Source organism: Hibiscus syriacus, unplaced genomic scaffold, assembly GCF_006381635.1.
Source record: "Hibiscus syriacus cultivar Baekdansim isolate YM2019G1 unplaced genomic scaffold, ASM638163v2 tig00113725_pilon, whole genome shotgun sequence".
Lineage (NCBI taxonomy): Eukaryota > Viridiplantae > Streptophyta > Magnoliopsida > Malvales > Malvaceae > Hibiscus > Hibiscus syriacus.
In genome coordinates, this window is record NW_024063471.1 from 4183682 (window position 1) to 4255770 (window position 72089).

A 72089-nucleotide genomic window follows, 5' to 3' on the forward strand; every position below is an offset into this window, starting at 1 on the left:
TCTTCCTTACTTTAAAACTTGTCTGCCATCTTTCTTTCTCCGTATCGGATCTAAAGTTCAAAGTTTTGAATCACCTGATTTCCTCAGAAGAAGCGATTGTTTGAGAAGAAGGTTATGGTTGAGAAGACGTGGCTTGAAAAGAGCTTTGAGAAAGACCACGCTTCTGACACTGACGTTTTGGAGCCATTTTGGGTGTGGATGCTATTACATTGGAACACAAACACGTTCAGGAAAAACAACTCCAATGTGGAAATCAATCAAACCCATAAAATATAGATAAAGTTACCTGAATATCTTATCGTCACTGTTATGATAACGCTAGTATTCGTCGGAGAGGAAGAGTTCTTTTCTGTCTTTAGGTTTAGGGTCGAATTGGAATTTGTATCCATTATAAATAATCTATAAATAATGCAGGGGAAAAACACGCGATATTTAAAATGGTATCGACACAAATTTAACAATTGTCGATACTTTATGATGACCTATTTTCTCATAAAACTGGTATATTTATACCGGTAACATTGGAAATTTACCTATTACATTATAATTATCAGTTTCGATGTTATTGGGATCGACACTTTTTAAAAATGTATCGACACTTTATGCGTGCAACTTTTGGATTTCCTTCTGGACAAAAAGTATCGACACTAATTCCACAAGTGTTGATACATGTTGTAGACCTATTCTCTCATAAAACCGGTATTGTTATATCGGTTACATTGTAAATTTACCTATTATATTATATTTATGGGTTTCGATGTTTCTGGTATCGACACTTTTTATAAATGTATCTATACTTTATTCGTTCATCATTTTTGGCATTCATTCTGGACAAAAAGTATCGACAAAATAAAAAAGTGTCGATATATTATGTAGACCTATTCTTAAATAAAACCGGTATATTTATACCGGTTATATTACAAAATTACATATTACATTATAATTATATGTTTCGATGTTTTTGGGATCGACACTTTTTATAAATGTATCGACACTTTATTTGTTCATCCTTTTTGGCATTCATTCTGGACAAAAAGTATCGACACAAAATAAAAAAGTTTCGATACATTATGTATACCTATTCTTACATAAAACTGGTATATTTATACCGGTTATATTACAAAATTACCAATTACATTATAATTATATGTTTCGATGTTTTTGGGATCGACACTTTTTATAAATGTATCGACACTTTATTCGTTCATCATTTTTGGCATTCATTCTGGATAAAAAGTATCGACACAAAATAAAAAAATGTCGATACATTATGTAGACCTATTCTTACATAAAACCGGTATATTTATACCATTTATATTACAAAATTACCTATTACATTATAATTATTTGTTTCGATATTTTTGTGATCGACACTTTTTATAAATATATCGACACTTTATTCGTTTATCATTTTTGGCATTCATTCTGGACAAAAAGTATCGACATAACATTAAAAAGTGTCGATACATTATGTAGACTTATTCTCACATAAAACCAGTATATTTATATCGGTTAAATTACAAAATTATCTATTACATTATATTTATGGATTTCGATGTTTCTGGGATCGACACTTTTCAAAACTGTATCGACATTTTATTCGTTTATCATTTTTGGCATTCATTCTGGACAAAAAGTGTCGATACATTATGTAGACCTATTCTCACATAAAACCGGTATATTTATATTGGTTATATTACAAAATTACCTATTACATTATAATTATCTGTTTCGATGTTTTTGGGATCGACACTTTATTCGTTCATCATTTTTGGCATTCATTCTGGACAAAAAGTATCGACACAAAATAAAAAATTGTTGATACATTATGTAGACCTATTCTCACATAAAACTGGTTATATTACAAAATTACCTATTACATTTTAATTATCTGTTTCGATGTTTTTGGGATCGACACGTTTTATAAATGTATCGACACATATGCTTGCCTATTTTTTGGAAACTTAACGTTTGAGAACCATACTGGACAAAATGTTAGAAACAAATATTTGTGTTTATTAATTTTTCATTAAAAATCTATTTTTTGCTACTACATTGTAAATTTACCTTTTACTTTAAAGTTATTGAATTTTGTAGTTATTGTACATACCCTCAATATGGAATGGCCATTTAGTCCCTACATTTACATTTTTACCAACCTACTGCTAACTTTTCTCATCTCATACATAATTACATCCACATACAAAATTATAAATCGTGTACAAAATTATAAATCTTATACAAAATTAACTCTACATTTACATCGTCGCTTACTTTTGTTATTCTTGTGTCTCATGACAGCTTTTGTTATCTCCTGTCTTCGTTGATTTTGATTATGGCTTACGAGATCATTTAATATTCGCGATCGATCCCACTTTCTAACAACTTATATTCAAATTATCAGTACGTTAAGTATTGTAAACCACAGCATTCAATCTACGACTTTTAACAAGTTAACCGCAAATGAATTTTTAATTCCACTTGCAAAATCACCAGTTGACCCTGTAGAACCGATCGATTCCATCCACATCATCACATACATGCTGCAATCATATCTGTAACAAAATTAGAAAACCACACATGTCAATTATGAAATATGCATAAATTAAGCTTTCTATTTATGATAACATCTCATACCCATTCAATTGTTCATTCTTCTTATGCTCCACAAATTTGAAATTTTTCAAGGGGAACTTTCCTAGAAATCCATATACTTCTACCCAATTGTGTTTCTTATTATAACTATCTAATATTTTCATCTACATTAAAAAATATGAAGTTATGATCCAAACAAAATATGCATTATAATTTACATAATGTCCTTTCATACATACCAATCTCTTAACATCATTCACTCTATGTTTAGCTGCTTCAAATGTAAACAGACTATCATATATTATTGCAACATGATCTACCATATCAAATACCAACATATACCAATAAGAATTATGGTAGTTTATTGTGATCATGATCTGCAACAAATTTCACACCCAATTTGACAAAATTCAACATTCTATATCTGAAAACATCATTTGCAATTCGTATGGTGTCTTACCTTCTCACAGTCGGTGAATTTCACATAGTTACCCAATATGGGACCCCAAAAGATAGCAATACTCTCAACACTTACTTTATTGTTGGCATCCAACACCTGTTGCTGTAATTACGCAACAATCATTATTAATTCACCGTCTATAACACTACTTTTCAACATTTATTAATTTAACTCATCGCTAAGTGGTATGGAAGGTAGCCAATCCTCCGGAGTGATTTTTTCGAATCGTAGCATACTGTCCAGGCGAGCAAATCAATAACCTAACGAAATTAATTACATAATCAGAACATATTCAATAGGTTTTAACATTTTGTAATTTCTACTTACCACACTGTCAACCCATTCCGTAGGCTTCAACGTTGCAACGTCGAATATATTAGCGAATTGATTTACCATTGAGATTACAGAATATCTGTATGAATCATTAGGATTAATATCTTGTCATGAAATATTTAAATATTAATCACAAAGCAATATATTTCACTTACCCCGATTCTAACCCATTATTCCATAAATAATCACAAATTGTAGCTTCGATGTCATCAATTCCGCTTGGAATATCCGCTTTTTCAACCTACAATTTTGCATACAAATTTTTGTCACAACAACATGATAAAGATCAAATTAGGTTTTCTTTTATTCAACTTACCTTCTGCTTCTTCTTTTGGGGTGCAAGACATTCCGAATCCAAATCTGCATCTATAACACTCTCCAGTGTATAGATCACATCGAAATCCTTCCTCCTCATTTCCTCCATCTTTTCTTCTCCCTCCCTCTTTTTTTCTTTCTCCCTCTTTTTTTCTTCATCCATCTTTCTTTCTTCCTCCCTCTTTTCTTCTTCCTCCCTCTTTTCTTCTTCATATTTTTTCAGTTCATCATATTTTTGCTCTACATAGCTCTTCATCTCTTTTATTTCACCCTTCAATTTTCCCCTTCATCCAAGTATTCAAACCACCCCTTCACCCCCGTAAGTTCACTCCTCAATTCCACAACCTCCTTCACCACTCCATCAATTTTTCACCCCTCACCATCTTAAGTTCACCCCTCAACACCTCAACTTCTTTACCACTCTATCTATTTTTCCTTCTACTTCCCCATTATGTCTCTCAAGTGTCTTTTCGACTCTCTCAAGTTCTCTTTAACTCTCTCAAGTTTCTCTTCGACTCTTGATTATCTTTGCATGATATTAAATTGGATTTTTTTTTATATCAGCCAATTCAGACATCAAAATGTCAAATTTACTTTGTTTTCCCTCACCATCATCCCCCTCACCGTCATCCCCTAATACAACCAACTCTTCTTCCTTCTCCTCTGCCTCCACTGCATCCACTACCTCCACTACATCCTTGCCAATAACCTTCAAAATTAAATTACAATATTAAGACATTAATTATATTCTTAATATTTTTTAATTACATTTATTACCCTTTCTTGCTTCATCGGTCTATCCAACTTCAACTTCGCCATCAATCTAACCACCTCTTCCTTCCCCCATGCACGGATGCGTGCCACTCCGGTTCTTTCATAAGCAGACACTGCCTCACAGCCCGACCAAAAATCGAACAGTGCAATCTGCATTTATAATAAAATTTATAATTTTATATAATTTAATTTTATATAAAAAAACAAAAATGTTCTTCAACTCATTTACCTCTAAGATTGCTATGCACCCTTTGAGGTATCTCTGGCTGCCCTTTTTAAAGGTGATTATTGATTCAATCAATCTTGAATAGACATATTCAGCCCAATTAAATTTACCCTTCAAGCCTTCATCGCAAATGAGCTTCATATAGTCCTTGTTCGTTGACGTATCACCCGTTGGACAAAGAAAGATCCCGACAAGGTACAATAGAACTTGGGCCTTCAGCTCATCCCCCCGTAAGATCCACTTTTGATTTCCTCTTCAAGTTCAGCATATGTCACCATCTGCTTCAAACCATATTTGGAGGCAAGTGTTTTCCAGTCTTTACTCTTAGAGACTTCTACAACACTTTTGCCTTCATTTCCTACCCCCAATACGGCTGTAGCACATGGGATCCCTCCGAATAGGTCGATCCCTTACTCCTACCAACGATCCAAACTCCATTTCTCCCAGCACATTCAACTGACCCTTCTCCTTAAAGTGTATAACTAATGAATTCACCTTTTTAATGATGCACCTTGTCGACACTTCCTACATTTTTTAACAATATATAATGTTATAGTTCTTATATATTTTGTATCAACATATTTACAAGTTTAATGAATACTTTCTTTTCATGTGCTTTCCTCCATTCTTTGTATTCTTCACTATTCATCTTTGACTGTGCGATGTAAGGTTCCTTCTCAGCATCACTCATCGAATTTCGTTTCTCCAACACATCATTTCTCAGCTAATATTAAGCATAAATATTTTTTAATCAATACATTAACGCTAAATAATACTCAATGTTAATTTCAATTTACATACCGATTCGATGTGTTCGCCACCTTCCTTCATCCTTTTGCATTCGGTCATACTGTCAACATTTAAAATTTGTCATCAATTTAAAGTTATTAAATACTTTAATACAATTATCATTTCCACAATAATAACAAAAAGACATTGATACTTACTAGAAGTACATATATCCACCCTTTGGCTGCTTTCGAGTCTCGGCCTCAATTTTAAAGTCATCTACGCCACCAACAATATTTCCACCCATTGACTCCATTTTTCCTTCATATATCAGTTTACACAAATCAAATCAAATACTTGTTACATACACTTTATTCAATATACAAATATAGATAACTACTCTTGTGGTAAAACGGTTTTCTTCAAAAGAATTTGAATGGCCACTACAAAATGTGTCGGCACATTTATACAACCTAAAATATCATTTTTACTATAATATTATATACAGGTATCCATATTTATTTTCTACCTAGAATATTATATAATCGGTCCCAAATCCTTCTTGGCTTCAATTCGAAATCCTCAAACCAAACCTAAAAACCCTAATCCCTATTTCCTTCAAACGAATGGGAACACTCAATACTCCAAGTATCGACACATTTATACAACCTATAATATCATTTTCTACCTATAATATTTAATAAAAGTATCGATATTTATATTTTACCTAGAATATCACTTTCTACCTATAATCGGTCTCAAATGCTTATTTACTCCAAAACCACAAACAATACATAAAAACCTTATTTTGATTATTTTAATAATAAAAAACTAGGGTTTCGACAACGTACTTTTCGACTCGACTGCAGCAACAAACAAACTTTGCTTTAGAAATGTCTTCTGAAATGCAGCAACAATTACGCTTCGATTTCAAAAACTCGTCCGTTCTATCTATTTTCAGAGGATATTTAACTATGTCATATGTTATTTCTATTTAATCGATACAACTACAAAAGTGTCGATACTTTTATGTCATGTGTCGATACTTTCGATAGTATAATTACCTATTTCTTTGAAGGTATCGATAATTTATTACGCGTACTTATTAAAGTATCAACACTTTCAATATATTCGATAGCGCTTTACTAGTTTTCTCATTTAGAGACCGGTTTTATCATATTTTTACATGCTATATCGTTATGGATCGATACATTTTTATAAAGTATCGACACTTTATAGGCGCTAAAACTGCTTCTCTTTTAAATTCACAAAGTGTCGATACTTATATAAAATTATCGACACTTTCAATATATCCGGTAGCGATTTACCGATTTTGTCTTTTTGAGACCGGTTTATCATATTTTTACATGTTATATCGTTGTGGATCGATACATATTTATAAAGAATCGACACTTTATAGCGCTGAAACTGTTTCTCCTTTAAATTCACAATGTGTCGATACTTATATTAAAGTATCGACACTTGCAATATATCTGGTATCTCTTTACCGGTTTGTCTTTTCCTGATCGGTTTTGTCATTTTTTTACATGTTATATCGTTGTAGATCGATACATATTTATAAAGAATCGACACTTTATAGGCGCTAAAACTGTTTCTCCTTTAAATTCACAATGTGTCGATATTTATATTAAAGTATCGACACTTGCAATATATCTGGTATCTCTTTACCGGTTTTGTCTTTTCCTGACCGATTTTGTCATATTTTTACCTGTTATATCATTGTAGATCGATACATATTTATAAAGAATCGACACTTTATAGGCGCTAAAATTGCTTCTCCTTTAAAGTCACAATGTGTCGATACTTATATTAAAGTATCGACACGTGCAAATATCTGGTAGCGCTTTACGGTTTTGTCTTTTCGTGACCGGTTTTGTCATATTTTTTCCTGTATATTGATGTGGATCGATATATTTTTATAAAGTATCGACATAAACCGACAACCTAAGTTTGTCGGTTGTCAATTTTTTTATATTTCTTCATGATTTAGACCTACATTATTATTACTCAACATTTTTGATAGCGCTAAACCAAATTTATTAAATATCTTTAATATATTCGGTAAAACTGTATATTAAATTATATTAACCTGGGACAATCCCCCTCCAACGTGGGGTAAGTGGAGTCATATTGTTCTCTACTTTTCTTTTTTTTTTCTTTTTCTGATTTGATTGGAGTTGTTACTGTTATGAAACAGTGGTGGTAGTTAACCTCTTGTCAGCAATTAACTACTGCCGGATCAACTAGGGCAAACGGCAGTGACGACGGCAGCTGACTTCAGGTGTGATTACTGGCGTTACTGGCGGTGGCTGAACATGGCTTTCTAGGGTTTCCAGCAACCTTAGTAAACATGGGTCGTTAGGGTTTTTCACTGTTAGGCCTGTTGGTTGGGCCCTCGTAATATTGGGTCATGTAAGCTTCCTTAGTTGTTGGACTTTAACAGACTCGGGTCTGTTTTGTAATTTGTAACACCTCTGAAATTAAAAACGTAAGATATTAAAAATTTAATATTATAATGAAATTTTAAATAACAACCAAAGGCTATATAAAAAATCATAGTAATACTAGTATCACCATAATACCATAATAATACCCTAATAGTAAACATAATAACGACACCAAAAATAAATATGTACTAACGTCATTATAAAAACAAGCAAGAATAATACTAAACTTATAATAAAATACAAAAGAAATAAAAAACCATAGTTAATCAATAATTACAAGATACACATGTCCATAATAATGGTAGCGAACTTATATAAACTATTAAAATTAAAAACTATAGGCATAGAAATAATCCTAAGTCATTATAAATACTAATATTAATAAACTATAGATCCAAACAAAATCTAATGTCCACAAGTATCTATACACATATATGATACAAATATACCTACATATAATAATATATTTATACATCTAATATTCATGTAATAAGATCCTAACCTAGGTATTTATATCGGCAAAACAACCACGATAAGGCTTTTGGAAAAAACAATTCCCCAAGTAGTCCACCCCAAATTTTATTTCTCACGATGGGGTGTTTTGAACAGTAATTATTGAAGATGCATTGTAAGTGACGCAACTTGTGGAAATCTCCAAGATTTCTATGCGACTTTAAGGTGTTCAAAAATTAAGACTCCATGCTTTAGGTGTGCATAGAGCAATGTTTAAGGGAGTCAAGGGCAGCACTATTTTAGCTGTGCATGGAACAGTGCCGCAGGGAGTCGAGGGCAATAACTTTTTAGCTGTGCAAATGCTGAAGACGCATAGAAATTATGGAGTCTTCAAGGAATTGCATAACGTATTCAGCTTGTATGGAACAGTGCTGCAGGGAGTCGAGGGCAACAACTTTTAAGCACTAATGGGTTCCCGGATTCGCATGGCTTGCATGGCGACCTGCACAGGTCGTTCGGCTTGCATGGCGACCTGCATAGGTTGTTTGGATCACCTGGCGACCAAACAGATTACTGTAGTAATCACCCCATTTCAACAAATAATTCTTCGACAATAATATTTGAAGAAATTATTTTTTCAATGAATTATCTGAAGATTTTTGCCATTTATATCTAATAGACGTTATTAACATTATTGAAAATGAACTAACAAAAAATAATTTTATTTAAATAAGCTCGAAAAAAGACCTTGGACAAAATGAGCATCTATGTTATGCAAGGGGATTAACCAGGACCATCCAAATTTGAACTCCAACATTATTTGCCAAGCCATTATGTCCATGGTCAAAGCAAACTCTCACATAGCTATTGTAGTGCTCATTTTTGCTATACAATCTCAATAGTGGTACACCGTCTCCTATAGAAAAGTATGGAAGGCAAAACAAAATGTCATTATAAAACTACACGGCGGGTGAAATTCATCTTACAATGAGCTACTTAGTTGGTTTAAAGTAATGGAAAGACTGAATCCTAAGACAATAATTGAGTTTGAAATTCATCATGCATACGAGAATGAATGAGTGCTTCGAGATCGATGTCAATTCTACCGTGTTTTTGAAACTTACCCACAGTGCATTAATGCGGTGAAATACTGCAAACTCGTGGTTCAAATTGATGGAACATTCTTGTATGGAAAATACAAGCAAGTTTTATTATTGGAAGTTGTCCAAGATGGTAATCGCAACATTCTTCTCGTTGTTTTTACCCCTGTTGAAGGAGAAGTTACAGAGTCTTAGGCTTTTTTCTTGAAAAATCTATGGCTACATGTTATCACCAGGGAACACATTTGCATCATTTCAGACCAAGGAGATAGGATCAAAGCAGCAATGGACTCTTTGGGTCCAATGTGGAAACCCCCACAAATCCAGCATCGTCTCTGTATCAAACACATTGTTACAAACTATCATGGAAAATATAAGAAGAATGATGAACACAATTAATTATTCGCATGGGTTTGTTATTTTTCTCAATTCGTTTCTCAATCATTTCATTTTATCTATTTATGGATCACACTAAGTAGTACATATGGCTTAGGTTACGAACTCTTACCTCAAATGTTTGAGTTTATGATTCACGAGTTGCAAGGAAAAATTAGGAAGGATACAATTACATCAGAGCCATCAACAAAAAATGTGGACAATGCATATGATGGAGGATATCGATATGGACATATGACAACCAACTTAGCTGAGGCTATCAATTCGACCATGAAGGGGCATGTCATTTACCAGGAACTACTTTGGCTAAAAGGACTTTTTTTTTTTGTAAGATTTTTGTCAAACTCGAGGGACAAGCTCTTACATGGATGCAAAATGGTCATGTTTATCACCCAAGATTATTAGCAGATCTACAGAAAAAAGTTACAACATCAAATGGAATGTTGGTAAAAAAATTCTCGCATCCATGAATTATTTCGTGTCATAGAAATATCACGACCTCTTCAAGGTATTGAATCTAACTCTCTCAGAGTTAATATAAAAGAAAGGTGGTCTGACTGATGAATTTTTCAAACTCTGAAGTATCCATGATCCCATGTCATAGCAGCTTGTTCACATTCCCATTTAGACTATAAAAGTTATGTTAATCCCATATATCAACTTTCACAAGTATTCAAGGTATATGAATTTGAATTCCCCCATATGTAATGAAAAAGATCCAAATAAGATTCAGACTTGACTTACAATTATACCAGATTTAATAGACACCAAAAGAAAACAAAAGATGTGGGCAATGCAAAAACCTAGACCATAATAGGAAAAAAATGTTCATCTCTTTATCATCTGTTAACCATTGACCACTACTTATGTAATTTTATTTTTTAATATTTCAATTTATGTGATTTTATTTTCTTGTACTTTCTTTTATTCTCTTCTATTTTATGTACTTTAATTTAATATTTTATCATATAAACATTATTAATATTTTATAAATATTTTTCAATGTTCATGATTATAAGTTTATGGTTTGTTTTTTAATTTCAGGTTAACTATTTTTTTCTAATTTAACTCTAACCCTAAACCACTTAACCTAATAAAACCTAACCCGCTCATCCATCCTAACCTTAAAATCGAGTGATTTTTATTTGAAAGGCTCTCCCTATGAAACATGTCTAACACGTGTTTTCCATGTCAACATTTTTCCTGGAAAGCGCACACCAAGGGACACACTTTCTGTCCACCTAAGCCTCCTCCACCTTTCTTGTCAGGATGGGACTAATTTGGTATATATTCGATAAAGGGTGTTGTTGTATTTTGTTTTTTAATTTTTGGGTTATTTTTTTTATAAAATTGCCTAAAATGTCAAGGTACTAAACAAATAAAATGAAACAAAGTAGAAGAAAATAGAAAAAGAAAGTACAAACATGGGAAAAAAGTGCAACTCGCGCATATTAAGGAACAAAAGAGTCAAATCAAAATCAAATAAATAGCCGGCTAGAATAAATTAGTAACCTTCAAGACGAATTTACTTTAAAAAGGAAACAAAATGAAAAGAAGTGGCCTCTCAGATTTATGGAATCGAGGGATATTTTTTAAAACAAAATAAATTTAAAATAGTTTGAAATTAAAAGGAAAGTTTAATTTAAAATACAAAACTCAAATCAAAGATCAAGGAGATAAAAATAATTTTAGGAATTAATAATGGGCCAAAAATGTATATTATGGAAAAAAATTAAATATGTATAAAAGAAACAAAATCAAAATAAATTAAGGAAAAGTATGGTACGTTTTAAAAAAAAAAAGTGTGATCACATGAAAAGGACACAAGAGAGGACATTCACCCTACCCATTTTCTAGGCGCGGATCCAAGTGGTCCAAATGGGTCTTCGGGTCTAGTATAAAACATAAAATGTAGGAACAGAATTCATTTTTCCTCTCCCCACTAAAACGGATTAAACCTTGCTTTCATATTTTGTTTTCTGAACAGGTTCTTCCTTCTTTTCTAGGATTCGAATATCCTCTGATAATTTTGACATCTTGCTGCCAGACCACTTCTTAATTTCTTTTTTGGTGTCTCTAAGCATGCTTAAGATACCACTTCTATTGTTCTTCTTTGACAGTCGGATGATTTCCGAATCCACCATTTTCACGAACCCTTCATCTTCCAACAGGTAGTTAAAAGATCTGAATGGCTTTGGTCCCCAATCAAAATCTTCATTTGCTAACTCAATTGCATTATGGTCCGACAAAGACCGCTGAAGCAAATTTTGCGCCAAATTTGGAAAGCCCTCCAAAAAGACGTCACTTGCCAGGAACCGATCTAATCTTACAAGCGTAGGCCTTTCTCTGTTGTTGCACCACGTGAATCGTCCCCTGTTAGTGGCAAATCAACGAGTTCGACTTGTTGGATGAAGGTTCTGAGTAAATTCATGCTGTGTCTATTCTGAGATACCCCACTTTTCTCTGGTGATAAATAAGCGTTAAAATCACCACCTAGGCACAGAGGAAGATTCTGCCTCATACAAAAGACAATAAGTCATCAAAAAAACGCCCCCTTCTCAGAATCAATTGCTGGTCCGTAAACATTTATGAAGACACACTCAAACTGACTCTTTGAAGCCCATTCAAAAGGTTCCCCGATAACCTTCTCACCACTGACAGTTTAAAATTCGACAATTTTGTCTCCTGTAAAAACAAAATAACTGGTTTCTTCTTGTTCACCAAATTCTTGGCCTTTCCTTTTTATTTTCCCTCAAAAGATTCAATCATAAAATAGGATTTAATTATGCTTTTTTTGGTAACAAAGGAAAGTTCCATCAAAGAGAAATTAGGAGTAGGAATAATATAGCATTCACCAAAACAAGAGGTTGAATAAAAACAAATTAAGAACTACAATCCAAGTTGACACCATTACACAACTAAAATCAAAATTTCCATACATGTTAAAATCACTCCTTCTACCTAAGGCACATGGAGAGTATCGATAATCCGAGTCATCTTGAAGAGGTTCAACATTGTCCTGCAATCGAAAATAAGGAATTTGATAACCTCTTCTTTGAATGAGAACTTTTCATAAAACTAGTAATAGAGACAGCATCAAGCTCATAACCATATGATTCAAATTCAACTGTTTTGCAAGGAGCAGAACACTGATTAATCTATGCGAACCAGCCTCCCGTTGCTTTCACTCAGAGTACTGCTCACACATTTGACTTTAAATACCCCAACTTTTAATCTAAGGAATTTAGTCCCTATTTTGATTTAATAATTGAAATCCAATTGGTAACACCCGTCAAAGGACTTCCATTAAAATTGATTATGTGACATTTTAAAAAAAAAATAGTTTAACTCGTGCGGCCTCTGTGTCATGCATTGGAGGTCAAATAAGCAAATAAAAACGTTGAATGTGAGATTTAAGTTTTTCTTTTCTTAATATGGGATGTGCTTTAAATTATCCACATGAACAAATATTTTATTTTAAAATGTCACATAATCCAAAATAATGGAAGTCCTTTAATGGGGTTATTGATTGAACTTCAATTATTAAACAAAATAATAGGTGTAGAGGGACTTAATTCCCAGAATTACGAGTAGAGGAACTAAATCTTAAATGTAGAGAGTACAGTTACCACGAGCATAATTACACATCATCAAAATTACTGACTTATATCTCCAAAATATATAACTGAACATTTTTTTAACTAGCAGTATAACCAATGGGAGCTTAAGTTTAGCTTTAAGGAGAGAAAAAGAATCTATTGTAAAATCCTTCAAAACAAAAATAACAGATAACATCACCTGATCTTTAGCAAAATCCTATACTAAACATAAATTCGTGATAATGCATGACCCAACCAATGCAAATGTAATCACCAAAAGATTCCCACAATAGTTTCCAAATTCAAACACAAACCTTAAAATCGCCTGGTTCGAAACCTCTCATCTTTTCCTCCCACCACGCTCCCTTAATGAAAGAGCCAGTGTTTCTCCTGCTCCAATGTTGTAATATGCAAGGGTCATATTGTCCTTCAGGAACCCAGCTTTTCCACTGAGTTTCTGTTTGTTCGAAGGAAGCTGGATCTCCCCTGAAATTTTCTCCTTCAAACTGCTAACCGTTTCGGATAAGGCCTGCACCGTGATCTCCAGAAGTTGTCCTTTGAGATTCCCTTCATCGAGGTTTGGTACTGATACAGTAATACGAGCAGGTCCCTAAAAGAGATCCCAATCAACAGTTGTTAGAGGTACAATGAAACAAGTAAATAAAAGTACTTTGGAATTAGGGCAAGGGATCCTCGTACCGGATGTTGAGCAAGGAACTGATCTTCAGGAACAAGCATGAAATCATCAAGCTTCTGTTTCTTTGGCTCGGGTTCATCAGGAAGTGGTGGAGGAGCTTCTGTGGGTGGTGGCGGTGGAGGCATTCCTTGGGGCAACAGTGGTGGTGGCTGCATCATAGGCATGGCAGGTGGTGGGACGGTAAGAGGGGCAAAGGGTCTAGGAACTGACACAGGGGTAAACTGAGAACCCGGAGGAGGGGGCACAGGAGCATTCATGGACATTGATGGAGGCATTTGGGTTGGTCGATTCATCATCATGTGTGGTTGGCCAGGCGCCATTTGCATTGGAGGTGGTGGTGGACGAATAGATTGCATCATTTGAACACCCATGGGTCGAGGTTGAGGTAATGACATAGGAAGCCCACCACTCGAAGCTGCAGAATATTGGGGAGCGTTTGAAGGAACACGAGGGAAATTTTTACATGTTATATCGTTGTGGATCGATACATATTTATAAAGAATCGACACTTTATAGCGCTGAAACTGTTTCTCCTTTAAATTCACAATGTGTCGATACTTATATTAAAGTATCGACACTTGCAATATATCTGGTATCTCTTTACCGGTTTTGTCTTTTCCTGATCGGTTTTGTCATTTTTTTACATGTTATATCGTTGTAGATCGATACATATTTATAAAGAATCGACACTTTATAGGCGCTAAAACTGTTTCTCCTTTAAATTCACAATGTGTCGATATTTATATTAAAGTATCGACACTTGCAATATATCTGGTATCTCTTTACCGGTTTTGTCTTTTCCTGACCGATTTTGTCATATTTTTACCTGTTATATCATTGTAGATCGATACATATTTATAAAGAATCGACACTTTATAGGCGCTAAAATTGCTTCTCCTTTAAAGTCACAATGTGTCGATACTTATATTAAAGTATCGACACGTGCAATATATCTGGTAGCGCTTTACCGGTTTTGTCTTTTCGTGACCGGTTTTGTCATATTTTTTCCTGTTATATTGATGTGGATCGATATATTTTTATAAAGTATCGACATAAACCGACAACCTAAGTTTGTCGGTTGTCAATTTTTTTATATTTCTTCATGATTTAGACCTACTACATTATTATTACTCAACATTTTTGATAGCGCTAAACCAAATTTATTAAATATCTTTTAATATATTCGGTAAAACTGTATATTAAAATTATATTAACCTGGGACAATCCCCCTCCAACGTGGGGTAAGTGGAGTCATATTGTTCTCTACTTTTCTTTTTCTTTTTCTTTTTCTTGATTTGATTGGAGTTGTTACTGTTATGAAACAGTGGTGGTAGTTAACCTCTTGTCAGCAATTAACACTACTGCCGGATCAACTAGGGCAAACGGCAGTGACGACGGCAGCTGACTTCAGGTGTGATTACTGGCGTTACTGGCGGTGGCTGAACATGGCTTTCTAGGGTTTCCAGCAACCTTAGTAAACATGGGTCGTTAGGGTTTTTCACTGTTAGGCCTGTTGGTTGGGCCCTCGTAATATTGGGTCATGTAAGCTTCCTTAGTTGTTGGACTTTAACAGACTCGGGTCTGTTTTGTAATTTGTAACACCTCTGAAATTAAAAACGTAAGATATTAAAAATTTAATATTATAATGAAATTTTAAATAACAACCAAAGGCTATATAAAAAAATCATAGTAATACTAGTATCACCATAATACCATAATAATACCCTAATAGTAAACATAATAACGACACCAAAAATAAATATGTACTAACGTCATTATAAAAACAAGCAAGAATAATACTAAACTTATAATAAAAATACAAAAGAAATAAAAAACCATAGTTAATCAATAATTACAAGATACACATGTCCATAATAATGGTAGCTAACGAACTTATATAAACTATTAAAATTAAAAACTATAGGCATAGAAATAATCCTAAGTCATTATAAATACTAATATTAATAAACTATAGATCCAAACAAAATCTAATGTCCACAAGTATCTATACACATATATGATACAAATATACCTACATATAATAATATATTTATACATCTAATATTCATATGTAATAAGATCCTAACCTAGGTATTTATATCGGCAAAACAACCACGATAAGGCTTTTGGAAAAAACAATTCCCCAAGTAGTCCACCCCAAATTTTATTTCTCACGATGGGGTGTTTTGAACAGTAATTATTGAAGATGCATTGTAAGTGACGCAACTTGTGGAAATCTCCAAGATTTCTATGCGACTTTAAGGTGTTCAAAAATTAAGACTCCATGCTTTAGGTGTGCATAGAGCAATGTTTAAGGGAGTCAAGGGCAGCACTATTTTAGCTGTGCATGGAACAGTGCCGCAGGGAGTCGAGGGCAATAACTTTTTAGCTGTGCAAATGCTGAAGACGCATAGAAATTATGGAGTCTTCAAGGAATTGCATAACGTATTCAGCTTGTATGGAACAGTGCTGCAGGGAGTCGAGGGCAACAACTTTTAAGCACTAATGGGTTCCCGGATTCGCATGGCTTGCATGGCGACCTGCACAGGTCGTTCGGCTTGCATGGCGACCTGCATAGGTTGTTTGGATCACCTGGCGACCAAACAGATTACTGTAGTAATCACCCCATTTCAACAAATAATTCTTCGACAATAATATTTGAAGAAATTATTTTTTCAATGAATTATCTGAAGATTTTTGCCATTTATATCTAATAGACGTTATTAACATTATTGAAAATGAACTAACAAAAAATTTTATTTAAATAAGCTCGAAAAAAGACCTTGGACAAAATGAGCATCTATGTTATGCAAGGGGATTAACCAGGACCATCCAAATTTGAACTCCAACATTATTTGCCAAGCCATTATGTCCATGGTCAAAGCAAACTCTCACATAGCTATTGTAGTGCTCATTTTTGCTATACAATCTCAATAGTGGTACACCGTCTCCTATAGAAAAGTATGGAAGGCAAAACAAAATGTCATTATAAAACTACACGGCGGGTGAAATTCATCTTACAATGAGCTACTTAGTTGGTTTAAAGTAATGGAAAGACTGAATCCTAAGACAATAATTGAGTTTGAAATTCATCATGCATACGAGAATGAATGAGTGCTTCGAGATCGATGTCAATTCTACCGTGTTTTTGAAACTTACCCACAGTGCATTAATGCGGTGAAATACTGCAAACTCGTGGTTCAAATTGATGGAACATTCTTGTATGGAAAATACAAGCAAGTTTTATTATTGGAAGTTGTCCAAGATGGTAATCGCAACATTCTTCTCGTTGTTTTTACCCCTGTTGAAGGAGAAGTTACAGAGTCTTAGGCTTTTTTCTTGAAAAATCTATGGCTACATGTTATCACCAGGGAACACATTTGCATCATTTCAGACCAAGGAGATAGGATCAAAGCAGCAATGGACTCTTTGGGTCCAATGTGGAAACCCCCACAAATCCAGCATCGTCTCTGTATCAAACACATTGTTACAAACTATCATGGAAAATATAAGAAGAATGATGAACACAATTAATTATTCGCATGGGTTTGTTATTTTTCTCAATTCGTTTCTCAATCATTTTCATTTTATCTATTTATGGATCACACTAAGTAGTACATATGGCTTAGGTTACGAACTCTTACCTCAAATGTTTGAGTTTATGATTCACGAGTTGCAAGGAAAAAATTAGGAAGGATACAATTACATCAGAGCCATCAACAAAAAATGTGGACAAATGCATATGATGGAGGATATCGATATGGACATATGACAACCAACTTAGCTGAGGCTATCAATTCGACCATGAAGGGGGCATGTCATTTACCAGGAACTACTTTGGCTAAAAGGACTTTTTTTTTTGTAAGCTTTTTGTCAAACTCGAGGGACAAGCTCTTACATGGATGCAAAATGGTCATGTTTATCACCCAAGATTATTAGCAGATCTACAGAAAAAAGTTACAACATCAAATGGAATGTTGGTAAAAAAAATTCTCGCATCCATGAATTATTTCGTGTCATAGAAATATCACGACCTCTTCAAGGTATTGAATCTAACTCTCTCAGAGTTAATATAAAAGAAAGGTGGTCTGACTGATGAATTTTTCAAACTCTGAAGTATCCATGATCCCATGTCATAACAGCTTGTTCACATTCCCATTTAGACTATAAAAGTTATGTTAATCCCATATATCAACTTTCACAAGTATTCAAGGTATATGAATTTGAATTCCCCCATATGTAATGAAAAAGATCCAAATAAGATTCAGACTTGACTTACAATTATACCAGATTTAATAGACACCAAAAGAAAACAAAAGATGTGGGCAATGCAAAAACCTAGACCATAATAGGAAAAAAATGTTCATCTCTTTTATCATCTGTTAACCATTGACCACTACTTATGTAATTTTATTTTTTAATATTTCAATTTATGTGATTTTATTTTCTTGTACTTTCTTTTATTCTCTTCTATTTTATGTACTTTAATTTAATATTTTATCATATAAACATTATTAATATTTTATAAATATTTTTCAATGTTCATGATTATAAGTTTATGGTTTGTTTTTTAATTTCAGGTTAACTATTTTTTTCTAATTTAACTCTAACCCTAAACCACTTAACCTAATAAAACCTAACCCGCTCATCCATCCTAACCTTAAAATCGAGTGATTTTTATTTGAAAGGCTCTCCCTATGAAACATGTCTAACACGTGTTTTCCATGTCAACATTTTTCCTGGAAAGCGCACACCAAGGGACACACTTTCTGTCCACCTAAGCCTCCTCCACCTTTCTTGTCAGGATGGGACTAATTTGGTATATATTCGATAAAGGGTGGTGTTGTATTTTGTTTTTTAATTTTTGGGTTATTTTTTTTATAAAATTGCCTAAAATGTCAAGGTACTAAACAAATAAAATGAAACAAAGTAGAAGAAAATAGAAAAAGAAAGTACAAACATGGGAAAAAAGTGCAACTCGCGCATATTAAGGAACAAAAGAGTCAAATCAAAATCAAATAAATAGCCGGCTAGAATAAATTAGTAACCTTCAAGACGAATTTACTTTAAAAAGGAAACAAAATGAAAAGAAGTGGCCTCTCAGATTTATGGAATCGAGGGATATTTTTTAAAACAAAATAAATTTAAAATAGTTTGAAATTAAAAGGAAAGTTTAATTTAAAATACAAAACTCAAATCAAAGATCAAGGAGATAAAAATAATTTTAGGAATTAATAATGGGCCAAAAATGTATATTATGGAAAAAAATTAAATATGTATAAAAAGAAACAAAATCAAAATAAATTAAGGAAAAGTATGGTACGTTTTAAAAAAATAAAAGTGTGATCACATGAAAAGGACACAAGAGAGGACATTCACCCTACCCATTTTCTAGGCGCGGATCCAAGTGGTCCAAATGGGTCTTCGGGTCTAGTATAAAACATAAAATGTAGGAACAGAATTCATTTTTCCTCTCCCCACTAAAACGGATTAAACCTTGCTTTCATATTTTGTTTTCTGAACAGGTTCTTCCTTCTTTTCTAGGATTCGAATATCCTCTGATAATTTTGACATCTTGCTGCCAGACCACTTCTTAATTTCTTTTTTGGTGTCTCTAAGCATGCTTAAGATACCACTTCTATTGTTCTTCTTTGACAGTCGGATGATTTCCGAATCCACCATTTTCACGAACCCTTCATCTTCCAACAGGTAGTTAAAAGATCTGAATGGCTTTGGTCCCCAATCAAAATCTTCATTTGCTAACTCAATTGCATTATGGTCCGACAAAGACCGCTGAAGCAAATTTTGCGCCAAATTTGGAAAGCCCTCCAAAAAGACGTCACTTGCCAGGAACCGATCTAATCTTACAAGCGTAGGCCTTTCTCTGTTGTTGCACCACGTGAATCGTCCCCTGTTAGTGGCAAATCAACGAGTTCGACTTGTTGGATGAAGGTTCTGAGTAAATTCATGCTGTGTCTATTCTGAGATACCCCACTTTTCTCTGGTGATAAATAAGCGTTAAAATCACCACCTAGGCACAGAGGAAGATTCTGCCTCATACAAAAGACAATAAGTCATCAAAAAAACGCCCCCTTCTCAGAATCAATTGCTGGTCCGTAAACATTTATGAAGACACACTCAAACTGACTCTTTGAAGCCCATTCAAAAGGTTCCCCGATAACCTTCTCACCACTGACAGTTTAAAATTCGACAATTTTGTCTCCTGTAAAAACAAAATAACTGGTTTCTTCTTGTTCACCAAATTCTTGGCCTTTCCTTTTTTATTTTCCCTCAAAAGATTCAATCATAAAATAGGATTTAATTATGCTCTTTTTTTGGTAACAAAGGAAAGTTCCATCAAAGAGAAATTAGGAGTAGGAATAATATAGCATTCACCAAAACAAGAGGTTGAATAAAAACAAATTAAGAACTACAATCCAAGTTGACACCATTACACAACTAAAATCAAAATTTCCATACATGTTAAAATCACTCCTTCTACCTAAGGCACATGGAGAGTATCGATAATCCGAGTCATCTTGAAGAGGTTCAACATTGTCCTGCAATCGAAAATAAGGAATTTGATAACCTCTTCTTTGAATGAGAACTTTTCATAAAACTAGTAATAGAGACAGCATCAAGCTCATAACCATATGATTCAAATTCAACTGTTTTGCAAGGAGCAGAACACTGATTAATCTATGCGAACCAGCCTCCCGTTGCTTTCACTCAGAGTACTGCTCACACATTTGACTTTAAATACCCCAACTTTTAATCTAAGGAATTTAGTCCCTATTTTGATTTAATAATTGAAATCCAATTGGTAACACCCGTCAAAGGACTTCCATTAAAATTGATTATGTGACATTTTAAAAAAAAAATAGTTTAACTCGTGCGGCCTCTGTGTCATGCATTGGAGGTCAAATAAGCAAATAAAAACGTTGAATGTGAGATTTAAGTTTTTCTTTTCTTAATATGGGATGTGCTTTAAATTATCCACATGAACAAATATTTTATTTTAAAATGTCACATAATCCAAAATAATGGAAGTCCTTTAATGGGGTTATTGATTGAACTTCAATTATTAAACAAAATAATAGGTGTAGAGGGACTTAATTCCCAGAATTACGAGTAGAGGAACTAAATCTTAAATGTAGAGAGTACAGTTACCACGAGCATAATTACACATCATCAAAATTACTGACTTATATCTCCAAAATATATAACTGAACATTTTTTTAACTAGCAGTATAACCAATGGGAGCTTAAGTTTAGCTTTAAGGAGAGAAAAAGAATCTATTGTAAAATCCTTCAAAACAAAAATAACAGATAACATCACCTGATCTTTAGCAAAATCCTATACTAAACATAAATTCGTGATAATGCATGACCCAACCAATGCAAATGTAATCACCAAAAGATTCCCACAATAGTTTCCAAATTCAAACACAAACCTTAAAATCGCCTGGTTCGAAACCTCTCATCTTTTCCTCCCACCACGCTCCCTTAATGAAAGAGCCAGTGTTTCTCCTGCTCCAATGTTGTAATATGCAAGGGTCATATTGTCCTTCAGGAACCCAGCTTTTCCACTGAGTTTCTGTTTGTTCGAAGGAAGCTGGATCTCCCCTGAAATTTTCTCCTTCAAACTGCTAACCGTTTCGGATAAGGCCTGCACCGTGATCTCCAGAAGTTGTCCTTTGAGATTCCCTTCATCGAGGTTTGGTACTGATACAGTAATACGAGCAGGTCCCTAAAAGAGATCCCAATCAACAGTTGTTAGAGGTACAATGAAACAAGTAAATAAAAAGTACTTTGGAATTAGGGCAAGGGATCCTCGTACCGGATGTTGAGCAAGGAACTGATCTTCAGGAACAAGCATGAAATCATCAAGCTTCTGTTTCTTTGGCTCGGGTTCATCAGGAAGTGGTGGAGGAGCTTCTGTGGGTGGTGGCGGTGGAGGCATTCCTTGGGGCAACAGTGGTGGTGGCTGCATCATAGGCATGGCAGGTGGTGGGACGGTAAGAGGGGCAAAGGGTCTAGGAACTGACACAGGGGTAAACTGAGAACCCGGAGGAGGGGGCACAGGAGCATTCATGGACATTGATGGAGGCATTTGGGTTGGTCGATTCATCATCATGTGTGGTTGGCCAGGCGCCATTTGCATTGGAGGTGGTGGTGGACGAATAGATTGCATCATTTGAACACCCATGGGTCGAGGTTGAGGTAATGACATAGGAAGCCCACCACTCGAAGCTGCAGAATATTGGGGAGCGTTTGAAGGAACACGAGGGAAATTTTTACATGTTATATCGTTGTGGATCGATACATATTTATAAAGAATCGACACTTTATAGCGCTGAAACTGTTTCTCCTTTAAATTCACAATGTGTCGATACTTATATTAAAGTATCGACACTTGCAATATATCTGGTATCTCTTTACCGGTTTTGTCTTTTCCTGATCGGTTTTGTCATTTTTTTACATGTTATATCGTTGTAGATCGATACATATTTATAAAGAATCGACACTTTATAGGCGCTAAAACTGTTTCTCCTTTAAATTCACAATGTGTCGATATTTATATTAAAGTATCGACACTTGCAATATATCTGGTATCTCTTTACCGGTTTTGTCTTTTCCTGACCGATTTTGTCATATTTTTACCTGTTATATCATTGTAGATCGATACATATTTATAAAGAATCGACACTTTATAGGCGCTAAAATTGCTTCTCCTTTAAAGTCACAATGTGTCGATACTTATATTAAAGTATCGACACGTGCAATATATCTGGTAGCGCTTTACCGGTTTTGTCTTTTCGTGACCGGTTTTGTCATATTTTTTCCTGTTATATTGATGTGGATCGATATATTTTTATAAAGTATCGACATAAACCGACAACCTAAGTTTGTCGGTTGTCAATTTTTTTATATTTCTTCATGATTTAGACCTACTACATTATTATTACTCAACATTTTTGATAGCGCTAAACCAAATTTATTAAATATCTTTTAATATATTCGGTAAAACTGTATATTAAAATTATATTAACCTGGGACAATCCCCCTCCAACGTGGGGTAAGTGGAGTCATATTGTTCTCTACTTTTCTTTTTCTTTTTCTTTTTCTTGATTTGATTGGAGTTGTTACTGTTATGAAACAGTGGTGGTAGTTAACCTCTTGTCAGCAATTAACACTACTGCCGGATCAACTAGGGCAAACGGCAGTGACGACGGCAGCTGACTTCAGGTGTGATTACTGGCGTTACTGGCGGTGGCTGAACATGGCTTTCTAGGGTTTCCAGCAACCTTAGTAAACATGGGTCGTTAGGGTTTTTCACTGTTAGGCCTGTTGGTTGGGCCCTCGTAATATTGGGTCATGTAAGCTTCCTTAGTTGTTGGACTTTAACAGACTCGGGTCTGTTTTGTAATTTGTAACACCTCTGAAATTAAAAACGTAAGATATTAAAAATTTAATATTATAATGAAATTTTAAATAACAACCAAAGGCTATATAAAAAAATCATAGTAATACTAGTATCACCATAATACCATAATAATACCCTAATAGTAAACATAATAACGACACCAAAAATAAATATGTACTAACGTCATTATAAAAACAAGCAAGAATAATACTAAACTTATAATAAAAATACAAAAGAAATAAAAAACCATAGTTAATCAATAATTACAAGATACACATGTCCATAATAATGGTAGCTAACGAACTTATATAAACTATTAAAATTAAAAACTATAGGCATAGAAATAATCCTAAGTCATTATAAATACTAATATTAATAAACTATAGATCCAAACAAAATCTAATGTCCACAAGTATCTATACACATATATGATACAAATATACCTACATATAATAATATATTTATACATCTAATATTCATATGTAATAAGATCCTAACCTAGGTATTTATATCGGCAAAACAACCACGATAAGGCTTTTGGAAAAAACAATTCCCCAAGTAGTCCACCCCAAATTTTATTTCTCACGATGGGGTGTTTTGAACAGTAATTATTGAAGATGCATTGTAAGTGACGCAACTTGTGGAAATCTCCAAGATTTCTATGCGACTTTAAGGTGTTCAAAATTAAGACTCCATGCTTTAGGTGTGCATAGAGCAATGTTTAAGGGAGTCAAGGGCAGCACTATTTTAGCTGTGCATGGAACAGTGCCGCAGGGAGTCGAGGGCAATAACTTTTTAGCTGTGCAAATGCTGAAGACGCATAGAAATTATGGAGTCTTCAAGGAATTGCATAACGTATTCAGCTTGTATGGAACAGTGCTGCAGGGAGTCGAGGGCAACAACTTTTAAGCACTAATGGGTTCCCGGATTCGCATGGCTTGCATGGCGACCTGCACAGGTCGTTCGGCTTGCATGGCGACCTGCATAGGTTGTTTGGATCACCTGGCGACCAAACAGATTACTGTAGTAATCACCCCATTTCAACAAATAATTCTTCGACAATAATATTTGAAGAAATTATTTTTTCAATGAATTATCTGAAGATTTTTGCCATTTATATCTAATAGACGTTATTAACATTATTGAAAATGAACTAACAAAAATAATTTTATTTAAATAAGCTCGAAAAAAGACCTTGGACAAAATGAGCATCTATGTTATGCAAGGGGATTAACCAGGACCATCCAAATTTGAACTCCAACATTATTTGCCAAGCCATTATGTCCATGGTCAAAGCAAACTCTCACATAGCTATTGTAGTGCTCATTTTTGCTATACAATCTCAATAGTGGTACACCGTCTCCTATAGAAAAGTATGGAAGGCAAAACAAAATGTCATTATAAAACTACACGGCGGGTGAAATTCATCTTACAATGAGCTACTTAGTTGGTTTAAAGTAATGGAAAGACTGAATCCTAAGACAATAATTGAGTTTGAAATTCATCATGCATACGAGAATGAATGAGTGCTTCGAGATCGATGTCAATTCTACCGTGTTTTTGAAACTTACCCACAGTGCATTAATGCGGTGAAATACTGCAAACTCGTGGTTCAAATTGATGGAACATTCTTGTATGGAAAATACAAGCAAGTTTTATTATTGGAAGTTGTCCAAGATGGTAATCGCAACATTCTTCTCGTTGTTTTTACCCCTGTTGAAGGAGAAGTTACAGAGTCTTAGGCTTTTTTCTTGAAAAATCTATGGCTACATGTTATCACCAGGGAACACATTTGCATCATTTCAGACCAAGGAGATAGGATCAAAGCAGCAATGGACTCTTTGGGTCCAATGTGGAAACCCCCACAAATCCAGCATCGTCTCTGTATCAAACACATTGTTACAAACTATCATGGAAAATATAAGAAGAATGATGAACACAATTAATTATTCGCATGGGTTTGTTATTTTTCTCAATTCGTTTCTCAATCATTTTCATTTTATCTATTTATGGATCACACTAAGTAGTACATATGGCTTAGGTTACGAACTCTTACCTCAAATGTTTGAGTTTATGATTCACGAGTTGCAAGGAAAAAATTAGGAAGGATACAATTACATCAGAGCCATCAACAAAAAATGTGGACAAATGCATATGATGGAGGATATCGATATGGACATATGACAACCAACTTAGCTGAGGCTATCAATTCGACCATGAAGGGGGCATGTCATTTACCAGGAACTACTTTGGCTAAAAGGACTTTTTTTTTTGTAAGCTTTTTGTCAAACTCGAGGGACAAGCTCTTACATGGATGCAAATGGTCATGTTTATCACCCAAGATTATTAGCAGATCTACAGAAAAAAGTTACAACATCAAATGGAATGTTGGTAAAAAAAATTCTCGCATCCATGAATTATTTCGTGTCATAGAAATATCACGACCTCTTCAAGGTATTGAATCTAACTCTCTCAGAGTTAATATAAAAGAAAGGTGGTCTGACTGATGAATTTTTCAAACTCTGAAGTATCCATGATCCCATGTCATAACAGCTTGTTCACATTCCCATTTAGACTATAAAAGTTATGTTAATCCCATATATCAACTTTCACAAGTATTCAAGGTATATGAATTTGAATTCCCCCATATGTAATGAAAAAGATCCAAATAAGATTCAGACTTGACTTACAATTATACCAGATTTAATAGACACCAAAAGAAAACAAAAGATGTGGGCAATGCAAAAACCTAGACCATAATAGGAAAAAAATGTTCATCTCTTTTATCATCTGTTAACCATTGACCACTACTTATGTAATTTTATTTTTTAATATTTCAATTTATGTGATTTTATTTTCTTGTACTTTCTTTTATTCTCTTCTATTTTATGTACTTTAATTTAATATTTTATCATATAAACATTATTAATATTTTATAAATATTTTTCAATGTTCATGATTATAAGTTTATGGTTTGTTTTTTAATTTCAGGTTAACTATTTTTTTCTAATTTAACTCTAACCCTAAACCACTTAACCTAATAAAACCTAACCCGCTCATCCATCCTAACCTTAAAATCGAGTGATTTTTATTTGAAAGGCTCTCCCTATGAAACATGTCTAACACGTGTTTTCCATGTCAACATTTTTCCTGGAAAGCGCACACCAAGGGACACACTTTCTGTCCACCTAAGCCTCCTCCACCTTTCTTGTCAGGATGGGACTAATTTGGTATATATTCGATAAAGGGTGTTGTTGTATTTTGTTTTTTAATTTTTGGGTTATTTTTTTTATAAAATTGCCTAAAATGTCAAGGTACTAAACAAATAAAATGAAACAAAGTAGAAGAAAATAGAAAAAGAAAGTACAAACATGGGAAAAAAGTGCAACTCGCGCATATTAAGGAACAAAAGAGTCAAATCAAAATCAAATAAATAGCCGGCTAGAATAAATTAGTAACCTTCAAGACGAATTTACTTTAAAAAGGAAACAAAATGAAAAGAAGTGGCCTCTCAGATTTATGGAATCGAGGGATATTTTTTAAAACAAAATAAATTTAAAATAGTTTGAAATTAAAAGGAAAGTTTAATTTAAAATACAAAACTCAAATCAAAGATCAAGGAGATAAAAATAATTTTAGGAATTAATAATGGGCCAAAAATGTATATTATGGAAAAAAATTAAATATGTATAAAAAGAAACAAAATCAAAATAAATTAAGGAAAAGTATGGTACGTTTTAAAAAAATAAAAGTGTGATCACATGAAAAGGACACAAGAGAGGACATTCACCCTACCCATTTTCTAGGCGCGGATCCAAGTGGTCCAAATGGGTCTTCGGGTCTAGTATAAAACATAAAATGTAGGAACAGAATTCATTTTTCCTCTCCCCACTAAAACGGATTAAACCTTGCTTTCATATTTTGTTTTCTGAACAGGTTCTTCCTTCTTTTCTAGGATTCGAATATCCTCTGATAATTTTGACATCTTGCTGCCAGACCACTTCTTAATTTCTTTTTTGGTGTCTCTAAGCATGCTTAAGATACCACTTCTATTGTTCTTCTTTGACAGTCGGATGATTTCCGAATCCACCATTTTCACGAACCCTTCATCTTCCAACAGGTAGTTAAAAGATCTGAATGGCTTTGGTCCCCAATCAAAATCTTCATTTGCTAACTCAATTGCATTATGGTCCGACAAAGACCGCTGAAGCAAATTTTGCGCCAAATTTGGAAAGCCCTCCAAAAAGACGTCACTTGCCAGGAACCGATCTAATCTTACAAGCGTAGGCCTTTCTCTGTTGTTGCACCACGTGAATCGTCCCCTGTTAGTGGCAAATCAACGAGTTCGACTTGTTGGATGAAGGTTCTGAGTAAATTCATGCTGTGTCTATTCTGAGATACCCCACTTTTCTCTGGTGATAAATAAGCGTTAAAATCACCACCTAGGCACAGAGGAAGATTCTGCCTCATACAAAAGACAATAAGTCATCAAAAAAACGCCCCCTTCTCAGAATCAATTGCTGGTCCGTAAACATTTATGAAGACACACTCAAACTGACTCTTTGAAGCCCATTCAAAAGGTTCCCCGATAACCTTCTCACCACTGACAGTTTAAAATTCGACAATTTTGTCTCCTGTAAAAACAAAATAACTGGTTTCTTCTTGTTCACCAAATTCTTGGCCTTTCCTTTTTTATTTTCCCTCAAAAGATTCAATCATAAAATAGGATTTAATTATGCTCTTTTTTTGGTAACAAAGGAAAGTTCCATCAAAGAGAAATTAGGAGTAGGAATAATATAGCATTCACCAAAACAAGAGGTTGAATAAAAACAAATTAAGAACTACAATCCAAGTTGACACCATTACACAACTAAAATCAAAATTTCCATACATGTTAAAATCACTCCTTCTACCTAAGGCACATGGAGAGTATCGATAATCCGAGTCATCTTGAAGAGGTTCAACATTGTCCTGCAATCGAAAATAAGGAATTTGATAACCTCTTCTTTGAATGAGAACTTTTCATAAAACTAGTAATAGAGACAGCATCAAGCTCATAACCATATGATTCAAATTCAACTGTTTTGCAAGGAGCAGAACACTGATTAATCTATGCGAACCAGCCTCCCGTTGCTTTCACTCAGAGTACTGCTCACACATTTGACTTTAAATACCCCAACTTTTAATCTAAGGAATTTAGTCCCTATTTTGATTTAATAATTGAAATCCAATTGGTAACACCCGTCAAAGGACTTCCATTAAAATTGATTATGTGACATTTTAAAAAAAAATAGTTTAACTCGTGCGGCCTCTGTGTCATGCATTGGAGGTCAAATAAGCAAATAAAAACGTTGAATGTGAGATTTAAGTTTTTCTTTTCTTAATATGGGATGTGCTTTAAATTATCCACATGAACAAATATTTTATTTTAAAATGTCACATAATCCAAAATAATGGAAGTCCTTTAATGGGGTTATTGATTGAACTTCAATTATTAAACAAAATAATAGGTGTAGAGGGACTTAATTCCCAGAATTACGAGTAGAGGAACTAAATCTTAAATGTAGAGAGTACAGTTACCACGAGCATAATTACACATCATCAAAATTACTGACTTATATCTCCAAAATATATAACTGAACATTTTTTTAACTAGCAGTATAACCAATGGGAGCTTAAGTTTAGCTTTAAGGAGAGAAAAAGAATCTATTGTAAAATCCTTCAAAACAAAAATAACAGATAACATCACCTGATCTTTAGCAAAATCCTATACTAAACATAAATTCGTGATAATGCATGACCCAACCAATGCAAATGTAATCACCAAAAGATTCCCACAATAGTTTCCAAATTCAAACACAAACCTTAAAATCGCCTGGTTCGAAACCTCTCATCTTTTCCTCCCACCACGCTCCCTTAATGAAAGAGCCAGTGTTTCTCCTGCTCCAATGTTGTAATATGCAAGGGTCATATTGTCCTTCAGGAACCCAGCTTTTCCACTGAGTTTCTGTTTGTTCGAAGGAAGCTGGATCTCCCCTGAAATTTTCTCCTTCAAACTGCTAACCGTTTCGGATAAGGCCTGCACCGTGATCTCCAGAAGTTGTCCTTTGAGATTCCCTTCATCGAGGTTTGGTACTGATACAGTAATACGAGCAGGTCCCTAAAAGAGATCCCAATCAACAGTTGTTAGAGGTACAATGAAACAAGTAAATAAAAAGTACTTTGGAATTAGGGCAAGGGATCCTCGTACCGGATGTTGAGCAAGGAACTGATCTTCAGGAACAAGCATGAAATCATCAAGCTTCTGTTTCTTTGGCTCGGGTTCATCAGGAAGTGGTGGAGGAGCTTCTGTGGGTGGTGGCGGTGGAGGCATTCCTTGGGGCAACAGTGGTGGTGGCTGCATCATAGGCATGGCAGGTGGTGGGACGGTAAGAGGGGCAAAGGGTCTAGGAACTGACACAGGGGTAAACTGAGAACCCGGAGGAGGGGGCACAGGAGCATTCATGGACATTGATGGAGGCATTTGGGTTGGTCGATTCATCATCATGTGTGGTTGGCCAGGCGCCATTTGCATTGGAGGTGGTGGTGGACGAATAGATTGCATCATTTGAACACCCATGGGTCGAGGTTGAGGTAATGACATAGGAAGCCCACCACTCGAAGCTGCAGAATATTGGGGAGCGTTTGAAGGAACACGAGGGAAATTTAAAGCTAGCCCAGGTGGTGGGGGAAGGGGTCGAACTGATGGAACACCAGGTCGAGGAGGAGCAGCAGGACCAGGAAGGTACTGAGCATTGTTGATAGCTGCATCATTTTGATCCTCTCCCATCATATTTTGAGATATAGCTTGATTTGCAGTTCGTCCAATGCTTCCAGTATGACCATCCCATATAACCTGTTTTGGTTGCTCGTCTTTCTTTTGCTCAATCTCTGCCTTGACAGCATTAGAGACTTCTTCCTCGGTGGTACCGAAGATATCGGGACGTGTGCGTGCAAGTCCAACAATGTTTCTTGATATCTCATCATCCTGAGCAAGAGTTGTCTCCCTAATCTTTGCAAACATCCTCTCTTTCTGCTCCTTATACTTGGGATCAATTAAGGAAATTCTCATATGTTCCGACATCTCATTAATGGGAATTAGTTCACCAGTTATCGGTGAAACAACAAACTTGGTAGGATCCCTTTCAGCAGGGATTCTCTCCTCAGGCCTCTTCCAGTTCTTCACAATTCTCATTGGTGGTTCAGGTTCCTCATTTTCTCTTACATGTTTCTTTTCACCATCATTCTCTTCAATGCTAGCCGCTCTCATGCCTTCCTCAACAAGCTGTACCTCTTCTTCGTCCATTTCCATTTCAACCTCCTTTCCAGGCTCAACAATTTCATCTTCTTCCATAGTAGATACCTTGCTCCTCCTTATGACCTCCTCAATTGTCATTGGAGGAGGCAAATCCTCATCCTCATCATCTGCAAAGTCTATAGTCTCAACCACAACAAAATCATGCCAATCGATCATTGCCATTTGCATTCTCTCCTGTTCAATCTCGTCCTCTGCTTTCTGTCTAGCTTGCTCCTGTGAGAGTTCCCATTCCAACCTATGCAAGCACCTCTCGAGCACAGTTGTCATATCGACAACACTCTTACTCAACTTCTCTGTCAAACCCTTAGGTGGCATCAACACCTTGGAATATGCATCAGCAAGTTCAGTAAAAAAGGTAAACATACTATGAGTCGGCCTTAAAAAGTTGAATTGGGGATTATTAATCTCCCTACTAGTCAATCCAGTCAAGAACGATTTCCCATTTCGTGCGACGAACTGTGCCGTCAGCTTAATAATATCCAACTCTTCCCCTGTAATCCCTTCAGGGAGTCTAACAGTATACTGAGCAGATTCAGGTGGTTCAAGATTCCTCTTCACCGGCAGTCTAAACAGAGCAGCAGGATCAGGCTTAGCTACAGCCGCTGCTGAATCATTCCCATCAGCAGCCGCAGCTGTAGCAGGCTCAATTGGAGCAGAATCAACAGGCTGTAAATCCGGTTGCAGCTGTTGGGAGTTGGATTGGTTCTGATTTTGAGATCGAAATTCGGACAACCTGTGTTGATAATAAGAATGGTAGGGATCTGAACTAGTCAAGAAATTGAACTTAACATTGTTAGCATTATTTGCTATGATTCGTTTCTCAAATTCCGGTCCATTCTTGGCGACAAACTGAGCAGTTTTATCAACAATATTCCTAATATCAGGAGGCGGATGAATGATTCCTATAGTTCTAGTGTGGGTTGCAATTGAGCTGGCTTTATTTTGTTCTTCAATCGGTGAAGTCTCTTCATTTGGAGTTTCCGGCACCTGAGATGGTGGTAATGGACCTAAATCTCCATCGGACGGTGGTGCCGGCAGGGGTAGTATTGGTATCACCCCAGGCATTTCCAATCGATAATTAAAATTAACTTAGAATCAAAGCAAAACAAAGAAAAAATACCTGCAATGAAAAAGAATTCAAACTAAATAAATCAGTCGAAATCCGCAGTTGAACATGAAATGTTAGTGTGATAAAAGAATTAGGGCACAGAGTAAACAGTGCAGAGCATAAGATTTAGAGTTACTTTGAACGAAACTTGCTAGCCCTACCTTATGTTTTTCACACAAAAAAATAGACTACATATTTACATATTTGGAAGCGGGAATTCGAAGAAAGAAAATACCCCCAACAATTAAAAACAAAAAAAAAGGATTAAATAGACAAAAACAAAAGGGTGAGGCGCGAAGCTATTACCTGTAAATCCCTTCGCAATAATAGAAAACAAAAAAAAAGCTTAGATTACGGTGGATTTGAAAGAGAAAGATAAGGGTTTTAGGACGAAGATGTTAGGAAAGAAATATAATAGAGGAAAACAGATATTTTCTCGTTTGCCAAACAGGAAAGAGCAACAGAACTCACTCGGGCCAATAAAGTAGGTTTGGGCCAATTATAAAAGGGTAAATTACCAAATTGATCACAAAATTAAGGTTAAAGTTTTTTTCTTTTGTTACCCTAATAATAAAATTTCTCTTATTATCACCTACATTATCATGTTGTTACATTTTGGTAATATATCCCTTAACTATCTTTATGAGAGTAATGCTATCCGATTAAGCTTGTGCTGTATTAGTAAGGAACATTTTAATCTTGATTGACGTAAAGTTCCCATTCATGGCAACCTCCCCCTTTTAATAATATGAGTATCTAAAACATATTAATAAAAAAAAGTGTCTAAAATATAACAATTAATAATATAGGGACCATAATATAGCTTTCGATGAGTTGTAAAATAAAAAGACAAAAGGGTACATGAGGCCATATACTTTTTAAAAGAATTAATGTGACCCTCGAATTATTTTATATTTAATGTAGCCTTTGAACTTAGAAAAATAATTCAATGTGACCCTTTGACTAAAAGTTTATATCGTTCACCGTTACGATGTTAACATTACACTTTACGGTGTTGATGTGGTAGTCCACGTTGCTGACATGACAACCCATGATGGCTGATGACGTGACCAATGATGTGGTACATAGGCTAAATTGATTTTTTTTAAGTTCGATGATCAAATTAATTTTTTTAAAAGTTAAAGGGAGTATTTGATTTTTTAAAATAAAATATTTAAAATTTAAAATATAAAATATTAAAAAGTTAAATATAAAAATAACATTAATTATTAGTATTATTTATTAAATAAAAATATTAAAATTAATAAATATTTATTATAAAATTAAGAAAAATTAAACCCGAGTAAAAAGTAAAAATATTAAAATATTAAATATACGAGTAAATAACACATCATCTAAAAGTAAGAGTAAAATTTACTAATAGTATGTAATAAGAGTAAAATTTACGTAATAGTATGTATAAAATGAGTTCTCAATAATTATTTATATTGTATTAAAAATATTTTTCATGTAATCAAATTTATATCATTTTAATCATAAATTTATTAATTCATAAATATCTTTTCTAATAATATAACATACTAATACCAAAAATTTCTTTAAATATACCAAAATTTATAACTAACTCTAAATTATCTACGATGTACCATACTTCCTAACATTATTATGTGTTCTAAAATAATGACATTAATACCAACAGTGATGAAAACAAAATACTTGAGTGAAAGAATCAAATTTTAAAATGTGCTAAAAAAATCAATCGATTAAAAGGTTTAACATACATTTGTAGTATTTTAAATTTAAAATATTTTATTTTATAAAAAATCAAATAAACTCTTGAACTTTAAAAAAAAATCAATTTGAATCTCGGATTTAAAAAAGTTAATTTAGCTTATCTGTCACGTCATCAGTCATTGTGAATTATCACGTTAACACCGTAGACCGTCACGCCAGCACTGTGAAATATCACGTCAGCAACATAGCAGTCAACAACGAAAATAGTTGATCAAATAGTCATATCGAGTTATTTTTCTAAGTTCGAAGACCACATTAAGTGCAAAAAAAAAATCGATGATCACATTAATTTTTTTAAAATAATAAAAAAAAAGGAACAAGGGCCTCATATACCCTTTTACAAAATAAAAAATAATAATATTAATTTATTTTTTGAAGATAACACTTGTATATATTAGATTTCAAAAACATCAGAGTGGACATTGTCCTCTATACATCCCGGGTAAGCATTAGTAAAAGAGACAGTAGAGGACGTTGAGGAAGATCAACGTACGAGAGCATCTGCAGCAAGGTTGGCTGATCTCCTAACATGGTGAACCGAAAGTTGAGGATGAGATTCCATTAATTGACGAGCTTCATCCAAACAAAAGTCATCACTGAACAATCACTTTCAGGGTGTTGGAGTTGTTGAACAACGTTGAGAGCATCACTTTCAATAACCACAGCAGTAGGGCCAAAGGATAATGCCAAGCGAATACCAGAGCACAGAGCATGCGACTCAATAAGGCTAGGATCTGGAGGAACTTGCAGGATCTGTGTATGGCCAGCTAACACAAGACTAGTGTTATCCATGGCAAGAATCCCAATGGCCGAAATCGTCGAACTTGATGCACAAGTGTCATCCACATTTACTTTTATCATTCCTGGTAATGGTGCAGTCCACCTCTCGATGGCCAGAGGTTCAGATGGTTCATTAGTCCCGGATGATCGCCTAGCCGATTAATGTCATTTGGATTGCATTCCCCGATGCTATGATTTGTCAACCCGGTAGAAGTCGACCCTCGTACCGGAATAAATCATGTCGATACCAAGGAGTCCACCATAGCATAAGAATCTAGAGGAACTGAGCAGGCGATTCGGATCGCATGATCTATTCAATCCAACTCCCAAAAGATGAATAAAGAGTAGAATAGAAAGCCGATGTAAAACCCGTTAGATGATAAGTATGTTGAACATCAACACAATCTCTTAGAGCATGCATGATAGTTTCCGTTTCCTCTCTGCAAATACAACACCACCCCTAAGAAATTTGAGCACGTGCTAGGTGAACTCCTACTGAAAGCGCTTCATGAGCCACCCTCAAACCAAATAGACGAACTTTTGACAAAGTTTGAAGGTGAGACAGATACAACCAAAGAGGGGAGACAATGTTGGAATTATGATGAGGACGATTGAGCCTTGAGTAACCCAAACGAATAGAATAAGAACCCGAAGAGTGCCCACACCACACAATCAAATCTAAATACATAAGTGAGATTGGACAATTGAGTATAGTGGTTGCAACCATCGAATAGAGAACACTGCGCACAAGAGGTTCATCCCACATCGTTGAATTTGCGAGCATAAATCACAACATCTCACCAAATTAGTTTGACTGTCAACATAATTAGTCTACAACACTATCGGACTAGAATCGCCCCAAACATCTAAATGAAGGCGCTGAGCTATTTATACCAACCCGCCAGTAAAAAGCCACCCTTAACGATTGTAACACTACAAAGATGCTTCTCCATGAAAAGGGCGGATGAGGCCAAGAGTAGACTTGAAAATATTTCCCGAAGGGAAGTACTTAGCGGATAGCACTCTCGCCACAAGGCTGGACGGCAAGCGAAGATATTTCCAAATCTGTTTTCCAATAAGGGCGAGGTTGAAAAGATGAAAGTCTCTGAAGCCAAGACCATTAACCCGTTTTGGAGTGCAAATAGTGTCCCAGGCCACCAAAGGCTAGCCATGAGTTTCAGTGGATCCCGACCACCAATAATTTTGAAGGGCTGAATTCATATCTGACATAATGTCGTCTGGAAGCAAGAAACAACCCATGACATAAGCTGGACTAGATTGATCAAAACCCTTTATGTAGTCGGCACGACCATCATAAGAGATTAGATTTTTATTCCAGTTCCGGGCATGAGAGACGACCTTATCATGGAGGTAACCAAAGAGTGCGTTTTTATTTCACCTCACAATCAAAGGCATACCCAGATATAAACTAGGGTTTTCAACAGAGTGAACCCCGACAAATGTTGCTCAAAAGATCATGCATTGCTGCTAGGGGTGTGCAAAACTTCCTGACCCGGTTGACCCAGACCTAAAATAACCGGGTAATTTTCTAAAAATATTTACCTGACCGGGTCGGGTACCCTACCCGACAATTCCTGGGTCGAGCCCGAGTCACAAAATTGAAGTTTTTCGGATACCCGGTTAGTTTATATATATAATGAAATATTTATATTATGAATTATTAGATTTGGTATTTCGAACTTTTAAATTTTATGTTCGGATGTTGGAGTATGTAATTTGAAGTTTCGAACATTTAAATTTGTGTATATATTTTTTAAAAATTAATAATTTGAAAATAAAAAAAGGGTACCGGTTACCCGATTATCGAGTACCCGCAACATCCGGGTAGAGACACGAGCCGAGAAATCACTGACCTGGATGTTGCAGGTACCTGGATTTGCACACCCTTAATTGTTGCTAGTGTAGCTGGACTGAAATACAAGCTTGATTTGTCAAAATTCACCTTCTAACCTGATGCAAATTGTTACAAGTCAAATAGAGTGAAGACTACTAAAAACTACCAGCTGGAGTAGACACTCTACCAGTCTGCCTCTGACCAGAATCATAACGATCGTCTCGATGATCAAAACCTAGACCTCTATTCGCCTGATGACTCTAAGAACCAGCATCTCCAGACCTTTTTCCTGAAAACTCTCGAATTGCATCACCTAACAAGGTGATTTCAACATCTCTAGCCTGGTCCACTAAGGTATCAAACACCTCCAAAGACCTGATAACAAGATACACATGAATCTCCTTTTTAAACCATCCTTGAACCGCTTACACCTATCCATCTCAGTCAAAACTATCTCCCTAGCATACTCACTTAGGCGAATAAACTCTACATCATACTCAAACACTGACATCAGCCCTTGAACCAAGTCGAGAAACTTTTTATTCGTTACGTTCGTATACTGCGCTCCCAGAAACGTTTGCCTAAACACCTCTAGAAAATACAATCATGTCAACCTATTATCGGCAACACTTCTTCTAATCATCGTCCACCAACGATGTACATTAACCTACAACAGAGGTGCAACACAACCCAACTTTCCCTCATTGGAACAACCCATCTGGTCCAAGATACGCACCACACTCTCAAGCAAATCCTTAGTGAATGTTGGCTCGGTCCGAACGCTCTAACGACCAACCTCTACCCACTGGCACTGGAATAGGAACAAGTGCAACATTAGGAATGACTCGATGAAAGGCACCGATAATTGTCTTAGTCAACAAATCGATCAGAGGATTTGAGTGTGGAGCCACAGGGGGGGTCTGTTGGCACCACCTCTAACCTATGTTCCATTTGCTCCGGTGGCAGGATAGTTACCCTAAGGAACACCCATAATATCACGATGCAACCCATAGCAAACTAGGCTAAACACTACACATTTAAACAAAATAAGGCAAGAAGCGCATTGGTGATCAAGGCATGACTTGCAAAAATTTTCAAATAAAACACAATAATGTGGTTCCCGTTTTCCTAACACGACACACAATCATACAACATCGTTAACATAGCTCTAATAAAACCAAATGTAACACCTTATACAAAGTCATGAAGAATAACTCAGATACATGAGCGTACATTAAATTTCAAACTTATAAGACAGAATAAAAACTCTAAACATGCATACTATATGAAAGCATTTAAATTTAAAGAAAACATCATGCAAACAACGGATTAACAAACAACAATTAACAATATTCAATAACCTACACATTATAAGAAATATATTATTAACTAAGTAGGGGTAAAATGGTTAATTCACCCCCCAAATAATTCAACTTGAAATGTCATTTTAAAGTCACAATTATTCATTATTAATCATTAATTAGTGACATATAAATTTCTATATTAATCGAATAACAAACAGGGACATAATTGAACATATTTTTCTAATTACCAAAACGTAAACAATCCAAAAGTCATATAAGAACAACAACTATGCATTTGACTCCTTTATAATGAAATTCAGTATATTAAAGTGTGACAGAACAAGTCTCATCGAATTCCAAGTTAAAGCCTAATATTAATTAGTAATTCAATTTATGGACCATTTTAAACTTATAAAAACATCCTAGGGTCAAACTAAGACTTAGAGACACTTAGGACCTTTAATGAATGCAACTTTACTATTTTCCATAGAAAACACAATGAAAAGATCAATCTTTTTTTCACGGGGGAGTAATCCTCTACAAAATAGTAGGTTTGAGATCGATTCGTTGAAGCTAGGGATCAGACCTTTTTGGGAAGGGAACGATTATTTCCTTTAAGGGATCGATATTTTTTCTGAAAAAATGCAGAATTCTCAAAAAAAAAATGTATAAATAAGCCACCAAACTTTCACATAATCAATCCTAGAGACCTTATACATGCTTGGAATCTTTCATACCACATCATACATGTCAGAATACATTTTTAGAATGTTTTACAACATAAGTCACAACATCATACAACGATTTAGCATCAAAAGTCAAATATTGCATAAAAGTTCACTTTTGGCACAAGTCACCTAGTCCAATTATGCATTTTGGGATATTTCATGCATCCTATGATTCTAGCATACTTAGTACACTCAGTGTCACTTGTCTAAGCACATAAAATACTTATTAAAGGCATAATTCAATGTTTGGTCATTTTGGTATTCAAACAACACATTCATATGAATTCAACATCCTCAAACAACATCCAACCGACATCAAGCTTCATTTTAAATTAAAGAATCCAACTAACACGCCACATTATTACAAGTTTATCATCTCAAAGATTATCCAAGTCTCAATGGCTCCCAAATTATCGTTTTATGAAAACAAACCACATACATTTTATTTAATATTGCCTTGCTTGATCACACCGGATACTTGCACCTTGCCTCCAACTCAGCTATTAATCCTCTGAAAAAGTATTAAACAACTAGTGTACGTTGAAAGCCCAATAAATAACTAAAATTCTAAGAGATGCTCACTTCAAAGCTAAAGAAAAACTCTTATATGGATTCACTCCTCACTTGTTTCTACCTTAATAATCATGTCATCATGTCATAGTTCTATGTACACATAATGCACCATAAATGCACACAAAATCCAAATTATACACATGTTTTTCATTATCATATATCATGCAACAAAGCAAATGTACACATGCACAATTACTTTTTTTGGCAAAGTCACACATATTATGTACATAGTTCCCATTTAATATCAATATCCTTTTGTTCAAAACAGAACTCACTCATTGGATAAACGAACTTCATACAACTCCATTTTATTTGTGAACTCACCTAGGTCCTAAACCACTACTTTTAGAGTAAACTCAATGAACCAACATTCCCCGTAATCTTCTCGGAGAATTTCTCAATGCACCAACCTTACCTGTATAACCATTTGTTCAAACACATATTGAAAACCATAGAGTACTCTTTCCTAGGCATGTCTTTCATATCTGAATGCCTCATTAAGAACAAATAGCCATTTAATCCAAGTTCACAAGAGTTGTTATCAAATGATGCATAGATTATACATATATACACTTTCAAAATATACTTTGAAACATTTATCGAAAATGGTTGTCATGATCAACCTTATATGGAAAGCAAGTTGCTCACTCATCCATGGATAGTGAAGTTGTCCCGCTAATCCTTAACACATTCATATATATACACTTTGTAAAATACACTTTTAAAACCATTATGCATCACTTACAACAAATAATCAATACACATGCCAATATTCACATTTCATATCACATTCCATATCAATCATAGGCATAAAGTTAAATTCACTTATACTAGAGCACAAGATAAAGAATTACTCTAAGCAACACTTTTATTTACCCTTGAACATGTTCATCCTCTCAGAATGAAAGACACTCACCTTTGTTGTCCACTAATCAAAATTACTTCCAAACACTTCGAAAATGATCACCAAAACACGATGCACCAATTTTCCTCAATTATCAACACATTAAACACATCCAAAATAGAGCAGAATTTTCTATTTCCAAAATAGAGCAGAAAAATCAAAATTATCGAAAACCTTACCGAAAAAACTCTCTAAGCTTCCAATCCAATCGACACTACTTCTCCTCAATAAAATATTATCAATTCCAACAAATATCAACAACTAAACTCAACTAAAAACCTCAAAAATGACATCAATTAACTTTAATTCTCAGATTTTGAAAAAAAAAAACAAAATCAAGCTTGTTTTGAAGAATTCCTTATCCAAATCAAATGCAATTGAAAAACTGATTTAGTATGATAATAATATCATCATAAACATCTAAATTATCACAAGAAAACCTTGAAATTGATAAAGAAAAACAACACATTAAAATATCCAAAAATCAATTTTAATTCACAAACTTCTTTTTAAAAGAATTGAATAATTAAAATCATCAAAACATTATATCATTAATCATTGAAGCACAAAAGAAACTAAAGAAAAGAAAATTACCTTTCTGGAAAAAGAATATGAAGAGATGAAGAAAATCAACAATGGAAACACCAAGAAACAAATGAGAAAATGACAAGAAGAAAAAGAAGTGAATCAATCTTGATTGTAGAGAAAATATCATGATGAAAGAAATGAGAACCAACTACAAATGAATAAAAAATGAAGAAGAAGATCCTTGGCAGGAAGAGCTTTGGGGAGGATTTTGGAGAGAAACACGATAGTGTTTGGATGATAAAATGAAAAGAACGGTTAATGAAACTAGGAATGGAAATGATAAGGAATTTAGGAGAATGGATTTAGCAAGGAAATTGGAAAAAAGAAAATGAAACTTACGGTGAGAGTTGGATGGAAAATACAACCACACAAGCCTTGATAAATTAGCTTCTTAAATTTTGATTTGTGATCCTTTTACATTTTAGTCACTAAAATCAACATTTTTAATTTATTCAATTTAGTCACTTAATAAACATTTATTTCATTACTATTAAAAATCATATTTAATATTTCAAAAATCATTTAAACACTAAGTATTAATATTTATAATTTTAAAAGCCAAAAATATTATTTTTATTGAAAATCCTAGAAATTACTCGATTACTAACCCGAACTACTGACACAGACTTTGGAACGTTACAACTCTCTCCCCCTAAAAAGATTTTTTTCTCCGTCTCACACGTAGCTTCCTCGGTATTGTGGTTACGGCTTTACACTTTCACTAACAGAATTGACTTATTCCAAAGAACCTTCACATCACTAGCTGAGATCTTAACCGACTCATTGTACGAAAGATCAACATGAACCTTGATATCATACATCGTAATGACATGCGAAGGATCCAACCAATAATTACACAAAATTGACACATGTAACATATCATGAATATGCTCAAGCTCAAGCGACAACCTAAGATGATATACAACATGAACAACACGCTCTAACACCTTATAAGGTATAATAAACCTCAAACTAAGCTTACCCTTACATCCAAAACTTAATACCTTTTTCCAAAGCGAAACCTTCAACAACACAAAATCACCCATGACATACTCAATCTCACGACACTTCAAATCAAATAAGACTTTTATCGATAAAAAACAACCTTCAAACACTCTGAAATCAACTTAACCTTATCCTCCGTCTCACGAACGAGATCCAGACCAATAACACTGCTCTCACTCAACTCAGACTAAAACAAGGGAGTATGACACTTACACCCATACAATGCCTCAAACAGAGCCATTTGAATACTCGATTGATAACTATTATTTTATTTAACTCTAGCAATGACAAATAATCTCCCAATAACCACTAAAATTTACAAGCCTGAAGCATATCCTTAAAAACTTGAATCATGCGCTCTGACTAACCATCCTTCTGCGGATGATAAGTTGTGCTAAGGATAAGCCTCAAACCCAAAGTCTCATGCAAACTCTTTTAAAACCTCGATGTAAAACGTTGATCCCAATCTAAAATGACCAAAAAGGGACACCATGCAGTTGCACTATCTCAAATATATACAACTCCGCTAACAAAAGAAACATTGTAAGCACTGGTAGAGAATGTACACACTTAGAAAAACGATCGACAATCACCCAAATGGAATCATTCTTTAACGCCGTCAATGACAAACCTGACATAAAATCCATCGTAATGCTCTAACAATTTCACTCCGGAATACTAATCTACTGGAGCAAACCTAAAGGAAATTGATGTTCGACCTTTACACGTTAACAAACCAAACATCTCCCCATAAAATTCAACAATTGCACACTTTAGTCTCGGCCACCAATACAACTCTCACAAATCCATATACATCTTAATACTGCTCGGATGCATCGTAAATGATCCACTATATAATCTCTTGCCTCAAACTTAAATAAGCAGGCACACACAACCTACCTTGAAAAATAACACACCGTAAGAATTCATCGAGAAATCACCACCAGAACCATCTCACACAAGCTGTAGCTTTGCTTCCAACTTCCTATCACTAGATTACAAATCACGAATACATTGTGACCATGTAAACTTAATTTGCAATACCGCAACCAACGCTCTATCCTCGGACACACTCAACCTCCTAAAAAAGCTCGTAATTCACCCATTGATTTACGAATCAAAGCATCAACAACAACATTCACTTTTCTTGAATGATACTTAATCAAGCAATCATAATCCTTTAACAACTCAACCCAACACCTCTACCTTAAATTCAACTCTTTCTGGGTTAGGAGATATTTGAGTCTTTTGTTATCGGTGTAAATGACACACCTTTCACCATACAAGTAGTGAAAAGACTATAATACCCATTTAATTAAAGAAAACTATGAACTTCGGTGACACTCTTAGGTGGATTCCACTCAACTATCACCTTAATCTTATTCATATCAACCTGAATACCCTCAGCTAAAACAACATGACAAAGGAACGCTACTTTACTCAACCAAAACTCACAGTTCAAGGACTTCCCATACAACTTCTTCTCCCTTAACACTTGTAAAATAATCTTAATATGCAAATCATGCTCTTCATTTAAACTCGAATATACCGAATTATCATCGATAAACACCACTACAAAATGATCGAGATACAGATAAAACACACAATTCATCAGACCAATGAAAAGTAACATGCACATTCATCAACCCAAATGGCATCACTAAAAACTTATGATGGCCATAACGCATCCTAAAAGCAGTCTTCATCACATCTGATTCACTAACCTTTAACTCATAATACCTAGAACACAAATCAATCTTAGAAAACACCCTAGCACCTTGAAACTAGTCAAACAAGTCATCGATTCTCAGTAAAGTATTCTGATTCTTGGTCGACAACTTGTTCAACTGACAATAATCGATACACAGGTTCATCGTACCGTCTTTTTTCTTCACGAAAAAAACTAGAGCACCCCACAGAAAATTACTTGGATGAATGAAACCATAATCTAAAAACTCTTACAACTACACCTTCAACTCTTTAGGTGCCATATGATAGGGAGTAATAGACACAAGTGCTGAATCAGTATAAGCCTCGATGCAAAACTCTACTTTATGTCTGGTGGCAAACTCGGAAGCTCTTTAGGGAAAATATCGAAAAAGTCCTTAATCGCTCGAATATCTTACAAACATAACTCTCTTCCACCCAGATTAATAACATAGGCCAAGAACGTCTCACATTTGTGACCTAACATCTTACTCACATCCAACGCCGACACCACATTTGAAAGAAACTCATGCCTCTCTCTAATACCAGAAACTCAACTCCATCTGAAATCTTCAAAATAACATGAGACAACTCGAAATCCTAATGTACATGATGCTCATCAAGCCATTTCATAGCCAAGATAACATCAATCCATGAAATAGTAACTGCAATAAATTTGCTAGAAACACCTCATATTGAATAACCAAATGACACATCTGGTACACTCGATCCATAAATGCATTCTCTTTTAACACCCCGGTCACTACCAAACCCATAGTTTTAACACTAACAAGAACACTCAATCGACTCGCCAAACTACTAAGGATGTAAGAATATGTAGAATCAGAATCTATCAAAGCGAGCAAAGAAAAAATATTCTAATAGAAATGTACTTATGATCATATCCATCAGGACACAATCTTGAGGCTCAAGAATCACATAAACTTTGCCAAGACCACCACTCTCAGCTGCACTAGCACGACCTCGACCCTTACCACAAGCCTGACATCTCTGACCACCAATACGTCCACCTTAACTGGCATCTCTAGACCTTTTTTCTGAAAACTCTTAATCTGAGTCACTCACCAAGGTGCTCTCAACATCTCTAGCTTGATCCATCAAGGTATCGAATACCTCCGAAGACCTGGTAACAAGATACACACATATCTCCCTTTTTAAACCATCCTTGAATAGCTTACACCTCTCCAGCTCAGTTGGAACTATCTAATAGCAACAACTAAACTAAAAATCTTTTCCAAAATAGAGCAAAAAACCCGAAATAACTAAAAACCTTACTGAAATAACTCTATAAGCTTTCAATCCAATCGACACTACTTTTCCTCAATAAAATGTTGATCAAGAACAACTAATATCAACTAAACTCAACTAAACACCTCACAAATGACATCAGTTAACATTAATTCTCAAATTTCTAAAAAATATCAAAATCAAGCTTGTTTTGAAGAATTCCTTATCCAAATCAAATGCAATTGAAAAATTAATTTGGTTTGATAATAATACCATCATAAACATATAAATCATCGCAAGAAAACCTTGAAAATGATCAAGAAAAATGACACATTAAATACCTCTGAAAATCAAGTTTAATTCACAAACTTCTCTTTAAAAGAATTGATTAATTAAAATCATCAAAACAATGGATCGTTAATCATTGAAGCACAAAAGGAACCAAGGAAAACAAAATTACCTTGCTGGAAAAAAAAGATGAATAGATGAAGAATATCAACAATGGCAACACCAAGAAGCAAAAGAGAAAACGACAAGAAGAAAAGAAAATGATTCAATCTTGATTAAAGAGAAAATATCAAGATAAAATGAGTGAGAATCAATAATAAATGAATATAAAATGAAGAATAAGATCTTTGGCCATGAAAGATCTTTTAGGAGGATTTTGGAGAGAAACACAATAGTGTTTGGATGAGAGAATAAAAAGAACGATTAATGAAATTAGGAATGACAAATGAGCAGGAAATCAGGAGAATAATCTAGATAGGAAATTTGGGGAAAAAAATAAATGAAACTTACTATTAAATTTGAAGGGAAAATTCAACCACACAAGCCTTGGTAAAACTAGCTTTATAGATTTTGATTTATGATCCTTTTACATATTAGTCACTAAAATCAACATTTTCAATTTATTAAATTCAGTCACTTAATAAACATTAATTTCATTACTATTAAAAACATTTTTAATATTTCCAAAATCATTTAAATACTTAATATTAATATTTATAAAATTAAAAGCTAAAAATACTATTTTTTATCAGAAATCCCGAAAATCACCAGATTACCGACCCAAACTACTGACCCGGACTTTGGGACGTTATAGATATGATATGATATGTACCCAAAATCACAAACAACTATCATATCTCAATCAGCAAGTTAACGACCAGTTTAAACTACCATCAATTTTTTAACAAAAAATGACGAGTTTTTAACACAATGAATAGTTGGGAGACCATTTTGTAACTTTTAATAGTCAATACACTTAAAAAGCAACATCCTATAGTTAAAGGACCATTTTGTAATTTTTAATAGTCAAAGGACTCAATAAAGCAATACTTTATATCCAAGGGGCAATTTGTGTACCTTTTTATCATATTTTTTAATTATTTTATTTAATCAAAATACTTTTAAATGAAAAATTAGGTTATTGAAATTTGATATATAAAAGATAACGATATTAGAAGTAGAATTTACATATATTATATAAAATACTAGTATATTAATTTTAAGGAAATATATTAATAATATTAATATAATGGGTAAAGTACTCAAATGGTCCCTTAACTATAGGATGTTACTTTATTGAGTCTCAGGACTATTGAAAGTTACAAAATAATCCTCTGATTATAGGGCGTTGCTTTGTTGAGTCCCTCTACTATTATAAGTTATAAAATGGTCACCCGATTATTCATATGTTACAAACTCATCATTTTACGTTAAAACATTGACGATCATCTAAGCTGGACGTTAACCTACTGACTGAAATATGATAAACTATGATCCTATAACCATTTGAGTTGTAAAATCGTTTGAGATTCTGGTATCAGATTTTATCACATTCTAGTCATCAAATTAAAGCCCAGCTTAGAGGACTACAAATTTGTAACGCAAAATGACGAGTTTGGAATATATGAATAGCCAATTGACCATTTTGTAACTTTTAATAATCTGGGGACTCAATAAAGTAGTGATCTATAATCAGGAAACAATTTTATAACTTTTAATAGTCGGAAGACTTAACAAGGCAATCTCTTATAGTCTAGCAATTAAAATGTACTAATAATATATTACTATTAATAATAATAATAAAATATAACTTAATTAACAGTATAATATTATAAAATGGTATCTTTCAGAAATTTTTTAATCATTGATAATGTACATATATTCTATAGGACAAAACAATCCAGATATGATGTTGAAAAAATTGATTGGTTTAGAGTGTTGAAAATTTATTTATTAGGATAGAGTAATTGTTAGATTTTTAAAAGACGTCTGGACCACTAGATGTCTTTAGGAAGATGTTTGGATCACTTGGCGTCTTCTATATTACTACTCTATTAGGCTTTGCTTTTAACTACATGTAGTATAGGGAAGACGATGTGCCTTCTCGGCGTCTTCCCAAATACGTCAGATGATTCAAACATCTTTCCCTATTTAGTGTCACCCTATTTGAGAAAATAATTTATCCAACACACATATGGGTCAGTTTTTCTCTTCATATTATCCCATCAAATATATTCATTCTATAGATATAATTGTTCAAACTTTGATTCTATAAAGAAAATAGAATTCTCTACACAAATGGTCTCCGACTATAGGATACTACTTCATTAAGTCCCTCAACTATTAAAAATTACAAAATGGTCCTCTAACTATAAAATATTGCTTTATTGGGTCCCTCAACTATTAAAAGTTACAAAATGGTCACCTGACTATTCATTGTGTTCCAAACTCGTCATTTTTTGTTAAAATAGTTGATAGTATTCTGAACTGAACGTTAACCTACTGACTGTGATATGATAAAATCTTATCCCAAAATTTAATCACATGATCTCAAATGGTTATCATATCTCAATCATCATGTTAACGTCCAGCTTAGATAAACCCTAATTTTTTAACGAGCAAAGACGAGTTTGGAACATAATGAATAGTCAGGCGACCATTTTGTAACTTCTATTAGTCGATGGACTTAAACAAGTAATATTCTATAGTCAGAGGGCTATTTCATAATTTTTAATAGTTGAGGGACTTAATAAAATAATATCCTATAGTTGGGAGACCATTTGTGTATTTCACCTTAAATTTATTCAATTGAATCAATACTTGTGATTTTATAAATCATTACAAATATGAAATCAAATTATATTTATGTAATTAGAGTCTAATGATGAATCTACAACAAGCTTAGTTTATATACGTGTTCATCATAAAGTTTAAATTTTTATTGATTGATTGTCTATTTTATTGATTATGTCTATTTGTATAAATTTTATAATATTAATATATATATATATATATATATATATATGTTGAACCATGCTTTGAGATTTTGATATACCAAAATAATTTTAAAGAAATTTTAAGATTAATTTTAATATGATTTTTAAGTTTATATTCGATTCAGCCATTCGAATATAAAAATTCATTTTAAAGACAAATACTCCATTTTTACTCCTTACTATTTTGAAAAACTCAAGTCATTTACTAGAAATAATTTTCAAAGGTTTCTACAAAGAGTTTCGGATCCTAATCGAGCTAATTTTTTATAACAGAGTACCGATACTGCAAGAACAACATTGATATTGTTCATGTAGTACTGATATGTGTACCGATACCAATGTGTAAAAATAAAATGCAGTATGATACCATTACCGATACTCCCTTTACATTTTTGACAAAACAAATTCTAGTAAACTATTTTTGTACCGATAATCTCTAAGTATCGACGCAGGTATTGATACTCTAGTTGAAGTACTGATACTCTCATATTATCAACGGTTAGATTTTTGTAATTAATGCAGGAAGTACCGATACTACAAGCCCGAGTACCGGTACTCAAGATGTCTGGGCAACATTTATATCGGGAAAAATTCTTCCTAATAGCTCTATTAACTCCCATAACAACCCAAAAAGCAAGAATTAAATGAAGGGGTATAAAAACAAGATTCCAAGTCATATGCGAAGACAAGATAATATAAAGAAAGCCAAAGAAATCAAATTGATTCAAAAATTAAGTCAACATTCTTGAATATTCTTTTTGCTTTCAAAGAACACTTTTTTACTCTTTTGTTTTATTTGTTAAGTGTTCTTTTTGTTCTTGAATTGTGCAAACACGTTTCTAGTGAGGGTATTTCTAAGTTTGCTATTTGTACTTTCTTCTTAGGAAGGGTAACTTTAGACTTTGGGGTATAAGTCTAAGTGTGTTGTAAAGATACACCTTGTCCTAAAAGGTTTGAACAAATTAGTGAATTTGTTCAAATCCTTAGTGTGGAAGCGAATGTAGTGGATGTAAACTTCATTGAGGAAGTTGAACCACTCTAAAATTGCTTGTGTACAATTTTTCATTTTCTTGCAAAAAGCTTCCATTAGTTTTTTATTCGTTAATTCACCCCCTCTAGGCTATTCAATTGGTTCGATTGACTCAACACTATATATGCCATTAATTTTATTTAAAAATGAAATACCTCGAATTACAATGAAAATTTACAATCATAATCGTAAAATAAGTACATAATTTGATATTTTCCTAAAATTATTGACATAAAATTAGCAACTTAAGATAACATAAAGACCATACAATGATTAAAAAATCTAACCAAAACTCAAATAAAGATATATACAATAGATCTGACCGTATCGATAAATGAACCACAAGAGAAGATCAAGCTATTGAAATATCACTAACAAAATTGTAAATCAGAGTCGAGCGATGTGAAAAACTATCCACAAACACAAATCAAGTATCCAAATCTAATCTGAGGGTTCAAAATAGGGAATAACAACATGAAAACATATAAGTGTGATCTTGATCAGTCGTGGTGATGTTTAATCAACCCTTAAAAAAGATAAATGAAAAACAATGGGCAAATGACAAAAAACGTGCCAAAAGACCGAGAAAATATGCTATAAAAGCATATGAAAACGTGTCATAAAAACAAATTTATTGAAAATTAAAAACAAAGGAAAAATAAAGATGTGATATAAAAATAAAAGGAAAATAAAAATATAGACAGTCGACAACTAACATCAAGATTGGTGCCACCCTCGATCAACAAAGATGAAAAAGGTATAAATGACACACCACAAATGAGAGAAACTAATTAGTATGTGAATATTTCAAAATAGCTATTTGATACCGAATTTTTTTATTAATCTGAGGTAAGTGTAATGTAATATCTGTTTAAATATAATTCTAAATCTTTTGACATTGAATGTTTAACCCTTAGCACTTATGATATTCGAACTCGACTTCTTAAAAAATACTAACAATTCTTTTAACACAAAAGCGATTTAGTTGGCACTTGATACTGTATATATAGTTACATAGGAATAGACATATTGTATTCTTTGCAGCAGTTTATCTGCTTTTCCTGGATGAAATGGAAACAAATTTTTAAGAAATAAATAATATAAAAGAAGGGACGTGTCCAAAAATATCTTTGGATTTTATTTGTTTACCCTTTTACAAAGGCTTCTATGTTACTGTATGAAACGGTAGAAATAGAAACAATGCAGCATTTCGTCATCGTAAAAAAAAGTACAGTTTAAATGAATGAATCTCAACAATTTCATGAATCAATGTCGTCACCGGTAGTTCTGGCGGTTAAAAAATGATGTGATCGTTTAATAAGTGATTGGTTAAAATTTAGATCGGTTATGTTATATTATTTAACCAGAAATATTATCAAGTAAAATAACAAATTAGGTAACGCTTATATAATGTAATAGGTAGCGCTTATATAATAAAATAAGTTAATTACTAAAAACATTATCAAGCACAATAACATATTAGGTAGCGTTTATATAATGTAATAGGTAGCGCTTATATAATAAAATAGGTTCATTACTGGAAATATTATCAAGTACAATAACATTTTAGGTAGCGCTTATATAATATAATAGGTAGCGCTTATATTGACCTATTCTATCATAAAACTGATATATTTATACTGATAACATTGTAAATTTACCTATTACATTATAATTATCGGTTTCGATGTTTTTGAGATCGATATAATTTTAAATGTATCGACAATTTATGCGTGCACCTCGTTGGGCATTCATTCTGGAAAAAAGTATCGACATAAACTTAAAACGTGTCGATACATTATGAAGAACTATTTTCTCATAAAACCGGTATATTTCTACCGGGTACATTGTAAATTTACCTATTACATTGTAATTATCAGTTTGGATTTTTTGGGATCGATACTTTTAATAAATGTATCGACACTTTATGTGTGCACCTCGTTGGACATTCATTCTAGAAAAAAGTATCGACACAAACTTAAAATGTGTCGATACATTATGTAGACCTATTTCTCATAAAACCGATATATTTCTACCGAGTACATTGTAAATTTACCTATTACATTGTAATTATCGGTTTCGATGTTTTTGTGATCGATACTTTTAATAAATGTATCAACACTTTATGCGTGCACCTCGTTTGGCATTCATTCTGGACAAAATATATCGACACATTTTAAATTTGTGTCGATACATTATGTAGATCTATTCTTTCATAAAACCGGTATATTTATACTGGTTACATTGTAAATTTACCTATTACATTATAATTATCGGTTTCGTTGTAACATATGTGTCGATACTTTTAGAAAATGTATCGACACATATGTTTAACTATTCTCTCATTATAATATAATTAATGATATTATTCTTATTATAATAAATAATAAATATTTAATAATTTTATTTTAATAAATATAATAATCATAATTTTTTATTTATAAAATTATAGATATAATATTTTAATAATAATTGACATAAATAATATTAAATAAATTATTCTAATATTTAAAAATAATATTATTAGTTTGTTAATAATAATATATTTTATTATATTAATGTTTATAATTATATTGTAATTATGATTATTTTTCATCACTTCATTATGATTATTTTTTAAAATTATATATATATATATATATATATATATATATATTATTATTTGAAAGCTAATATCGAAATAGAAATACAGTGTCCTTTTTTCATTAGTTATAATGTGACAACTTACAAACTAAAAAATTAAAATTAATTGTATAATTTGTGTTTACTAATTTATCATTAAAAATCTATTTTTACCGGTTTGTTATTGTGGACATAACAAAACCGGTAAAAATTACCTAAAACATTATTATTTCTACTTAAAACATCAATGTTTTTTAACATTTCCGGTAAAATACCTAACAATAACAAAACCGGTAAAAAAATAACAAAACCGGTAGCATTTTACCTGTTTTGTTAAAATAATGATGTTTTCGGTAATTTTTACATGTTTTGTTATTGTTGTATACCAGTTACATTATAAATTTATCTATTACATTATAATTATAACATATGTGTCGATACTGTTAGAAAATGTATCGACACATATGTTTAACTATTCTCTCATTATAATATAATTAATGATATATTATTCTTATTATAAAAAATAAAAAATATAATTTATAATAATTTTATTTTAATAAAATATAATAATCATAATTTTTTTATTTATAAAATTATAGATATAATATTTTAATAATAATATTTACATAACTAATATTAAATAAATTATTCTAATATTTTAAAAATAATATTATTATTTTGTTAATAAATAATATTGTTTTATTGTATTTGATGTTTATAGGCGCTATTACTGTTTTTTTTAAATTCCAAAAGTATCGATACTTATTTAAATGGAATTAATACTTTTAACATATCCGATAGGTAGTTTAATGTAATATGTAGCGCCTATTTTTTTATCGTTTACATTATTATACTTGATAATGTTTCCAGTAAATAACCGGTTATGTTATCATTGGTAATATTTTAGGCGTTTACCTTATATATTGTAATAACAAATTAAATAATTAACCTATTTTATTATATAAGCGCTATCTATTACGTTATATAAGCGCTACCTAATATGTTATTGTGCTTGATAATGTTTCCAGTAATTAACCTATTTTATTATATAAGCGCTACCTATTACATTATATAAGCGGTACCTAATATGTTATTATGCTTGATAATGTTTTCACTAATTAACCTATTTTATTATATAAGCGCTACCTATTACATTATATAAGCGCTACCTAATATGTTATTGTGTTTGATAAAGTTTTAAGTAATTAACCTATTTTATTATATAAGCGCTACCTATTACATTATATAAAAGCTACCTATTACATTATATAAGCGCTACCTATTACATCATATTTTTACATGTTATATTGTAAAGTATCGATCCTTTTTATAAAAAGGATCGATACTTTCAACATATCATGTAACATTATGATAAAACCGGTAAAATTTACCTAATATGTTGAAAGTATAGATACTTTTTATAAAAATGTATCAATACTTTGTTGAAAGTTATGTAATTTATGTTTCAAAAATTTTTAATAGTGCTTCATGTTTTCCACCTACAATATTAATTTAATAATTTCATTTACACAAAAAATTATTTGATTGTTTTGATATTTTATAAAATATTATCTAGAATTTAAATTTAACAATTTTAACCAAAGATAATAATAAATATGTAATATTTATGTTTATTATTTTTAATTTAATAATAATATATACCTTACAATAAAAATAAACCATTAGACGTGTATAATTACTAAATTAATATTTTAAAACTCACTAAAAAAATAACCTTAAATTAATGTTTTCCACAGTGAAATAAATATGAACACTTATATATATGTATCGATACTTACCGATAACCAAAGTTTACCGGTTACCAAAGTTTTTAATAGTTTTTCATGTTTTCTACCTAAAATATTATTAGTCTGTCAATATAATAGGTAGCACTAAACCGAATTTATTAAATATCTTTTAATATATCTGGTAATGCCATATATTAACTCGTCTTTCCTGAGACATTCCCTGTCGTCACTACAAAAAAACAAAAGAGAATATAAAAAACGAAAAGTCATTTGATATTTAATGCTAAATTAAGAAACAACCAAAAAAATAGTGCAAGTAAGAAGCGAAGCAGTACAAACGAGAATCAGACTGGTGGAGTGAACCAATATGAGACGTTTGAGTCGGCCATCAAGAAACGTGTTAATGGATCTCAGTGCTTAGCCACGATATCCGTAATAATCACAATATAACAATTGTTGTAACCCCTCAGACCGATGTGGATAATTCGATTTAATTTGGAGTGTCACATTAGGGTCACCGGAGCGACCCATTGTAAAAAAAATGAAAAATTTAAAACTTTTCTTAATACTTGTAAACTCATAAAATCATTTATGAGTACAAAATAAAAGTTATCAATATTCGAAATAAAATAGATTTTCAGATTCGTATATAAAACAAAATACAATTACATGCCCCCTAATCACATGTACCGTACTCTGCAAACAGCACCGGAAGAACTCCCTTACTGAAGTCGATAGATGCACGGGTACAATTCTTTTAACCTGAAATGTTTAGTAACAGAGTGAGCTTTGGAAAGCTCAGTAATACAGAACTACCAGATGATGCTGATGAACGTGCAGATACAGATAAACATACATTTCCTTATTGTTTCCGAACATTTACATATTTTTATGCTGAGTAGAGATCCTACTGATATTTCATATGGTAACGGACAATGAGCTTTCACTTCAGAGAAATATTTCAGATGACTGAGTTCAGGAGATCAGAATAGATTATCTAGTGTGTTCCCAAAAACCATGTAACTTTTTAGATCTTTTTAAAACATATATATATATACCCCCATCCCATCCCAACACAACATAATGTGTAGGTTCCCCAGAACCATACACCCAATCCACACAACTTGTAAGGCCCTGAGCACAAAGCCGAGGAACCTGCGAAAATACTTCCTTTAACAATACCCCCAATTAAAACATTTTTCCGTCAATAAATGGAGATATCAAAAATCAAAACAGAATTCAGAACAGAAATCAGAACAAAATCCAGATCAGAAATCAGAACAGAATTCAGGTCATGTATCAGAACAGAATTCAAGTCGGAAATCAGATAAAATATTTATATGATTAGGGAACACACCAGAGTTTACAAATATTATTCAGATGTACTGGATAATCTTATCAAGCAGAGAAACATATATCTTCAGTATGTCGATAGAATGTTGGAATTTAGAATCACTATTGGAAGAGTTCAATAACTGACGGATTCATCAGTTATTCACAATATAATTTATTAGGATCATCTTACTCGGATAATTTTCGAAAGCTCTACGAAATCTGAAGGGTATTCAGGATCTTTATCATCAAAGACGATTAATCCGATTATCGAACAACTCCATATGAATAACTTCCAGAACCAATACTTATCAACTTGTCAATTCATTAACCTTCCAGGTTATTCACTCTTTAATACCAAATATTCTTATCCATAGATCATTTTTGGAATTATCACTGAATAGATCTTTCAATGTTTTCATTTTATTTCCACGCTTCCACAATATCATGTAATGCTGACGTACTTGATTATTTTAATCATAAACCATCGTAATTGTACACTATATAAACTCATCAGATTTTTTAGACTTATCCAAATCACTTACTAAATCCTCATTCATTGAGGTTACCTAATTCATTTAGCAGTCATGTCCATTCCCGTTATTTCGAGGTTTTTCAGGGTAATTCAAACGTTCCTGAATTTCAGACACATGTTGTACTTTCGTTCCATTCAATTTGGTCTTCGTGGTTGATTTGTCGAACAAACGTCCAATTCTTAGTACTGAATGCGATCCAGAGTTGAGCTAAGCTGAATACTTCCAAAATTTATCATCGAGTCACACTTGAGAAGACGAACACGCATTCCAGTAATATCTATGCCATTCAGGTATTGACATAGCTTTAGGGTTGATCTACTCACTTAAATTGTGTTCTATTACTTTTAAAGGTAGTTCAACACCCATGCTTATTTGGATTCCTTAATTAATCCAAGACATTTACTTGGTATAGGCCATAAGGGTATTTTGGTATTTTTGGTGTTAAGTTTTATTCCATTCATATCAGAGCTCGAAGATATCCATTCATTCTTGAGTTTGGTGGTATTCTTGGTTCATTTCCATTATAGGGGTATTTTGGTCATTTTATAGATTCAATGTATTTTAATCCTTTTCTTCCGTCCGATCTTACTATTAAATTCAATCTTATCATTTATTTCAGTCATTTCGAACAATTCTGACTGCAGAATACCCAGATAAATTATTCTTCAGGTATTTACTCATTACTCGGATATTTTCGGGTCAAGTGCCTTCTCAGATTTTACCAACGAAATATCATGAATTTTTCTTTACAAAGACATGATCTTAATAATTAAATTCGTACTTAATCGAGTTAAGTATAAATTCTCAAAGTATTTTTTCATTCAGGGTCAACTCAGACTATTTTACCTCTCAAGGGCATTTTCATAATTTCTTAACTAGATGATTTCGATATTAGCTCTTAACGAAAATAATATAATATAGAGATCCTATGATTAATTGCTTCCTCGAACATTCTTTGATCTTGAAATGATTCCTTAAAAGACTTTTAGTATCTAGCATAAACCCTCTTGGGATTAAAAATCGGTTATCCATAATTTCCAAGTAAAACTAACATTTCTTATGCAGATAAATAGTTTTATCAGATCAATAATTCTTTTCAGATTTATTAATCCACTTCCAGGGACAATTCTTGTCATTTTCCAACATAAGGGTAATTTTGTAATTTTACCTAATCGAAATATTCTCATAATTTATCATCTAAGTACCTTTAATGAGATAAATTATAATTTACATATCCATGGCTGATTCTTTTATCACTTAAATCTACATATCCATGGCTGATTCTTTTATCACTTAATTCCAGAACTTGTAATTTAATTCCAACTGTCCTCCAATTTCTTATAATAGTCATCTGAGCCATATTCAGTTACCTACTTTCTACCGTATTCGCATCGAGTGTAGATCTTCATTAATTACACATATGAGACCAAACATTTTCATTCATGCATTTACCAATACCAACATGTTCTATAAAGCATAAAGAGGTAGTAAAGTATACATCGATTTTTGTGCAATATTGATCGACCATTAAATTTCATTCGAACGCCCTCGAACTTGAAATCATCTTCCAATATTTCCTCGGATCCATATCAACAGAAATGACATAAAAAACGGAGCTTAATTCTGAAAAACGGATCGAATCGGATGATAAATCAGTGAAAAATAGCTTACCGGGTTCGAATTTGGCGAAACGGACTTCGGATTTGGATTCAGGACGTCGAAAGCATAAAATATGACTTTTCAAAAATTTGAAATTTTCGGTCAAAATAAATTCAACGGGTTTGACTACCGATTTCGAGGCTTTCGGGTCCAAATTTCGAAAAACAGACTGCGGAATCGGATTTGGAACGTCGAAAAATGTGAGGATAGGTATACTCGGTCAAAGTCAAAGGTCGTTTAATGCCCGGTCAAAGCCGATCAAAGTTTTGGTCAATAGTAGTCAACGCCGGTCAACGATCAACAGCTCAACGGGTTGGGTCAATGGGTCGGGTCGAGTAAACGAGTCGGGTCGGGTTGTAACCGGTCAAACCGGTCAAATTGGTAAAAAAACCGGTCAAACCTGTCATTTGAACCATCCCCACGCGCATTGGCGACGCGTAGGACCTCTTTCGGCCGCCTAAAAATCACGGAAAAGTTCTTAAAAATTATTTTAAGCGATTTCAAGGCACTTACAAAGCTCGGTTCACAAATTTGAACGGTGGAGTGCTCGATTTTAACAAATCGGAAACTTTGACCGCTTCACCTCCTCACGCGCCGCCGTCTACGGAGACCAAGGTTGATACCGGTGAACTCGGAATGACACAAGGAACACGATGGTGCGGGATGTGTCGTAAACGGATGATCGGATCGTTTTGAATCAACTAAAAACCAACTGAAATCGAGTTATTACCGACGATACTTCCGACTGAAATTAACGACGAACGACGACGATTCATGACAAAAGGTTTGAGGGATTTTGTTCCTCGGTCGACAACGAACACAATGGTGATTTCGGTTCGTCGATCGGAGGTCGGACGGAGAGTAGATCAGAGTTTAAAGAAGAGGTGTTGGAGAGGGAAAACTGGGAAAATATTCTATTGAGGGGGAGATTTATAATTCTCTCCAAAATAAAAATGGGTAAATCATGGGTTTAGTCACTAAATTTCCTGCACTTCTTAAAACGGTCTGCCAACTTTGAAATTTTATAATTTAATCCACCGTTTCCTTCAAAAATACCAATTAAATTCACCACTTTATAATTTCTTAAATTTAGCTCCTAAATTGGGGTGTTACAATTGTAATCGTGATAAATGTAACCCAGTCAAACATACGATCACATTTGTAATTTAAATCCCTAATTTGAGCGGTAGAGAGGCCTTAGATCCTGAAAAGTTGATATGGTTCAGAAAAACATATTCATAGAAAAGGAAACCATTGAAATGTATCATCAGTCGGCCTTCAAGGAAAGTGAAACTTTCAGGAAATCATGTTTAGGTGTCACTATAATCGATCTGAGTCAAAGGAGCAGATGAAATAGCAAAAATGGATATCCAGTCTATATGCAAATGAAAGTAAAATGCAGTCTCAAAATTTTAACCATGCAGAACCTTCATAAATCCTATAAATACTCAATAATTTGAGCATCAAATTTAGCATCATACTTTCTAGGGGTACTATTGCATGCATCGAATGAAAAAAGCTTGAATCTATCAAAAGGTGGGGAGATTTCACTTGCTCATAATTTGAGCATTAAGTAGGAAGAATGTTTCTCCAAGATATCGAGATGTTCTATTGATCAAAGTGTTGCTATTCCTCCACTATTAGTATGAATGTTTGTATAAATGTTAATCTATAACGTTGAGACATTTATTGATCGCAATAGTAATACTTACTTGGTCTTAGATGATAAATGTTTTTGTAAAGCATCAGGATGCTCCGGTGATTACAATGATGAGATTCATCTACCCTCGAAATTTTCTCGCTGTAAATGTTTTTCAAAGCATTAAATGAAGCCATGATCGCAGGACCAAGGTTACTATGCTATGACTATATGATCACAAGTAGGGATGGACATGTGTCAGGTTTTTGGTCTATCCGACCCGATAACAAGTGATCTTCCACCCGAGACCCAACCCGACCAAAATAAGAGTTCACCCGACCCGATATATAACTTAGAAACCCGACCCGAAATAATAAAAAAATATTATTTTTATTCAATAAAAACAGTGGCTTAATTGAAAAAAAAATTATATATAGAGGGGTATTATTGTAATTATTCCTAAATATTTAAGGTAAAAATATATATTTTTGTCGGGTCGGGTATTTTTCACCCTAAACCCGAACCTAACCTGACCTGAACATCACACTTAAAAAAATCCGACCAGACTCCAAATTTTTTTAAGAAAAACCGACCCGATCGGGTCAGGCCAGAACCCGTCAGGTTCGGGTTCCATGCCCATCCCTAATTACAAGGCCGAGATCCCTTTGTAATTCGTTATCATTACTATTATTTAGATAAACGGTCTATTGGATTTTTTGTATGTTCATATGTTTCGATTTTGATGACCCAACTATTTTTTCTCAAATCATAATATAATTTATTAATTAAAAAGTTTAACAACAATATAAACGTAATCTTTTTATTTTTCACATCATTTTCTCTCTTAATCAATAGCTTCAACTTTTCAACAAACGTTTTAATCTTTCTAGAAAATTCTCTATACCTAAAAATCGTTTCAAATTGAAATAAATGGTATGTTTATTTTTCTGTAATTAGTTTTTTTGAAATTTTGTTTTTCATTTTTTAATATTTGGTTGACGAAAAAAAATGTTTAATGTAACTCATTTTTTTAGGTCAATTAAATTCCAGTAAATTATTTTACAAAATATTCACTCCAAAGCATAAACACTTAAAATATTATCATTTTATATAATTAATATTAATATACTATTAGTATCATTTTAATAAAATATTAATTATTAAATCATATTTATTGATAATTTAATAATATAATATCATATTTTTATTATTAAATTATATTATTATAATATATATTGTCATACTTATATTTTAATAATATATAATAAATTATTAATAAAATTAATATTATTTATTATTTCATAAAAATGATATTATTCAATTATTAAATATTTAAAATATGCTTTTCTAAAATGTAATATAATATTTTAATATTATAATCTTTAATAATATTAATATTTTATTAAGTAATTAATATAATTAATAATATATTATTTTTATTTTAATAAATAATTAAAATAATTTATAATAATTTTATTTTAATAAAATATTATAATTTTAATATTTTATTTATAAGTTTGTAGATATAATATTTTAATAATATTATTATCATAAATAATATTACATAAATTATTCTAACATTTTAAAATTAAATATTATTTTTTAATAAATAATATTATTATTTTATTCAATATTTCTAATAAATAATTTTTAAAAAGGTTACCAACCAATAAAAAATAATTTACACAACATCATTTAAACACCGTAAAATAATTTTTAAAAAATATTTTATATGAAATGTAATTCGTTTTAAGATTTATTTTTTTGAAACAAACGGAGACAAAGAATCATATTATAAAATATAAATATTATTATAAAGTTAAAGCCTAGTATTTAATTAAAAAACTTTCATTCCCTGTAGTAAAATAATTACTGTTTGTATTATTTACGTGAGTAGTAAAAATGCGTAAGAAAACAAAACACGCGTAGCACCGGTAATCCTAATACAATAGGTAATCCAAGTCTAACATTTGGCAGTGCAGTATTGAATGACGGTTCTCTTAAGGACACGTAAGATCATCCCATCCATACATATCCTGTCATTTCTCAAACTGATTACCGACTATTGCCGGTAGCTTCAAAGGAGGAACCCAAAAGAAACAACATATCAAATCACCCTTGTTTTCTTTTCCTTTCGTCGATGCTTTGCTCCATAATAATTTCATATACGAAAAAAAGAAAAACAAATTCCGGAAATTATTTATTATCAAATCAAAGTTGATTTCAACTTTTCTTAGGATTTGATCCTCAAGTCTTATTTTGATATAAAAAGGAACATAAATCAAATCAATCAAATCTTACTTGGATTCTAACATTATTGATCGGAAAGAATAGAAGAAAGCAGAATACGAAGAAGATCGGCGAGAGAGATGGAGAATAACGGTGTGGAGGAGGCAGTAGTAGCTTTGAAGCTCAAAGAAGCATCGAATTGGTGGCACGACGTTAACGAATCGCCACTCTGGCAGGATCGGATTTTTCACATTCTCGCCGCTCTTTACGGTCTCGTCGCTGCCGTCGCTCTTGTGTGATTCTCCTCCACTTTTCATCAATACTTTATATTTATCTTTTAAGGGAAAAATTTATTTGTTAGTAGTTAGGGTTTAGCTCTCCGTTTGATTGCCTGCTCGTCTAGGAAAATTGATGATTAGCATATTCAATTTGAAAAAAAGAAGAAGAAAAAGCTTTTCCTTAATTTATTTATCCTTTTTAACGTGAAAAAGATGGGGTGGAAAACTAAGTGCAAGTAAGAATCTGTTTTAGTACTTTTTACCTAATATGATGTAATTATCAAGAATGTCGCTTATTAATGATCATTTTGTTTGTAAACTATTTAATTGTTTATATTTTTAGGTTCAATTGATTCGGATACAATTGAGAGTTCCCGAGTATGGTTGGACCACGCAGAAGGTCTTCCATTTTCTGAATTTCCTGGTGAATGGGGGTTTGTATCTGAAAATTTCTATTAATAACACTTTTTGTTGTTTTTTGTTTTGGTTTGTTTATTAGTAATGCTTTCAATTATGTGGCAGTTCGTGGGCTAGTATTTGTTTTCAGACGGGATGTGCAGAACTTACATCCAGAGGTTTGCAATAAACCATTACATGTTTTATGTTTCTTTCTGATTTATACTCGAGCTTGAATCGTTCATGGTCTGTTGTTGGATGTTTCTTTTTTTCTTAGATTGCTCAACATATCTTGCTTGACATGCCAAGTCTAGCTTTCTTCACGACATATGCACTTTTGGTCTTGTTTTGGGCTGAGATCTACTACCAGGTTAGGTTACTTGAGCTTTTTCCTATTTATCTCCCTGGTCTGATCTTTCTTATTTTGTGTTACTTTATCTCAACTCTGTGTATCCTAAAACAGGCACGTGCTGTATCAACTGATGGACTAAGGCCAAGTTTCTTTACAATTAATGCAGTGGTTTATACCATTCAGGTAAATTTATGTTCAATTACTTTGGTACAAGTGCCAACAAAAGGAGGATTCGAAGTTGGATTCTTTCTATTCAGAAACTAGTTATATTTCATAATAGATTGCTATTATATAGTATTATTTATTTACTTATTTGGCTAATTTCTTGCAAATTCTATTCTCTAAATGGGATTAGATCAATAAGCATATTGTTCATAAATGATCTTTCTTTTTTCTTGGAGGGAGAATCTAAAGCTTCTGCCCCACATGGCAAAATTTCCAGTGGACTTATTTTCTGTTATAATTCTTGAATTGCATGAGAACTAAATTAGAAAATATCAAATGCCCATTTTGCATTTATGAGATGAATATTGTGCTGTAGGAAGATTAGTTAAAAGCAAAAGACACATGTCAACTTCAAGGTGGAAGATAAATCTAGAGAAGCGAAGTTGAGAAGAAGCGATTGGTAGCTTGAAACTTCTCATGTGTTATATTATACTAAATTGCTTTTGTTTGCTACTTCACTCCTTAACTTTGTTATTATTTATGATGCTCTGAACTTCATCACACTGTGTTTGTGTTAGCTTCATTTTCCTTCATTCTGTTAATGATTTCTTCTGCTGGAGCAATGCTTATAAGCTAGTCTTGTAGTCGTTTCTATGAAATATGAGGTGGTTGGATAAAGGTAACCATAACATCAAGATAGTAGGCTAGAAGACACTATAACTTTGGCTCGAACAATGACAAGGATGTCAATGGAACTTGTTCTAGATTTTTTATAGTAAATATGAACCTACAATATAGATTTCTCTCATCCTAGCTTGGCAGCCATTCTATCACTCTTCGTAAGTATTGTTGCATACTAGATTTACTTTGCCATTATACCTTTTGAGAAGATATTACTAAAGTTCTTTTTTTGTGATGTGGGGCTGGGGGGAGTTGATTTCAGATTGCAATGTGGATGATATTATGGTGGAAATGTATACCAGTTTTGGTCATCTTCTCTAAGGTGTTCTTTGCAGGTAATTATTTGCTGCAACCTTAATAGGTTCATAATAGTTAACTCACTGTTAGTTGGGTGCTTTCTAGATATTTTATGGATAATCAATCGGGCTCTGTTTTGTAAAATGCTTCTTTTTTCTCTTGTCTTTTATATTCTGTTCACATTTTATTTTTGCTTGTCCTGTCCTTTATTTTTGCAAAAAGGTAAAAAAGAAGTGCAGCAAAGGGGAAAAATAAGAAGCATTTAGCAAATGGAGCCTAAGTAATTATAGAGGCTTTATAGATATTAATCTCGTAATTTGTTTTAATAAGGAATAAATTATTTTAATCTTATGTATATGCACAGGTGTGTCATTGTTTGCAGCCCTTGGGTTTTTACTATATGGTGGAAGGTAATTATATTGCATTTATTATATTGTTGCGTGTTGTTTTATGCGTCAGATAAAGTTCCGTGTGATTATGTGGTTTTATGTTAAGGCTACATGCTGAAATTGGTATATCATTGTCATTTCTATGTTATTCAAACTTGCGCTTGTTATTGGTAAACTTTTCTGCTTCTTTGTTAAAAGGTATCTCTTCTTAACTAAGGTCTAGTATAATGACGGGACATCTTACTTGGTCCCCGAGCTAATTCAATATGTATGATATATATACCTTAAAGTGGCTTAAGGGGTTTGGAATCTTGTGAAGACAGAAATAACATTTACTTTCCCACTATTTTTATTACATTTATTGTCTTCATCCTTTTTTCCAATTTATGAAATACTTTCTATTGTTGATTTTTGAATCATTCTTTATTTTCTTAAAAAACTATGTTAGGTACGAAAAATAGAATTGGTTGCATTATCTGATAGAAAATATTGAACTCCACTTACCTTTATGCATTTCACAATTAATGCAACGTATTTCTCATTTTATTAGGAAGTATTAAACACAACATGTTACATTAAACCTTTATATCCACGATTTCTTTTCTATTTATTGAAAATGTCTGCTCATATGATTTGTATGCAAATTGCATGGAGAAGCTGTGTAATAATATTTTTCTTTGCAGACTTTTCTTAATGTTGCAGCGATTCCCTGTAGAGTCCAAAGGGCGGCGTAAGAAGCTGCAAGAAGTACATATCTACTTTGTAGTTGTGATTTCTTATTCAATAATTCTTTTATTTACAATATTTTTACTGTTATTTATTTTTGGCTTGGGCAGGTTGGTTATGTGACGACCATATGCTTCTTATGTTTCCTAGTCAGATGCATTATGGTGATCTCTTCTTTCCTTTCTGGCTCTTCTAGCTACATTTATCAAATTGGCATATGCTTTAAGCAACTTTCTTTAGGCTTTGTGAAGCTTTAGTTTAACCTTTAGCTGCTAGCTGGTTTAGATTTAGATCAATATCCTATTCATCAATCGTTGGTTGTTTGACTAGTTTTTATGATATTTGAGCTCTATTGTTGGTTTCTGTGTAGATGTGCTTTAATGCATTTGACAAAGCCGCTGACCTTGATGTTTTGGACCATCCGGTTCTAAACCTCATATATTACCTGGTAAGTTTGGAAAATAATTCTATCATGTTGCCTATTGCTACAGATTAAGAGATTCATATTGAAACAGTGTGAAGGTTGCTTAACTCATCTTATTCCCATACAAATACTGAAAAAATTGTCACATTTGCCTAATTTATTTTGCTGCATGCTTCTTTTAGTTAACTAGAAATGCATATTTCAAGAAACCGAGTTCAGTAGCCAATTTACAAGTCTTTTGTTGACACCAGATTATCATGTAGAAGAATGTTCTATGATCAGCATTAATCGAACCTTTATGACTTTTGCAAGAACAGGAGGTTGTTTTAACAACTGTACTATTTGGTCGGTTAGACTATCAACACCCAACTGCAAACTAGCTCTTGGACTTCATAACAATTTATCTAAGTAGTTTCACTGATATTGAAACTCAAGCCTGCTAGTTACCTATGTAGTTTCACTGATATTGAAACTCAAGCCTGCTAGTTACCTATGTAGTTTCACTAATGATTGAGACTCAAATCTGCTAGACTTAGGTTTTTGAATTTTACTAATGAAATTGAAGAACAGCATTCAGATTTTGTGAGAATTTTCCTGTTACATTTTGTTTAATTAAATAAAATAGATTTATCATTGCAACTATATTCTGATTATATTGTTGAATATAATCAACACGACTTGCACTACATTTACTCCTGACACAATTTGATGTGATTTGGCTCTTTGGGTGGCATTTGTTGTACGATCTATCTACACCGTGTGTCGGTAATATGCTTCATTTATCTAGTACTTTAATATAGATAATAATCACTATCTAAGTCGGTATCTACTGAGCAATGAGCTGTTTCAAGTTTACAAGATAACCAAATAAAACAATTAAAGTGCGGAACTCAGTTATCTCCCTACCATTATTTTATTCACTAAGAGTTATTATATCCTTATAATTCTTAAGCACGAGACTAAGAATTCTTCAATGGGTCAGATATGGACAGCAATGATGGTAAAAATGGTAATAACGAGGTACTTGACAACGCTTAGACTTAGGGTGCAACAATCCTTTTTTCAGTCACTTCTTACTATGTTGCTCTTTCTTTTGTCCTAATATTTTCACATGTTTTTCTCTTGCTTTGATTGTATTTGCTTATGTACCCTTGTCCAACACTAATTCAAGTCGAAGCTACCTAGCGATTATCTAGTTTTTGCAACCAAAATTGAAAGGACCTTTTTTTTTATGGTTATATTGTGTTTGTTAATGTGGATTAGAAATATAACTTGGAATATGTTGGGCAGTTGGTGGAGATATTACCTTCATCTCTGGTGCTTTTCATATTGAGGAAGTTGCCACCAAAGCGAGGTATTACCCAGTATCATCCCATAAGCTGAACGACCCCAGATGCTTTTGTAACGGTGTACCCTGCAAAAAAAGAAGAGAAAATTAGGAATAGTGAAGGGGTGTTTTGTTTGTACTCACAAGCTGATCTCATGGATTCTAAACTTCTCAATGTGTAGATTTTTGTTTGAATTATTTTTTGGAGTAGAAGTTGGTAGTGGTACCCATATGATCATGTAAGCTGATGGTTATATTTTGTTTCTGTGGATTAAATTTCTAACAAAAAGACGTGATTTCTGGATGAGATGTCTTACCTTGGAAAAAATGATTTCATATCTGAATCAAAATGCAATTTCAATACTGAAAAACAATATATATAAAGCCCCCTATTTCTGATGGTTCAAGAGCCTACCATTCTAAACCAAACTCTCAACATGCCTCGAGTTATCTTCTTGAATGGTAGCTGAGCTTTATTACGTTAGAGGAAAAAAAAGCCATTTGGTTGCCATTTAATGAGCTGAATTCGTATTTTTGGGCTAAGATTGAGTTATTAACAGTAAATGACTGGTTTACGCCATTAATTTAATAAATTAATTCATATAATTATCATTAAATTTAAACTATAACATTTGATAAATTCAATTAATTAAACAAATAATTTTACGTAACATTGGTAGCATATATGTCAATATACTAAGTTGTTTCTCACACATACCAATGCTGGATAGAAAATAATGCACTATCTGAGATGCTTATTTCTAAATATAATACATAGAGCAATTAATGGGATAATTTTACTTCTAAAATTATCTAATGAAGTTAAACAACACATGAAAATAAAATTAAAGCAATTACACAAACATATAATGTTCATAACCAAATAACATCCTAATGTTAAGTTTACATCCAAATTTAACTTGCTACTTCCCTATCTCAGTGGAGTAACAAGAATAAGAAAGGATATTCTCAATCACCGCTGCTATACAACAATGCTTCCCAATTGTGGCATCACTACCAAGAGGTGGACTTAGGCATTCATGGCTTGATCAGATAATTCAAGGGTAGAGAAAATATTATGAGAAGAAAAATTGGATGGAATTGATAGTGTGAAGTCATCATCTATTTATAGGCTAAAGGAATCAATATTCACCCAATAAAATTTCTCCACGTGTTGAATGAAATGCAGCTATTTAATAGTTGCCTAGCTAGCTTTCCCTTCTCAGAAAATTCTAATCATTATATGTGACATCAGCAATTGCCGTCAGCTTTCCTCTATAATCAGCTCAGGATCATTTAAAAGCATCTCCTACAATAGAGATTAATGCCATAGCATAAGTGTACCAGAATTCTTCATTAATAATCAATTTTAGCCAAAGTTTCCCAACCAACTCTCATGATGCAAAATGTATAAAAATATCTACAAATGTTCCTAATTATGCTTTTAATAATCTACAAGTTCAAGCTTATCCTAGGTAAAAAATAACATATATGATAACTCTTTTTAAGAGTTATCACACCCCAAACCTAAGTATTTGGTTTTTCTCAAGAAACAACTTGTATGTATTGTAACTAAAGCTAAAAATAATACCACATAATAATATCATTAAACCAAGTCAGAATTTCAATTACCTTTTTCAATCATCAAAATGTTGGTGTTGTAATGTTTACAACATTCAGGTAATCTTAAATTAGAGTGTTAACTTATTAAAATCAAAATCCAAATTGTGTAGTAGTTTGCAAGCTAGATTTATCTAATCCATACTTACCTAATTTAGAAAATTTTGAACCATTCCAACTTATTCAAATTCCTAAAACTATGTTGGAGCATTTCAACTTATTTCCTAAAAATGTTGGAGCTATTACGAGATTTTCCAATTTATTTTATTTAAAAATAATAATTGCTACAACATCTAATAAAGATATGAGATTTAAAGTTCAAAAATTTCTAAAGTTTCTAAGGATTCTAATTCTAACAAGTCTCTAAAGCATTCTCATGATATTTCATAGTTCGGCATCATCAAAATTCTACTAAAAATTTCATTGGTTTATAATGATAAACATGTAACATTATAAATGTGGTTCCTAAATATTGTTAACACAATGCTAATAAAATGAAAAACAATGCACAACAACATGTAATTACTTAAATATTCTAAATAATATTACTTGTAAACAACCTATTTGGACAGACCCCCAAACCTAAGGGTTGCATTGTCCACAATGCATGCTAACACAAATATTAAAAGTAAATAAAATAACATGAGAGAGGGGTAAACAATACTCCCCTAGGTGAGGTTCCTTAGACTCTTTCTTAGGCTGATTACACTTGGTTGAATCTTCTTAGCTGTCACTTTGTCCTTCATCGAACTTTTGTGTTTTTTTATGGTTAACATTGGTGTGACTTTTGCCACAACAACATTAGGAACTAGAGTTGTTGATGTTGTAGCAACATTCTTCTCTTTTAGTTTTGGTGCAGGTGATTGCACCTTTTGTTGCTCTATTTGCTATGTAGCACCGCCAACCTTCCCGTTAGAAAAATTCTTAAGCAATTTTGATTCAGCTCCTATCACGTCAATAACATTGCTGATAATCTAATCAGCATCTAAGCTTTTCTCATCACTCGTTGCACCATCACGAGCAATTTTATAATCATTTAAATCCAACAATTTTCATGCAGCTTGTTTCTCCGGAATCCCCTTTGATTCCAAGCTTTGTTCTTCTTCAGGGAGGTTGGTTTGCTCCTCTTCAGGGAGGTTGGTTTGCTCCTCATTGACTTCCATTATGTCAACATTCTCACAGTCAACAACAAGTACTTCAGTAGATGCTTCTGAAGCAATCTTTATATCCATACCATCATTCTCTTCATTAGTTGTTTTCTCAAAGTCGTCATCTTGCTATATTTAAGCATAATCTTCCTGAATCTTTATGTCATCTTCATCAATGCTAGTAGAACTATCCTCATCGATTAGCATCGCTGGTGAGGTTAGGCCTTAAAAATATTTGAGTTGGGAAAGTAGGGAACATAACAATTAGCTTCAAAAAAGATATTGGTTCAGATAAAGTAATTATCATGATAGATTTTGGGGTCATGATGCAAATATTGAAGTTGCATGCATGGTGACAATAAACAAGTATATTTGAAAATTTTGATTCTACATGCAAGGTTAGATTATTTAGACTTGTTGCTTATTAATTTATGCTTAGAATGATGCATGAATTAGCATATATGAGCCTTTAAGTTAGTCTTTAAAACTTAGTGAATATATTATGGACCCAGATAAATCATTAGTAAAAAGACTAAGGCTAAGGCTAAGGTAGCGGTGAGCCAAAAATGTTTATGCTTAATAAGATACCATTATGAGTAAAAATATCAAGCATAATTCTTTGAAAAGCCTTAAGAAAGAGAAAATTCATAAATAATTTTTTTGAAAAGTAATGTGATAAGTATGAAAGTGCATGTCTAGGATTGGTTCTATGGAAGACATGGTATTTATGTGTGCCTAGTGTGCCACCTCTCTTTCATAGAAACCTACATAGTGCATTGTTCATTACTATGCTCACTATTCCAATTTTATAAAATACTATGCTACGGGCCTGCCAACAAAAAAATCCAAAGGTTGAGCATACAAAGCTTAGCATTATAATCGCTAATCTAGAGAAACATAAGAATTACATAAACTAAAGCATGCTAGAGACATAGTACTAAGCAGTAGGTACAAGTATGATTCCAATCGGTGCTACCTACGTAAAATCCTCAAGTTATATCCCTCGAATCTACGTCTCATGCTTCCTTTAGTCTTCGCTAAGGGCCCTGCCATGATTTTACAAGTACTAATTCTCTAACCTCATTATATAATGCATCACCATGCCAAACATAATTACGGTACCCGGTATCACAAAGATGTCAGTATTATCACTCAACAATATGTAAGCATCGTGGTGTAACTCGGGTCATAGAGCATCACGGAACTCACACCTCCGTTTGATTACTAGAGGTAACTTGGGTAGACTTGGGTCACACAACATCAACATCTCCCAAGTATCTCAGGTGAGGTCTAGGTCACATAGCATCGGCACCTCCTAATACCTTAGGCTAGGTCTGAGTCACACAGTATCGGCATCTTGCCTGACTAGTATACTCTTCTTGAGTACTCAGAACGTGTCTGGGTCACATAGAATCAGTACCATATCAACTAGAGACTAAAGTGCATCTTGCACTGACTTGGATATATCCAGATATCCTATGCACATAAGAAGACCGTCCTACTGCTAAAGTAACTCGAGTTTCCTCATCGTTTCCCGAGCGATACAAAAAGGCATAAGTCTTATGGAATCTTACCTAATATAGCTTTTATGGATATCATACAATTAATGTTATTGTCTCATTATTATTATAAGGCTCTCATCTAGAGCTACACTTTAACACGCGTCAACTGATGCCACGCTGTAGCAGGCGAAGTAGCTCGATCACTCGCTACTGAACTTATTAAAGTCAAGTGAGGTCATATCCTCTTCACCCAAGACTATCCCACTCGTCCTCTAGCCTAGGACGTTATGGGAGGGGTATTAATAATTATAGGGCATTTTACTCATTTCTACCTCCAGAGAGGTCTCTAAGCATTTCACAATTTCTCGGTGATTATGATGCTTGTAGTACACTGACTGATTCACTGGTTAGCCCAATACTTATCTCGGGTTCGTTGCTGGGTAATAACACTCATAATGCTCTTATCGTACTTCTCCCAATACCTATTGAAGTAGTGGAATGTCTTATCCATTTTTGGTTCACTGATGCTCTCAAATAACAACGCTCTTCATCGATACTGAATTTAAAATGTTTATGGTACCGTTTATCAGGTATCTCGTGTACTGATCCTCAATCGCAACTATCAATATACGTCCTTAATTGAAGATACTTTAGACTATTACGCTTAATATGGTTACACCCGATGTAACCTACTCCTACGAGTGTTTTTAGGTATGTTGGGTCATTTATGTCCCTCACGGACTAAGTCTTAATATTATTGATCATCCTTACATCTTACGGACCTTAAACGGGTCAAAAGAACATTCAACAACACTTAGGACCCTTAATGAATGCAGATCCATCCTTTTTTATCGAGCAAAACAGAGAAGGGATCGATCTTTTCTTTCATGGGATCGATTATTTTTTCCGAGGGATCGATACTTTTCAAAATAGATCAATCCTTTGCTGAACAAAAACTTTGCGATCGATCCTTTTTCTAGGAATGACTTGCTTAAGCTCGGGAATCACTCAAAAATCACCCCAAACGACATGTGTTGGTTTCTAAACTTATTCAAAAGCTTTAGTAAGTTATTTTGGGTCATTAGGTATCAGTAAAACATGTTATTAACACCTAAAACTTGATTTGTTTGAGAAATCAAAAAATAACCCTAAAATGCTCAATCATCCAAATCTTAGAAAACAACAAGAATTTATTAAAATTTAATACTCCAAAAGATTAGTAATAAACTAGCTTGATGCTAGGATCCCGAAATGAAGCTCCTTGCTTAGCCACACCCTTTTTCTTTATGATTTAGATGAAACCCCATAACTTTCTCTTGCAAACGAAGAACCCATGGCTTGAATGGTCAAATCCATGTTGCTGAAGGGATTTGAAACGAAAATGAAATAGGTAAAGGGCTCAAAAACTCACCTTTGAGCTATAGTGCTAGGGAGAAGGAAAGAAAGAAAGGAGAATGAAAGAAAGAAAGGAGAATGGAATAAAATTGAAAGGAGAAGGTGAAATAAGAGATATAAAAACGCATATCCTCTAAAATGAGGTAATTGTACTTTTGGTCCTTTATCAACTTTCTACCATTCAAAAATATCATCTTAAGACTAATTGGGCCCAATTTCAACCCAATTAAGCCCAAAGACTTGAATTACAAATTCAACGAGGCTCAGTTATCTCTCAGATAAACATGAAACTATTAACCAAGAATTTGGAGAGTTACAACTCTCCCCTTCTTAAAAGCAATTTCGTCCTCGAAATTTACTTGGACTAGAAGCAACTTATTCTTCGGTCAACACTAAGGCTCTTATCTGATTTTATTCTCAAGGAAGAAGTCATCGCAACCTGACATACCATTCGAAACTCGTAAAATCAATCTACGAATTTTATAAGGGTGCTACCTGTATCGAACCTTAAACGAGAATCTTGGAGAAGCATGAAGTCGAAGAAACACATTCCAATTGTCTGATACTGTATGCTCATAATATTTTATAAGGATGACCCTATTTCATGATCCAACTACCATTGTGATACTCCTCACTATCCAGCTCAACTCAAATGAGTTCTCAACTGCACCATCTCATAAATCTCTTGGCCTACCAGACTTGAGTAACTCTGCAATTACACGTTGAGACTCTAAGAACACTTGCTATACACGGTCTTGATGTCAACCACTGAAGATATGACGACAAGTCTCGATATCCTAACGTCCAGTTCTACGCTTCTGGTATG

General features: G+C 33.2%; 3 protein-coding genes across 4 annotated transcripts; 1 reads left to right on the forward strand and 2 right to left on the reverse strand.

The window, feature by feature from the left end:
- Window positions 1-12707: 12707 nt before the first annotated feature.
- On the reverse strand, window positions 12708-14598 carry LOC120187352 (probable splicing factor 3A subunit 1). The gene is made up of 3 exons (XM_039191089.1): window positions 14148-14598; window positions 13763-14058; window positions 12708-12868 (listed from the first exon to the last, which is right to left on the reverse strand). The coding sequence occupies exons 1-2, from the start codon at window positions 14538-14540 to the stop codon at window positions 13789-13791; spliced, it is 663 nt and encodes a 220-aa protein (XP_039047020.1). The 5' UTR covers window positions 14541-14598; the 3' UTR covers window positions 12708-12868; window positions 13763-13788.
- Window positions 14599-20566: 5968 nt separating this feature from the next.
- Window positions 20567-32036, reverse strand: LOC120187616 (probable splicing factor 3A subunit 1). Of its 2 annotated transcripts, XM_039191299.1 has the most exons (4): window positions 30278-32036; window positions 21986-22440; window positions 21600-21895; window positions 20567-20705 (listed from the first exon to the last, which is right to left on the reverse strand). In XM_039191299.1, the coding sequence occupies exons 1-3, from the start codon at window positions 31992-31994 to the stop codon at window positions 21626-21628; spliced, it is 2442 nt and encodes an 813-aa protein (XP_039047230.1). In that variant the 5' UTR covers window positions 31995-32036; the 3' UTR covers window positions 20567-20705; window positions 21600-21625. The 2 variants fall into 2 exon arrangements, with proteins under 2 accessions (XP_039047230.1, XP_039047228.1); XM_039191297.1 differs by lacking the exons at window positions 20567-20705; window positions 21600-21895; window positions 21986-22440 and adding exons at window positions 28402-28543; window positions 29437-29732 and having other exon boundaries at window positions 29823-32035.
- A 28575-nt stretch (window positions 32037-60611) lies between these two features.
- LOC120187778 (protein TOM THREE HOMOLOG 1) lies at window positions 60612-65863 on the forward strand. The gene is made up of 11 exons (XM_039191413.1): window positions 60612-60856; window positions 61185-61275; window positions 61364-61416; window positions 61515-61607; window positions 61701-61772; window positions 62698-62770; window positions 63097-63142; window positions 63805-63868; window positions 63958-64011; window positions 64218-64295; window positions 65562-65863. The coding sequence occupies exons 1-11, from the start codon at window positions 60704-60706 to the stop codon at window positions 65652-65654; spliced, it is 870 nt and encodes a 289-aa protein (XP_039047344.1). The 5' UTR covers window positions 60612-60703; the 3' UTR covers window positions 65655-65863.
- Window positions 65864-72089: the final 6226 nt, after the last annotated feature.

Bases quoted from the DNA above. Each gene is read 5' to 3' on its own strand.
- LOC120187616 (XM_039191299.1), bottom strand. From the start codon at position 31,994: ATGCCTGGGGTGATACCAATACTACCCCTGCCGGCACCACCGTCCGAT. The intron at 22,441-30,277 runs ATTTCCCTCGTG...TAACATGTAAAA, and splicing joins ACCACCTGGGCTAGCTTTAA to ATTTCCCTCGTGTTCCTTCA. The intron at 21,896-21,985 runs GTACGAGGATCC...GATCTCTTTTAG, and splicing joins AGTTCCTTGCTCAACATCCG to GGACCTGCTCGTATTACTGT.
- LOC120187778 (XM_039191413.1), top strand. From the start codon at position 60,704: ATGGAGAATAACGGTGTGGAGGAGGCAGTAGTAGCTTTGAAGCTCAAA. The intron at 61,773-62,697 runs GTAAATTTATGT...AGTTGATTTCAG, and splicing joins CAGTGGTTTATACCATTCAG to ATTGCAATGTGGATGATATT. The intron at 64,012-64,217 runs GTGATCTCTTCT...GTTTCTGTGTAG, and splicing joins TCCTAGTCAGATGCATTATG to ATGTGCTTTAATGCATTTGA.
- LOC120187352 (XM_039191089.1), bottom strand. From the start codon at position 14,540: ATGTCATTACCTCAACCTCGACCCATGGGTGTTCAAATGATGCAATCT. The intron at 14,059-14,147 runs GTACGAGGATCC...GATCTCTTTTAG, and splicing joins AGTTCCTTGCTCAACATCCG to GGACCTGCTCGTATTACTGT.